Source organism: Aquarana catesbeiana, linkage group LG01 (genome assembly GCF_042186555.1).
Source record: "Aquarana catesbeiana isolate 2022-GZ linkage group LG01, ASM4218655v1, whole genome shotgun sequence".
NCBI lineage: Eukaryota > Metazoa > Chordata > Amphibia > Anura > Ranidae > Aquarana > Aquarana catesbeiana.
This window is the reverse complement of record NC_133324.1, coordinates 687,718,285-687,788,340: the sequence shown is the minus strand read 5'-3', so window position 1 is coordinate 687,788,340 and position 70,056 is coordinate 687,718,285. Positions and strand designations below refer to the sequence as shown.

The 70,056-nt window shown below is 42.9% G+C and overlaps 1 protein-coding gene across 1 annotated transcript; it reads right to left on the bottom strand.

The window, feature by feature from the left end:
• Nucleotides 1-11,291: 11,291 nt before the first annotated feature.
• On the bottom strand, nucleotides 11,292-62,598 carry EXOSC9 (exosome component 9). The gene is made up of 12 exons (XM_073603445.1): nucleotides 62,413-62,598; nucleotides 58,414-58,508; nucleotides 47,867-47,986; nucleotides 43,376-43,478; nucleotides 39,965-40,102; nucleotides 38,387-38,469; nucleotides 37,009-37,141; nucleotides 35,182-35,270; nucleotides 34,949-35,095; nucleotides 33,816-33,985; nucleotides 13,998-14,073; nucleotides 11,292-12,765 (listed from the first exon to the last, which is right to left on the bottom strand). The coding sequence occupies exons 1-11, from the start codon at nucleotides 62,476-62,478 to the stop codon at nucleotides 14,003-14,005; spliced, it is 1,215 nt and encodes a 404-aa protein (XP_073459546.1). The 5' UTR covers nucleotides 62,479-62,598; the 3' UTR covers nucleotides 11,292-12,765; nucleotides 13,998-14,002.
• Between the last annotated feature and the right edge of the window lie 7,458 nt (nucleotides 62,599-70,056).

Sequence of the window (70,056 nt, the reverse complement as noted above, 5' to 3'; positions counted from 1 at the left end):
ATATACTCATACCTCATGGGACTGGCTGGGTTATACTTAATCAGGTGAGTGGTCAATGCTAGACCAAAGGTCTTCAGACAGGAAGTGACTTTAGTTTTTTTTTTTTTTTTTTTTTTTTTACCAGTGTCTGTAAGGTGGATGGCACAGTTTGCTTTGAGCTCTCTAGTCCCACAAATGGTTCCAAAATGAATGAATCAAGGAATTGACAATTGGATCCATTTGACACAGGCTTTTATGCTTGGATACCAGAGCCTTGCAAGGAAGACTTAAGATCTGGCGAGGTTTCGCCTGTAATGTGGCCTCTTGACACTACAGCTCTAAGGCATTTCCTGTGGGGTGCTGTACAGATCCAAGGGAGTGGACCCTAAACATGAAAAGGGTACCCAGTCCTTGAAGGTCCAAGTGATTAACCTGCTGTGAAGATTGGGCCCTTAGTTTTGTAAGTGAAACCTGCTTTATCTTATTGTGGGGGTGTCCTAGTGATTGTTACAATCAGTCAAGCTAGCTAAAAGCTGGACACCTGTGTGCGGTGACCATACGGGGGAGTTCTGGGTTAGTTGTGGGTGTCTGCAAAGTGTGTTCTCTCAGCTGTTTCTTAACTGTGCCGCTGTGCTCAGTTTGTTTTCTGCCCATGAGGCACGCGGCTTCACCACACAAGCGTAGTAGTAGCTTTTATCTGGGCGCTTGAAGATTTGCACTGTACGCGAATACAGTCACACCCATTTGGTGGGACTGCACACAGCTTATTTAAGCTGTGTAGGCCAAGCATGTGGTGCCTCCAGAAGGCAGCTGTGGAACACAGAGCAGGCTCTGAACAGACACTTGCAGTGGGTTCATTTTTCCTTACCCAGGTCATGTGAGTCACCAGGTGTTGCTTGGCAGGCTAAAGGTGCTTAGCAGGATTGTTGCATAGGGGCTTGCTGTGCTTTGCGGACATTTGGAAAACAATTCAGGACGAATGGGTCCAGTGTTCCCTCGGATCCTCCAAAACTTATTGCTTCAGGCACTACATTATCTAGTGCATCAAGGAGTGGTTGTAGAGGTTCTTGTATTCAAAAGGGGCACAGGGTTTTACTCAAACCTGTTTACGGTTCAGAAACCAAATGGGGTATCGAGGCCCATTTTGGACCTAAGGTCCCTGAACAAGTATCTATTGATGCAGTCCTCTTGGATGGAGTCTGTCCGCTCAGTCCCCTCACTCCAGAGGGGAGACTTTCTAGCCTCTATCGATTTTTATAAAGGTATATGTAAATACACGTCTTATCAGAGGCACCTATGTTTTTGCAGTAGAGGAACGTCATTTTCAGTTTGGCTCTACCCTTCAAGCGTGCTACAGCTCCCTGGGTGTTCACAAAGGTTCTAGCACCAGTACTGGGTCTTTTAAGGGCCCAAGGGATCCTGGTGCTCAGATGACTTAGAACAGAGCATAATATACACAGTGCAGTATTTGAAAAGCCTAGGCTGGATCATAAATAATGAAAAGTTAGCCTTGAGACCTGCTCAAAGTCTAAAGTACTTGGGTCTGATCCTAAACGCGGTCCAAGTAAGAGTATTCTTGCCATCTGTAAGGTTCAGGTGTGTCAGATGAAGGCCACCAGACATCCCTCCATTCAGCTCTGTATGAGTCTTCTAGGGAGGATAGTATCCTCTGAGGCAGTGCCCTATGCCAAGTTCCATTCCAGTCCCTTACAACAAGACATCTTGTTGGCATGGAACAGAGGAAGAAAAGCCCTGGCTTATCTCCTCAGGCATGCTTAAGCCTAAACTGGTGGTTGCAGGATCGGAACCTGCAAAAGGGAGAAAAGATTTTCCCTGGTAACTTGGAGTACTGACTACAGATGCCAGTCTCTCAGGCTGGGGAGTGAGCCTAGACAGGCTCACAGCTCAAGGGAAATGGTCAGGGACAGAGCAGACCCTGCCAATCTATGTCCTAGAATTAGGGGCAGTACGTCTGGCCCTATGGTCCCGGTGGAACTTCAGGACTGTCCCATCAGGGTTCAGTCTGACAATGCCACAGCAGTGGCCTATATAAACCATCAAGGCGGTATCAGGAGTTCAGCTCTGAAGGAGGTGAACTACAAACTAGCCTGGGCCGAGGGACATGTGATTATTATTATATCGGCAGCTCATATCCTGAGGGAGAACTGGAAGGCAGATTGTCTCAGCTGCCAGCAGGGGGAATGGTCCCTACACCCAGAGGTGTTCCAGGAAACTTAGCCAATGTTGGAGGGCTAGAGGTCAACATACTGGCATCCAGGTTCAACAACAAACTACAGCAGTTTGTCTCGAACAAGAGATCCTCTGGCAATTGGAGCAGATGCTTTGATAGTTTCATAGATCCAGTACTCCCCTGGTTTATGCTTTTCCTTTGCGGAGAGAGGGGGTTCCAGTCATTCTGGTGGCACCAGCCTGGCCCTGAAGATTGTGAGACTGACAATAGACAGGCCATGGATGCTTCCAGGTTGCCCCGATCTACTGTCTCAAGGTCCTATATTCCACCCCAATTTACAGTCTCTAAATTTGACGGCATGGCTATTGAAGCCAGGGTGTTGGACAGTGACATCTAGGGACCAGTAGTGTCTACTCTAGTGAATGCTAGAAAAGCTGTCACTAGGAAGATTTATCATAAGGTCTGGAAGACTTTGCTTGGTGTGATGCCAGAAAATGGCATCCTTGGAAATATGTGATTGGGAGAATTCTCTTTTCTACAGTCAGCTGTGGAAATCAAATTGGCTTTAAGTACAATCAGGGCCAAAACTTGACCTCTATCAGTATTCTTCAAAAGGCCTTTAGCCTCCCATTCACTGATCAGAAGGGGCAACTCGTTTGCTCTCCCTCCATGTGTCCTTGGGACTTGAACTTGGTGCTGTCTGTGTTTACGGAAACAACCATTTGAACCCATTAAGGAAATTCCATTAGACTTGCTGTCATGCAAGCTAGCCTTCCTGATGGCTATCACCTCAGCTAGAAGGGTGTCGAAGTTGGTGGCCCTTGCATGCAGGGAACCGTACTTGATCCTTTGCCATGACAGTCGTGTTTCGACTTGTTCCATCCTTTTTGCCAAAGGTGGTGTCGGCCTTTCATTTAAATCAGGACATTATTTTGCCTTTTTTTTTTTTTTTAAGGGGTGAGAGCTCATTCTACCAGGGGTGTAGGAATCTCCTGGGCTTTTCGCCTTCCGGTATCTTTGGCGTAGATTTGTAAGGCTGCTACCTGGTCTTCAGTGCATACGTTCACAAAATTTTATCAAGTGGATGTTCAAGCATCTGAGGATTTGGTGTTCGGCTGCAGTGTACGCTGCTAGAGGAAAGACAGAATTTTTTTGTCGTCGGGCACCTATTGCCAATTTTTGCTAGTGTGATCGTGGTAATTTTGTTTTCTGCTACAAAATGCCTTTGGGCCATAACTTCTGAAAGAGGATTTTCTGTTCCGAAGTGAAAATATGCGGTCTATGATTCTAAATTGGGGAGCTCCTGGTTTAACCACTTCACCCCTGAGCCTCTTTCTGAGATTTGGTGTTTACAAGTTAAACAGTGTGGGTTTTTTTTTTTATGCTAAAAAAATTAATTAGAACCCCTGAAAATAAATTGTATATATTGCTGCTCATGTATGCGTTTCTGTTCTGCACGCGAGCTTGGGCCACGTTTAAAAAATGTTTTATTTAACTTTTTATTTTTACACCATTCTTTACTTTTATCCCATTATAAAGAATGTAAACCTGCCACAGAGACCACTTTTATCTGAATGCAGACCGCCTGCTGAAGAAGAGGATACTGAGTTATGGTAGCTAGCCTCTGCCATAACAATGATATCCCTCTTCAAAGTACTGACATAACGACGGCAGGAGGTCCATAAGTAGTTAAGACTGCAAGTTCTTCATGTTTTAAAAGGAGCAATAGCTTGTATACATCTGTCTTTTTAGATCCTCACTTTTTTTTTTTTAAATCTCTGCGGCGCCGGGCCCCCCCCCCCCAAAATCATACTACCCCAGTGTCAGCAGTTAGCCTAGGTTCATGCCTACATTTGAGATTTGCAGAAATGCACTACACATAAAATGATTTCCTATAGGTGATTTCACATCTGTTTTTTTGTAAAGTGTTGGACTTTCTTTTTTTAATTTTATCGATGTCACCACAAAAAAAAAAAAAAAAAACACACACAAGCACTGTTTCTTTTTTAAATGCATTTCTTCCCTGGTTTCTTTGCTAACAAGCGCTCAACTTGTGGTTCCCAGAGTATGTTTACTCTATTCTGGACAGCAAGAATTTTTTTTCTTCCTAGAAATTTTCTTCACATAATCAAAAGTATTAGAATCTCAGAGAGATAGAATTTTTCTGTAATTCGATTTTGAAGAAGGCAGTTGTCTTCACCTTTTTAAGTATCAGATTTTATTTATTATTAGCAAAAGTGATCTTGCGGTGAAACCAGAGCAGAGACCACTTTTAGCTGCAAGTGGACTGTCTGCTGCCATAACAATGGTATTCCATGTCAAAGTACTGACGTCTAACAATGGTGGCTGGTCTGTAAGTGGTTAAATAATTTATAAAGGTTGGGTGGAGGGGTGTGCCTGTATGAATGATTTGATAGTGAAAATGAGGGATGAAATTGCCAACACAGCTAGTAACGAGGTAGAATATTGTGGCTGGAGCTTCAAAGGGCCAGAACAGCCAAGTCCAGGTTTACGCTGAGCTGTGGGAATAAAGCCACACGAGTTCAGCTGAACGTGAACAATTTTGGCAATGACTTCACAGACATCTGTGTGGGTTTCTGCATAGATATCAATGGAAATCGTACCCTGAAATTACAAAAAGTAGTACAAAAACCCAGCAAATGCAGCATCGCACTGATTAGGACGGTGCCACTGCTGCCGATTTGACATGGCAAGACGCACCAATGTTAACCAGGGATAAAGCTCTTAATGGCTAAGAGTGTGGCCATTAAAGGCTGAAGCTGCTACCACACACACCTACCAATAGCACATGTTACTAGTACAAACATAAAGGCAGCTTTAAATAGCACTAAACACAATCCATTTATGCTGTCATAAAAAGTATGTACACATATAAAAGTCCAAAATCAGCTGCAAATGTATGTTATTTCACAATACATACAGTGAAAAAGTCTAACGTAGTGTTTTTAATTGTGGCACTGAGATGATAAGCTGTCACTAACACCTCCACATGTGAAAAGATAGGGGGATGGACAGATCCCCTTTGCATAAAAAAAACTTACCAGACAACACTGGATAATAAGCATCAACACCAACTTTTTTTTACTTGGATACTCTCTGGATGGATTATACGCTAATGGGCTCATTCCAAAAAAGAAAAGGAAAAAAAACTCCATAGTGTAATTCCATTTAAAAAGATTTATTGTATTTCAAAACTTCCCCCCTTTTTAGGACTTGCACAAAATAAATTTTACACAAGCATATTGTTAATGCAATCAGCAATAAACCATATGGAGAAGAACCTAGCGGTGTCTTCTACCACACGCTGCTCAGCTTTCTGGCGATAGCAGTAGCGGTGTCACCGAACGGCATGCTGACGTCACTATTGGTCGTTGTGTGGCCCCACCCTGACGTTTCGTCATCATCTGAAAATTGGAGATAAAAACCCCATTCCTGTTGTGAGCTACCCAGATATTCTTTGTCTCTCAAGCAGGATTCACGTGGGGTTTCTCCTAACTCATGCACAATTTTATCCAATTGTTTGTTGTATCCTTTCTGCACGAATCTGTACTTAATTTTAGATTGTGTGGAAAAAAAAAAAAAAAAAAAAAATCATTATCTGTAGTACAGTTTCTTCTCACTTGCATTATCTGGCCTTTAGGAATGTTTTTTTTTAGCCAGTGGGAGTGATGGCCTTTCCCTTGTTACGGATATGGGCCGCTCAGGCTCCCCTATGCTGACGGATAAGTTATCCCTGCTGGGTTAGAGATACTCCAGGTAGTGGTTGTAAGCCGTAGAACAAGAAGGGTTAACAGTTCATATTGGGCCAGTGTATAAGAATGGTGCGTTGTGTCGACACACCCTCAGATGATGACGAAACGCTTGTGTAAAATTTATTTTGTGTAAGTGCAAAAGGGGGGAAGTTTTGGAATACAATAAATCTTTTTAAATGCAATTACGCTATGGTGTTTTTTTTTTTTTTTTTTGAATGAGCCCATTAGCGTGTGATCCATCCTCCCGGCTGCAGTCAGATTTGAGGTGAAATCCATCCAGAGTATCCAAGTTAAAAAGTTGGTGTTGATGCCCATTATCCAGTGTTGTCTGGTAAGAGTTTTATTCAAAGGGGATCTGTCCATTCCCCTATCTTCACGTGTGGCAGTGTTGGTGACAGCTTATCATCTCAGTGCCATAATTAGAACACTATGTTGGACTTTCTTACTATGTGTATAATGAAATAACATACATTTGCATCAGATATTGGACTTTTATATGTGTACATACTTTTTGATAGCACACCTGGAATAATTGGAATGTGTTTATTGCTTTGTAGCTTTGCCTTTGTTTGTTTAATGAATGCAAGTTACTCGCTGGGGAAAGAACCTCTGGGGGTTCTATTAGAGCACAGGCTCAGCATCCAATACCAAGCAACAGAAAACAAGGCAAGCAGATCATTATGAATTCACTCCTTCCCATCCAGAGACATACTGGTATGGTGCTGGAAAGGAAGTGCGATAGCTAAAGAGCTGCTGAATTACTTTTACAGGCAGTAGTATGGGATTCCTAATAGACACCAGAGTTCTCCATACGGAGGACTTGTGACAGCTATAGAGTTGATCAAAAATAAAAGAGCCAATGTAAAAAAATAAAAAATAAAATTGAAGTGCCCCCATCCACCCACAAATGTAAACACACATACTATTCCTGTGCATATGTAAACATTGATTGAGCCGGGAATATTTCTAGCAGCAAAGCTCCTGTTTAACCCTAAACTGGCAACTTATAAAAGTTAGCTTTTGAAGTGTGGCATATGGGGAATGTTAGGTACCGAAGTTTGGCACTATTGCACAGGGGAATGCAATTTAATGGAGAACTCTGGGCCAAAAAAACTTTACCCATGTCCTTGTTGCTGTTCTCCTACTTTCACCAATGCCATCCATCTTCTCCTGAGCTCAGTAGTTCCTATGTAATAGCCTGATAATTTTGCTTTAAACCATTACTGCCCTGTGCTTTCCTGTTTGTAAAACCGGTGGCTGCTATTGCTCTTGTACCCCCAGAATTCCCATTTGTAGTTCTCTCTAGCAAGCAGGGACTTTTAGTTTATATATATATATACACACACACACACACACACACACACACACGTAAAAGCCAGTAAATTAGAATATTTTGAAAAACTTGATTTATTTCAGTAATTGCATTCAAAAGGTGTAACTTGTACATTATATTTATTCATTGCACACAGACTGATGCATTCAAATGTTTATTTCATTTAATTTTGATGATTTGAAGTGGCAACAAATGAAAATCCAAAATTCCGTGTGTCACAAAATTAGAATATTGTGTAAGGGTTAAATTTTGAAGACACCTGGTGCCACAAACTAATCAGCTGATTAACTCAAAACACCTGCAAAGGGCTTTAAATGGTCTCTCAGTCCAGTTCTGAAGCCTACACAAACATGGGGAAGACTTCAGATTTGACAGCTGTCCAAAAGGCGACCATCGACACATTGCACAAGGAGGGAAAGACACAAAAGGTTATTGCTGAAGAGGCTGGCTGTTCTCAGAGCTCTGTGTCCAAACACATTAATAGAGAGGCAAAGGGAAGGAAAAACTGTGGTCAGAAAAAGTGTACAAGCAATAGGGATCACCGCGCCCTAGTCAAGATTGTGAAAAAAAACCCATTCAAAAATGTGGGGGAGATTCACAAGGAGTGGACAGCTGCTGGAGTCAGTGCTTCAAGATCCACCACCAAGAGACGCTTGAAAGACATGGGTTTCAACTGCCGCATACCTCGTGTCAAGCCACTGTTGACCAAGAAACAGCGCGAAAACCGTCTCACCTGGGCTAAGGAAAAAAAGAGCTGGACTGCTGCTGAGTGGTCCAAAGTCATGTTTTCTGACGAAAGCAAATTTTGCATTTCCTTTGGAAATCAAGGTCCCAGAGTCTGGAGGAAGACAGGAGAGGCACAGGATCCACGTTGCCTGAAGTCTAGTGTAAAGTTTCCACCATCAGTGATGGTTTGGGGTGCCATGTCATCTGCTGGTGTCGGTCCACTCTGTTTCCTGAGATCCAGGGTCAACGCAGCCGTCTACCAGCAAGTTTTAGAGCACTTCATGCTTCCTGCTGCTGACCTGCTCTATGGAGATGGAGATTTCAGGTTCCAACAGGACTTGGCGCCTGCACACAGCGCAAAATCTACCCGTGCCTGGTTTACGGACCATGGTATTTCTGTTCTAAATTGGCCAGCCAACTCCCCTGACCTTAGCCCCATAGAAAATCTGTGGGGTATTGTGAAAAGGAAGATGCAGAATGCCAGACCCAACAACGCAGAAGAGTTGAAGGCCACTATCAGAGCAACCTGGGCTCTCATAACACCTGAGCAGTGCCAGAAACTCATCGACTCCATGCCACGCCGCATTAATGCAGTAATTGAGGCAAAAGGAGCTCCAACCAAGTATTGAGTATTGTACATGCTCATATTTTTCATTTTCATACTTTTCAGTTGGCCAACATTTCTAAAAAATCCCATTTTGTATTAGCCTTAAGTAATATTCTAATTTTGTGACACACGGAATTTTGGATTTTCATTTGTTGCCACTTCAAATCATCAAAATTAAATGAAATAAACATTTGAATGCATCAGTCTGTGTGCAATGAATAAATATAATGTACAAGTTACACCTTTTGAATGCAATTACTGAAATAAATCAAGTTTTTCAAAATATTCTAATTTACTGGCTTTTACCTGTATATTTATCAATATATATTTATTTTTTTAATTAAATTTCCATGTGCCCCATACCTTCTGGACACATATCCCCCCACTTTAACCCGCAATTGTCGGAATTCGGGTCCATTCCCGACCCTAGTGTATGGGCATGCAAGGGCATCAAATATATAAATCAGATCTGTTTTGAAGGCCGACTACAGACTTTTGACAGGTTGAAACAATTTGATTTACCTAACTCACACTTGTTTAGATTCCTGCAGCTTAGGCACGCCTTGAAACACTCAGTTTGAAAATGCTCAAGTGGCCTTTTACACCTCGAATCTGGAGACCCTGCTCGGGGACAAAGCTCTACCCAAGCCCTTATCTAAAGCGTTACTCCCTAATGTACACAAGGGACTAGAAAACCTTAAGGCAAAGTGGGTGGTCGATTTACCCACACTAGACACAGAAGAATGGGAAGAAATGTGGGAATGTCCCTTTTCACAGCTAGTATCAGCTAGAGATAGAATTATTACATAAAAGGTGTATTACAGGCCCTTGCCCCTACACAAAATCTATCTAGCCTACACCATCTATTCCTGCCTCTTGCTGGGGATGCAACTCATCCTCAGCAGACTTCATTCACATTTTTTGGAGCTGTCCTCAGATTGAAATTTTTTGGGTTGAGGTAACCAACTTTATTTTGACTGTTCCTGTACCTTATCAGAACCCTGATAGGATCATTACTTTACCATGCCCGTAAATCTGTAGTACTCAGATGACAGGCCTCATCCGCACCCTAAAAAAATATTTTTGGAAGAGGTTAGTGAACGTGGCTCTACCACGCGGTTGTGCCAAGAAAATTCCACAAAATATGGGATATTTGGATGGATTCCCTGTCCACTAATGGAGACTTGATGGATTAGTAATGCTCTACTAAGCATCATGAATGGACTAAGTGGCATCTCTGATCTCATAAACACCTCTGGGTTGCTTGGTTAATAGTTATGGGGAAGGGGGGAATGCGAATATGTAACTGCAATGTACACTTTATTTCATAAGTGACTAAAGTAAGCTTTGTAGGGTATGTAGAATTGCTTTGGATATTCTACACAGGTGGTTGAGCCTACAGTGGTTTTTTTTTTTTTTTTTTTGCTTTTTTTTCTTCTTAGTTTTGTAGTTGTAGTGACTGAGCCTGGGTATGCCCAATAGACTCTGTATTGTTTTGTATTCACTTTGAAATTACAATATAAATGACTTTATAAAAAAAAAAAAAAAAACCACACACACACTATTGATACCCCCCGCTGAGACCACCGCCTGTGGTAGGGAATTCCACATCCTTGCCGCTCTTACAGTAAAGAACCCTCTACGTAGTTTAAGGTTAAATCTCTTTTCTTCTAATTTTAATGAGTGGCCACGAGTCTTGGTAAACGTTAATCTTGAGATAAAGTCTTAGCAAAGAAAACAATCATGATTCAATTACAAACTGTCTAGTTCCTAGGATATTCTATCCAGCCAGTATCAACCCGGGCTCAGAAATTGTTTCTACCAGCAGAAAAGATTGAGAAAATTTATCCCATTCTATATCTGTCGCAGACCAGCAACTAGCAGAATAATATCTACATCGAATCTCTTTACAACGTGGTTTCCTGCAGTTCAGCAAGTTCAATTTTACCAGTAGCCCTTTCAGGCAGTTCTAAGTACTGCTCCCAGCATTCTAGAGGCTGTAGAAAAGATACAACATGCAGTTTAATGGTGGAGAATTCATTCACACCTGCACCAAGGAAGCATCCAGGCAGTTGTCCAATTGGAGGAAGCTGACTGCAGTATGAACAGCTCTGACAATTTTCCAGGAGTCAGAGGGCATCTACTAGTCGTTTTGTGACTATGACACAAAGTGGCTTACATCAAACAGGCAGGGGGGACACCAGAAATCCCTCTTTGCAGTCAGTGGCAGAAAGGAATCTGTCTCCTCTGCAACCCATCTGAATGGTTTCCACAAACTGCCTGACATTTTCTCAGCTGACACCACAAGAAGCAGAATGACCTCTGCAGGCGGAGGTCTCCAGCATGATCACAGACGTTTAGGATGTGACTTATGCTGTCAGGTCCCACACTGCTGCCACCAGAATGTGACAATCAACACTCACAGCCTCACCCCATGTTGGGATTTTTCAGCTCCCAGGACAACAATCTAAGTGCCAGCTAACAGAGATCATTGCTGGGGCATTTTAACCTAGCGCGCGCACGCGCACACACACACACACACACACACACACACACCCCACCACCACCACCGTAAACGTCACATGTTTTAACCTAAACATACAGTTCTTAGCAATTCTGACCTATAGGAAATGTCTAACACTCGCTGCCATGTCCAGCTAGGAATGTAAGCATTTTACACAGTTCTTTGAAGTTCTTTAATTCCTATTTAGAGATTTTTTTTTTAAACATTCCTTTTATAAAAAAGAAAAAAAACAAAACACACACTGCAAAAATATTTACAGAAAAAATTACAAAAAATAGACAATAGCAATCTTGTTGTAATAACACTTCAGTCCTACATCCGATGATGCCCCCTTCAAGCTGGGAAACTCCAAACACTCCTGTGAAAATACACAGGGTGGCGCAAATGCCTAAATTGATGGGTTTTGAAATTTTTTTGTCACATTATTTGGGCAGAGGTTTTTCAAACCCCAATTTTTTTTTTTTTGTAAGATCTAAAAGAATGTTGCATTGAGTAAAAAGATACCAAAACATGTGACACTTTAAAATTGCACAAGCCCCTTCCAACAGCAACAAACGGCATTAATTTTACTATCCATAGGCGACGCTTTACAAGTCTTTACACGTTACCACTTTAGACTTACAGAGGAGGTCTGGTGCTAGATTTACTGCCCATGATCTGATATTCGCAGCGATATCACACATGTGTGGGAGTGTGTGCATGTGGGACCGACGCGCACATTTACCTTTGCGGGGAGGGGGGTGGACAACACGTTACATTTTATTAAAATTTATTTTTACACGGTTACTTTATTTTTTAATCTTTTATTGCTGTCAAAAAGGAATGTAAACATCCTTGTGACAGCAATAGGCATGTGACAGGTACTCTTTATAGAGAAATCTCAGGTCTTCTAGACCCCAAATCCCTCCTCTGCCCTTAAAAGCATTCAAAAACAAGATCAGTGTTTATTTTTTATTTAAATGTCACTGCTGATGGGATGGGACAGGCCAGACAAAACCGTGGAAGGTGGCAGGCGTCCCCTCCCGCACCTTGTAAAAGCAATCCAAGCTGCTAGGATTGCTTTTACACGCGAGCCGACTGCCGGCTCTAAAAAAGCTGCAGGCATCATCCCAGTATAACCACCTAAAGTCCAGTGACATACGGACTGGTCCGGAAGTGGTTAAATACAAGACCCAAAAAGATACTCACAAAACGTGAGTTTCAAAACTCAACTCACTCTAAAACTGTGGAACTGTATCAGGTTGGGTCAGTTTTGAGGAAGGGGGAATGTCCCTCAAAATGCGTCAGATCTCCAACTACAGCAACAACGGCATTGCCTAAAGCTGGAGTTAAGTATCGAAACGTGTATTTAGTACAATTTGGTGGTGGTAATGCACTGAGCATCTGCGCCCTCCTGTGTCTTTTCACAAAAGTAAAATAAAGGATACCTCTAGGAAACAAACAGACATCCAAACTGTTTTCCATGTGCTGCACAGTTCTCTGAAAAGCTCTCAGCAATATATTATGGCCTGTATTTGGCTACATAGGTAAGATTGTTGCCGTGCGGACGTCGGAGTATTTTTCTTCATATGGCTGGACATCTTGCTTGAAGACTCACTGCCCCCTTTGGAGGCTGCAGCAGCTAAGCCATTCCTAGATGAAAAAACAGCCCATTATGCCTGAATGTAGTTAATGTTTATCAACAGGCTTATCTGTGACCAGTGACTACATTTGAACTAGGGGTGCACCGAATGGGTTTTCTGGTGCCGAAACCGATACCGAAAATGAAAAATACACTAGGCCAAAAACAGATACCGAAAATGACTGTTTTTAAAAAATATTTTTATACAGGAGATGGTCAGAGACTGGGGTTAAGAGTTGTTTGTTTGACATGCTGTTAGAAACAGTGAGCCCGCTCGCTTCACCGAGCGGGCTCACTGTTTCTAACAGCATTTCAAACAACAAGTCCTGCACTCTTAACCCCCGTGGCGCTGCACACTGATAATGCTCCTCCGGCTGATCACACCAACAAGCTGCTCCTTAATGAGGTGTGCTGACAGCTTTCCTCCATAGATAGAGCACTGTTTTGCTTTCAGCCGCCTCGTCGAGGAGGGAGGAAGGGGAGGAGAGGACTGGACGGGACGCTCCAGAATGACACCCCCGTACTGGGCGGAGCCCCACCCCCATTTTCGGCGTGATTTTTTGGCAAAATGCCGAAGAGGCCATTTTCGGCCAATTTGTTTCGGCGGCTGAAATTTCGGTGCATCCCTAATTTGAACTATCCCAAAAAAGGTCATTGCTGCTTATCTAGAATAAAGAAGGTACAACATGAAATTAAAGGATGCCAGTCAGGATGGAATCGTTGAAACTGCCATTGCTGACGTCATTTTTTTTCCACTGGTCCTAAATAAGCTTGCAGCTTGAACTTTAACCTCTGACTTGTGCACACTCCAAGGTCAGGAATAGGTCATTTAAAGCAACCATGATAAACCCATGCTGTCCATACTCCTGTTCTAATATCTACAGTATTTGTAAAACTGCAGAGAGGATGGTCTGAACACACTGGTCAGCACTGCATTTTTATGGGCTCACAAGATTTAGGACCTTTGGAGAGAAGTGAATGACAACTACAAGCTTTATGCCACAAGGAATGTAAAGTGGCAATCACAGTAGGTAGGCCAAGATGTCAATCGAATTCAAAACTTCACATTTACATATAGGATTGCAGTGTACAGAGAGGTAAAATACTGGCAACCTCATTAATAACTGATGGGATATGTGTAGGCAAAAATAAAAAAGTTGGGTCATATATAATTATTATCATACAGGATTTATACAGCACCAACAGTTTGCACAATGCTTTATAACATGAATGACAATGATACCTTTTTCATTGTGCCCTAGGCTGTAGTATAATCACTTCCTCCTCTTCACTGTCGTCAGATACCATGACAACATCATCTGCAACACAGCATAAAATCAATACACGGTGAACATTTTGCAACAGTAAGGTTAAAGCAGTATTAAAACCAAAACAAAAAATGTAATTGCAGCTTACCAATCATTAGATGTGGTGGCTGCATTATTTTTATTTTTTTAGGCTCCCCCCCCTCTGTTTTCACACGGTGATTTGGTCAGTGACACACCTACTATATTATCATGCCTCCACTTCACAGATGAAGGAGCACAGGGGGCACCTTTGGACAGCAGCATTGTTATTCCGGGAGGAGTGGAGAATTGGATGCAATAGCAGATTTTTTTTTTTTTTAATGTTTTTTTATTAACAAAATATAATACAATACACTTATACCAATGCATGCTCATTTACAATAACATATAAATTAATAACTAATAGATACTGCAGTGGGTAGTTATAAAAAGAGTTTTCATTACCTTTTCACCCCCTTTTTATTTTATTCCCCATCCCATCCCTCCCTTATATTACGACTACCCACCCCCCGCCCACTCTCACTCCGCCCAAAAAATACCCTCCCTCCACCCCACCCAGGCAGGGAGCTTAGCAGGAAACGTTTTCTGTCTGATTAGTATTTTTTCCCAAATCCATTTCCTCGCGACACCATACCTCTATATTCCATGTTCTCACCTACATAAGACAACATTTAAGTTCCTCTGTATCTCAAAGGGAGACACCCAGCCAAGCTAGCCATGGTCTCCAAATCTTTACAAATTTACCATAACTACCCCTTCTAATATACGTTGTTTTTTCCGTCCACACCAGCTTATTCATCACTTCGATCCATGCCTCCGGAGTTGGAGGTGTGGCAGAGAGCCAAGCCTGGGCTATCAATTTCCTTGCCTGGTAGAGGCACCTCTCTACAGCGGTCCTAATGTCATTGCTCCCTATATTCTCCCCTGTCAGGCCAAGAATACATACCTTGGCCTCCAGGGCTAAATTAATTTTCCACCTAGTTTCTATAATCTTTACTATCACTCCCCAGTATCTTGTTAGTTTTGGGCACCGCCACATCATGTGTATAAGGTCACCTGTATCCAGACACCTGGGGCATTTATCATCTAGTCTATTACCAAATTTATGTAATCTTTTTGGGGTATAGTAGGCTCTATGCAGCAGGAGGAGGTGCAAAGCTTGCTGCGACAGAGAGACAGACACCAGTGGAGCAAACTCCAAAATCTTCCTCCACTGGTGATCTGCAATCTCCCCCACATCTGCCTCCCACCTCGCCCTAACTCCCATGGTCGTCTGTGGGGCAAGTAGTTTTTCAGTCAATTGCCCATATATCTTTGCTATTAGGCCTTTGGTACTGTTTGTTCTGGCAATACTTTCAAGAAGAGGGATCTTACACCATACAGGAAGGCAGTTCTTAAATTGACTGCCCAAGGCATGCCTAACCTGTAGGTAGCAATAAAATGTTACTTTTGGGATTCCATATTCGCTCCTAAGCTCAGTAAAGGGTCTTAGCATTTTATTATCATCGTATAACTGCGCTAACCTACTTATTCCATGATATTCCCAAGTTCTATTTTTTCTAGAGGTCGACCGAAATGGGTTTTTCTCTGGCCGATTATTAGAAATCGCGATGGCCGATATATGATGCCGATTTTTTTGGGCCGATATATTAGGCCGATTTTTTTTCTTTTTTTTTTTTCCCTTCATCTCATAAAATCTAACAGTTCACACTGGGGCGTTTTTCAGGCGCTTTTGGGCTAAAAATAGCGCCTGTAAAGTGCCTGTAAAACGGCTCCCCTGCAGTCTCAGTGTGAAAGCCCGAGTGCTTTCACACTGAGGCGATGCGCTGGCAGGATGTTAAAAAAAAGTCCTGCAAGCAGCATCTTTGGAGCGGTGTATACCACTGCTCCACCACTCCTGCCCATTGAAATGAATGTGCACCACTGCCGAAGCGCCTGCAAAGCGTTTCGGCAGCAGCGCTTCATGGGCGCATTTAACCCCTTCCTCGGCCGCTAGCTGGGTTATAAGCTCCCCGCTAGCAGCCGAATAGCGCCGCTAAAATGACGATAAAGCGCCGCTAAAACTAACAGCGTTTTACCGTCAACGCATGCCCGCTCCAGTGTGCAAGCAACCTTAAGTAATAAGCGATACAGAAAATTTTTTAAACATTTATTAAACAAAACAAACCTCCAATCAGTTCACTTGTATGTATAATTTAGATTAAAAAAAAAAAAAACTATATCTTAAATATTAAATACACAAAAACAGGTAATCAAAACTTTTGGACGAAAAAAAATGGGCTAACTTTATTTTTTTTTTATTTCATTAATTTTTTTTTTTTTTAAATTGCGTTTGAAAGACCGCTGCGCAAATACCGTGTGACATAAAATATTGCAACAACCACCATTTTATTCCCTAGGGTCTCTGCTAAAAAAAATATATATATAATGTTTGGGGGTTCTAAGTGATTTTCTAGCAGAAAATACAGGATTTTTATTTGTAAGCAACAAGTGTCAGAAAAGATTGAGTCTTTAAATGGTTAAACTGAGAACTTCTACACACAGAGTTGTCTATTGATAAAAGAACTAGAAAAGATACAATGTATCTTCTTATCAGACTTGGCAGGCTGCCCAGGGAGGAGAGAATCAACTCCAGGAAACTTGCATTGACTTCTATTACAGAAGTCACTTGCAAGTCCCGCTGAAGTTATAATCGGCTTTTTTTATCAGCACAATCGGCTGATGCCGATTAAGTAAAAAAAAGCCAAATATCGGCCGATATATCGGTCGACCTCTAATTTTTTCCCAAGGCCACCAGTTCATGCAAAAATTTGTTATGCCATATAGGCGAAAATTCAGTGAACCCTCCATACCCCATAATCCGCTTAATCGTCTGCCAAACTTTATTAACTAATCTGCATGTTGGGGGCCCGTCCTGTAGTGAACCGGCCTCCAGTGCCTCTATCAGGGATTTATGCGAGCTATCCTGTAGCATAATTTTCCCACTAGGGTCCCTCCACTCCTGGGTCTCACAACCCCCTATATGCTGCAGCTGAGCAGCAAGAAAATAGTTGTATGGTTGGGGCACTGCTAACCCTCCCTCCCTGGTAGGGCGCTGTAACGTTTGCAGACTGATCCTTGCCTGCCCTTTCCTCCAAATTAGTTCTCTAAATAAGGTATTTATTTTTAAAAAACATTTCTTCCCAATCCATACCGGAGAGTTATGGACAATAGCAGATTTAGATACACCAACAAATTGAAGCGGAACTCCAGTGAACACTTTACAAGCAGTTACAGCAAACAGTTTCTTCAGCTTTTATGTAAAACCTCTATCCCAAAATGATCATTGTAAGCACCCCTGTAAATGGTTCGTCCCATCCCTCTATCTGCTACATCTGCAAGCTTGTTCATTTTAAAAACAGACTTATTGGCTGGATCACCAGGTTAAAATAAAAAAAAAAGCAAGCCTAAAAAAAAGAAAACAAATGCAGCCATCACATCTAAGAATTGGTATTCTGTAATATAATATACACACACACACAAATCAGCCTTAACATTATGACCTTTGACGGGTAAAGTGAATTTACATGGATTATCTCCTTAAGCCGGGTACACACTATTATTATTTATCTCAGGTACTTATATATAGCGCCGTCAATTTACACAGCGCTATACATATTCATTGTACATTCACATCAGTCCCTACCCTCAAGGAACTTACAATCTAAGGTCCCTAACATACATTCATACATATACTAGGGCCAATTAACTTACCAGCATGTCTTTAGAGTGTGGGAGGAAAATCGGAGTACCCAGAGGAAACCCACACAGGCACAGGGAGAACATGCAAACTCCAGGCAGATGGTGTCGTGGTCGGGATTCAAACCAGCGACCCTTTTTGCCGCTAGGTGAAAGTGCTAACTACTACACCACTGTGCCGCCCAACACTACAGTTTCTTTTTGTACAACCCGCGGGTTGCAGGAAGAAGAAAAAAAAAACAAAACAAAAAAAAAAAAACAACACACAAACTGTAAGCTCCGGTTGGAGCCACTGTACTAACAATGTGTGGCTCGTCCAGCAATCTCCCCCGCTGAGCTGTTGTGTTCTGGACAGGGGGACAGGGGGACAGGGGGACACCCCCCCCCAGAACACTCCAATCAGCACTCTCCACCATTGGCTAAGAGTGCTGATCAGGAGTCGGTCAGCTGCTGTTTTTCCAGCATGCACGTCCAACAGAAGCCGGCCAAACATTCTGCCCATGTACGGGGCTTTACAATGGCATCTGAAAGTGGGAGAATATTAGGCAGCAAGTGAAGTTGAAACATTGCAAGATGAAACAAATGGGCAAGCGTAAAGATTTGAGCAACCTTAACAAGGACCGAATTGTGATGGACAGACAACTGGGTCAGAACATCTCCAAAACTGCATTTCCTGGAGTTAGTGGATGTTTCTAGTCTGCTGAGGTCAGGACCTACCAAAAAGGGTCCAAGGATGGCGAACCGGCGACAGGGTCATGGGCAGCCAAGGCTCACTGATGCAAATGGGGAGCGAAGGCTGGCCCGTGTAAACAAATCCAATAGAAGAGCTACTGTAGCTCAAACAGCTTAAAAAAAAAAAAAAGGTATCACTGGTTCCAATAGAAAGGTGTCAGAACACACAGTACATCACAGTTTGTGTATGGGGCTGTGTACCGGCAGACCAGTCAGGGTGCCCATGCTGACCCGTGCTAACAGCCAAAAGTGCCCACAATGGGTATGTGAGCATCAGAACTGAACCACAGGAGCAATAATGACTATTTAGTTAAAAAAAAAAAAAAAAAAAAAGTTAAAGAAAAATCAAATTCTCAATCATACAGTAGATCACAAGACATTGCAAAAGCAATCCCATAAGGGGTGGTCAACAGCAACCATGGCTAACAGACGCAACAGTAACAATCCTCTTAACATAAGAAGAGCAACTGACAATGCCGGGCTGTCGGTAGACTTTGACCAAGGCCATCTACTGAACCCTGAACATGCACCTGATAGAGCTTAGCTAATGTATGGGCAAAAGACCATGTGGCTGTCTTACAGACCTGGGAAACCAAGGTCCAATGTTGAAAAGCCCATGAAGCACCAACACTTATGCCACGTATACACGATCGGACATTCCGATGACAAAATCCTGGGGATTTATTTCCTACGGATCTTGGCTCAAACTTGTCTTGCATACACACGGTCGCACAAATGTCGGAAAATTCCGATCGTCACGAACGCAGTGACGTACAACACGTACGACGAGCCGAGAAAAATTAAGTTCAATAGCCAGTGCGGCTCTTCTGCTTGATTCCGAGCATGCGCAGAATTTTGTGCGTCGGAATTGTGTACACACGATCGGAATTTCCGACAACGGATTTTGTTGTCAGAAAATTTGAGAACCAGCTCTCAAATTTTGTTGTTGGAAATTCCAACAAAAAATGTCCGATGGAGCCTACACACGGTTGGAATTTCCGACAATGCGCTGCCATCGAACATTTGTTGTTGGAAAATCCGTTTGCAAAGCCATGAAAAGTCAGCGACTGAAGCAGGATGGAACATGGGACAGAGAGAGTCCAGTAGGGCCCACGTCGAGTTTGTTAGAAGTCCAACTATGACCAAGAACTATATAAGTAAGACAGTGGATTCCTAAGCATGGATTATCAACTTGCAGAAACCTTCCATTCAGGCATTGCTGCGCAAACTGCTCAGGGGGAGCAAATGCCTTGCCTGGATGGACCCAGTCCTTGTACAGATCCGCTTTAGTATGAGAATGCAACATAAAGAACTTGGTTGCTTTGGGTGCTTTCCAGGACTTCAATGGGTTGATTTACCAAAACTGCAGAGTGCAATCTGGTGCAGCTCTGCATAGAAACCAATCAACTTCCAGTTTTTTTTTTTCACAGTTTAATTGAACAAGCTGAAGTTAGAAGCTGAGTGGCTACCATGCACAGCCGCACCAGATTTTGCACTCTCCAGTTTTAGTAAATCAACCCCAACTATGATACCTTAAACTCTGAAGGTTGCGGTGTCCAGCCGAGCAGGACATGCTTTGCTGAGCTCCTACAAAAGCACAGGCTGCCACACAACTGAGGACCATAAAACCTTGCAGTGTCCCACCTCCTGAAGACTTCAGGGTCCCCAGCCGTGGTGCAGCCTGTGTTTTGCAGGTGCTCAGTAGAGAATGCCCTGCTCGACTGGAGTCCTTGATGGAAAAGGGCCTGATTCCAATATGGTAACCCGCGCCCAAGCACTGCACTTATGCAGAAGGCAGGTGACTGCGCAAGCACATATAGTAGTCAAGGAAAAAGAATCAGTGCAGCCACACAGAGCAGTGTACATGGGTACCCTGAACCAATGGATGGCAACATCGCCCTCTAGTGGCACCAGCCAGCTTAGACCTTTTATTCCTGTAGGAGCATGGGGGGTGGGGGGTGAAGGAAAGGCATATCCAGACTTCAGGGACTGAGTTCTGCCGCAGCAGACCAAGGCCCTGGACCTGTAAAGCCCCCCCCCCCCCCCCCCAAGCTAACTCACAGATGCAACTGCCTGCCACAGTGAGCACCACACAGGAGATCCAGTGCCAATGCAACATACAGGCCATCCATGTTTTTTCACTGGGTTCCAGGAATTGACCCTGTAGGATATAAACATTCATAGGGATGAATCCAGAAAATTGCCACGGCCATTGAGCACTGAGGTTTAGCAGAGAAAAGCAGTTGAAGTAGAAATTCACACATTGGGGCGTGTTTGGAATGGCGCTGGGAGCAGACGTGTGTGTCCGAGCTCCCAAGGACCGGCGCTAACATCCGCGATTTCTAGGGTGCAGACCCACCTCAAACAACGCTCCTGTGTCCCCCCCCAGCTTCGGCAGCCTATCCTGGGCATGCACAGGAGGAAATCCCAGCCGAAATCCTGGAAAAAGGCCACAACGCCAGATATCGCGGGCAAGGCCGCAGCCGCGGTCTCGCCTAAAAATCCTGCCCGGATGGAGAACCAGTGTAATATGTAGCAGCGCTCAAGTCCAATGGCATAAAATTAGTCCAATGCTGTATAGTGGAAACTTATATCAAAAAAGTCTATTATAAAGTCTATGGATAGTCCGTGATTGGAGATGGATATGGGAACCAGGGGGATCTCAAGGACCACAGTACTGAGGGCAGTTTCCTGTTGAGTGAAGTCAGCTCTCCATAATATTCATGAAAAAACAAAGAGAAAGCGCCTCTAAGTACAAGTATTTAATTCGATATAAAAAGCACATATTCGCACTTACATTAAAATATATGAGTGTCAGCTTCCAATAGGAACTGTATCCTGGGTGGGTAAATGGTCCGTATGCGTGGGGCTTCGATGTAATCCGAGGGGATGGCTGCGGACCTCCGTATGGAGAAGTCGGCTGCAGTGCGGTATAGGTTGGATGGCCACTTCCGCGTTCCAGCGAGGCACACAAGAGCAATGACGTCACCCAGATGGTTCAGATCGATAGCGATACACTACGCGTTTCTGAGCATGCACGAGGCTCTCAACGGGCATGCGCGCTCCTTTGTCAAGTGTAAATAGAACGGGGATGGAGGAAGCTTAAATAGCTAAACATAGGGGATAGGCAATTACTCCGATCAATTAAATGAGAGGCATGTATGCAACATAAAAGGAATAAACAACAAGAGGGGATAATTTTCCATAGATTGCAATACAATGTGCATAATCGGTAATGAGACTTATCAGAAGACATTCCATTATCAAGATAAAATATAAGAAAGATTTTAGAAAAAATTATTAGAAAAAAAAATATATAATGAATAGAATAAAATAAAAATAAAAACAATAGTGACAATTGAGACATTAAAATATATACGTGACAATGTCTCATTATCATACATGTATATAAAATTATTAACCATGTATAAGAACAATAGTATCTCAATTTAATAAAATAAAATCAATTAAATTGAATTGATAATCCTATTTTGGTATCATATAGTAAATGGCCCTTAATAGATATACAGTGGCAATAAGCCATCATGTATCCAATGAGATAAAAACAATAAAAAAATATAATAAAAACAGAGGAGGGGAGGAATATATGAAAGCACAACACATCTGTGCCAAGGAACGTGTATTGTAAACTGAAGATTATATATGAGCTAAATCAATATGTTGGGGGAGAGTGCAGACAGGAGACAGTAGCCAATTAGGGCAAAAAAAAAAACTACAATATAAAATTCTATTATATAATGGTATTGACCTCTAATTCCTCATTCAACCCATTGGGTGCCAAAGTGTCTAAAATATAAATCCAAAATGTTTCGCGCTCACATAATTTGGAAAAACGATCGGCCTCCGACAATGTGCGTGGTATGGATTCTATCACCCATACCTGCAAACCTACAGTAGACTGATGATGATGTTCAAGAAAATGTCGGGGTGACGCTATGTTCGTCACAGCCTTTTTCTATAAATCGGCGGTGTTTACCGAAGCGTTGTCGCAATGGACAGATGGTGCGTCCAACGTATAATAATTTGCATGGACATGTTAGACAATAGACCACGTAGTCAGTGGAACAGTTATAGAAACCCTCTAACTGATAGCTCTTGTCCTTGTGTTGAAAACTACGCTGGCCGTGTCTAACAAAAGCGCAGGTCTTACATAAGGCTTTATTGCACCTATACATACCTGTAAGGGGAATAAGGCAAAGGGTATTTTCTGGTTTGGTAGTTTTTAGTTTGCTAGGTGCTAGCTTGTTTTTTTAATGTTGGGGCCCTTCTATAGGTGACCTTCGGTTTATTGCCAAGATCATTGTTGAGAAAAGGGTCCTGTTTTAAGATTTTAAGATATTCCAGTGTTTGTGGAATATATATTCCATTCTCTTGTATTCACTGTGATATCTGGTAATAAACCGTACAGTACTAGTATCAGATGGTTTTATTGTCTTAGGTTTTTTGCCCGGAAGGAAAGTATTATAGGTTTATTACCAGATATCACAGTGCAATAAAGCCTTATGTAAGACCTGCGCTTTTGTTAGACACGGCCAGCGTAGTTTTCAACACAAGGACAAGAGCTATCGGTTAGAGGGTTTCTATAACTGTTGCACTGACTACGTGGTCTATTGTCTAACATGTCCATGCAAATTATTATACGTTGGACGCACCATCTGTCCATTGCGACAACGCTTCGGTAAACACTGCCGATTTATAGAAAAAGGCTGTGACGAACATAGCGTCCCCCCAACATTTTATTGAACATCATCATCAGTCTACTGTAGGTTTGCAGGTATGGGTGATAGAATCCATACCACGCACATTGTCGGAGGCCGAGCATTTTTTCCAAATTATGTGAGCGCAAAACATTTTGGATTTATATTTTAGACACTTTGGCACCCAATGGGTTGAATGAGGAATTAGAGGTCAATACCATTATATAATAGAATTTTATATTGTAGTTTGTTTTTTTGCCCTAATTGGCTACTGTCTCCTGTCTGCACTCTCCCCCAACATATTGATTTAGCTCATATATAATCTTCAGTTTACAATACACGTTCCTTGGCACAGATGTGTTGTGCTTTCATATATTCCTCCCCTCCTGTTTTTATTATATTTTTTATTGTTTTTATCTCATTGGATACATGATGGCTTATTGCCACTGTATATCTATTAAGGGCCATTTACTATAATGATACCAAAATAGGATTATCAATTCAATTTAATTGATTTTATTTTATTAAAATTGACATACTATTGTTCTTATACATGGTTAATAATTTTATATACATGTATGATAATAAGACATTGTCACGTATATATTTTAATGTCTCAATTGTCACTATTGTTTTTATTTTATTCTATTATATTTTTTTTCTAATAATTTTTTCTAAAATTTTTCTTATATTTTATCTTGATATGGAATGTCTTCTGATAAGTTTCATTACCGATAATGCACATTGTATTGCAATCTATGGAAAATTATCCCCTCTTATTGTTGTTTATTCCTTTTATGTTGCATACATGCCTCTCGTTTAATTGATCGGAGTAATTGCCTATCCCCTATGTTTAGCTATTTAAGCTTCCTCCATCCCCGTTCTATTTACACTTGACAAAAGGAGCGCGCATGCCCGTTGAGAGCCTCGCACATGCTCAGAAACGCATAGTGTATCCCCATCGATCTGAACCATCCGGGTGACATTGATCTTATGTGCCTCGCTGGAACGCGGAAGTGGCCATCCAACCTATACCGCACTGCAGCCGGCTCCATAAGGAGGTCCGCGGCCATCCCCCTGGGATTACATCGAAGCCCCACGCATACGGACCGTTTACCCACCCAGGATACAGTTCCTATTGGAAGCTGACACTCATATTTTAATGTAAGTGCGAATATGTGCTTTTTATATCGAATTAAACACTTGTACTTAGAGGCGCTTTCTCTTAGTTTTTTCACGGATGGAGAACCAGACCGACGACCCTGAACGGCTGCCTGCTACAGCGGCTGATTTCAAAGCGGTCATGCAGGCTACCACCACCCTGACCGACAAGGTGGACCATAGGCCAACGTGGAATTTATTAGGAAAGACGGATACCTTCCGTGGCCGAATGACTGAGGTGGAGCAGAGGGTCTCTCAGACCGAAGATATGGTATGTGACCATGGGGCTGACCTGCATACACTGAAAACCAAGCTTAAGGTATTAGAGGCCCGGGCTGAAGACGCAGAAAATCGCAATAGAAGAAATAATTTGCGTATTCTGGGACTTCCTGAGGGGGCAGATGGTGCAGACCCCACCGCCTTTGCTGAACGTTTATTACAACAACTACTCCCCTCAGCACGCTTTTCTCCCTTTTTTACTGTGGAGAGAGCTCATCGCATACCCTCCACCAGGGGGCCCCAGGGAGCACCACCCCGCACTTATTTTCAAGCTGCTCCACTTCCGTGATAGAGATACAGTGATGAAGGAAGCGAGATCTCAAGGCGAACTCCGCTTTGATAATGCTAAACTCCTGATCTTTCCGGATTATTCGTTGGAAACTCAGAAGCAGCGCAAATCCTATGACACAGTGGAGAGCCAGACTTCACTCCAAACATATCAAATACAGTATGCTGTTCCCGGCCAGACTGCGGGTGGAAGACGGAGAATCTGTCCGTTTTTTTCCATCCCCCGAGGAGGCCGCCATGTGGATTGACACACTACCACGCAGATAAGTACTCATCCTGGCAACCTGCTTATACAGACCTGGATCCTGCAAGTTCCCACATGTCAGTGCACACTCCAGCTCATGGCTCCCAGGGACCAGGAGACTGTTTCTTGATATCCCCTGAGACCTAGTTGTGAATCCTGTCTGGAGGTTAACCTACATGACTGTTTCCTGTTTCACCCTCCTGCCTCCCCATTCTCCCTCTACTAAGGCCCAGACCTTTAGACTTGGCAGCTCACATATCGCTGCTATTCAAGTTTATACCCCTGGCGACTGCACCCACATTTTTTGATCCGGTCCCCAGCAGAGAACTAAATGTGTGTCATCTGATTGCTCGACTACAGATGCCGTTCCGCACACATTTCCCCATTGCAGGAGTGTTCGCCTCTGTTCTGAGTTGGGATCCTGAGCCTCCCCAAAGTTGGAGCTGGGGTTGGCGGGGTGGGGGTGGGATGGTTGGGACCGTTTTGTTATAATTTGTTTTTTTACTATACTTTCACAAGCGATGCTCTTATCTATGACACTTGGGATGGCATATCCTGATTTGTGTGATGGTCCGGGTTCAGTTCCTGGGCCCAGTGGTCATACTCCAACTCAATGTAGTGATGCATATATGGCTAAGTGTACTATAATTTTGTGGAACACCAGGGGCCTGAACTCCTCTGTGAAGAGGCCACTGGTGTTTCAATACCTTAACACTTACTGTCCCCAGATCTGTATCCTATAAGAGACTCACCTGACAGGCAGTAAGCTTTTGAAGCTTAGGAGGCCCTGGGCGGGACATTACTACCACTACACTTATACCAATTACTCCAGAGGGGTTAGCGTCCTAATTCACAAATCCTTACCATTCAGACTGCTGGCGCTGGACCCGGACGGTAGATATGTTATACTGTATGCTAAGATAGATAGATTGGAGCTGGTGGTGGTGGGTCTGTATTTAAACCCCCCCCCCCTCCATGGAGACTACTCAACCAGCTGATATCCAAGATCGCTGTATTTGCTACAGATAATGTGGTGATTCTGGGCAATTTCAATTTGGTCACAGAGCCTGGGATGGACAGATTGTCTGCCGGGGCGGGCTCGCTCTTGGAGCTGCTCACCTGGACGGAAGCCTCCAACCTGACTGACGTGTGGAGGTGGCGTTATCCTAACCAGCGAGACCTTGCCTCTGAGCCATATAGATCCGAGGTGCTACAATACTGGCGGGACCTTGACTATTCTATACCCTTGACCACGTCCTGGGATGCGTTCAAGGCCTTCTCTGGGAGCAGCCTGCAGACACATATCCGTAGGATCCAAAAGGACATGAGTGAGGACATATTGAAGGCTGAGACAAAAAAGGTAGCTACACTTGAAGTGGAATATTCCACAACTAGGGATCCCAAGGTGTACTCTGACTTTCAGGCATTGAGCGATGTCCTCCTGCTCCGAACGTCTGCCACAAAAAACTAAATTTTTACATCAATCCCAACAAATATTTGAGCATGGAGAGAAGACGGGTAGTATGCTGGCATAGCTGGCGAGGGAAAGCTCTTTATCTGTGACCATCTCAGCTATAGGTGACTGACAGGTCCCTGCTGACTGATCCCACGTCCATTAATGGCCAATTTGCATCGTTCTATCAACAGCTGTACAGCTCCCGGATGGTGTGCAAGGATGAGGAGCTCACAGCATACCTGGAGGGGATGAAGCTACCTTGCTTGACATCCACCTACAGGGATGCACTAGATGCGCCTATTATGCTGGAGGAGATTCGCCAGGCAGTGACTTCCCTGGAAAGTCATGGAGGAGGACTGTCTCCCCCTGACAATGGCTGAGGTGGTTATTGTAGTCATTCTCAAGCCGGGTAAGGCCCCAGAGCAGTGCTCCTTGTACCGACCAATATCCCTCCTAAATGTGGATGCCAAATTATTGGCCAAGGTATTGGCCAGGCGCCTGAACACTGATCACCGCTTTGGTGCATCCAGACCAATCTGGATTTATGCCAGGGTGGGGAACTGATATTAAATATCAGACGGCTTCTTATGCATCTCTCCAGGGCGGACGGAGACGGTCCAGAGGTGGTGGCCTCCTTAGATGCCGAGAAGGCTTTCGACTCGGTGGAATGGCGCTACCTATGGGCCATCCTATGTAAATTCGGGTTTGGCCCATATATGCACCAATAATTCATTATCTCCTTTCCCCCTGACCAGAGGTACTAGACAGGGAGGTCCACTCTCGCCCGTCTTGTTTGCGTTAGCCATGGAACCTCTGGCGGCACGCATTATATCAGCCCCCTTGGTCAAAGGAATTCGGGTAGGAGTGGTTATAGACAAAATATCTTTATATGCCGACCACACCCTCCTATTCCTCAAAGACATTTCCTCCCTCCCACTGGCCCTCCACATAGTGGATGTGTTCAGCTCATTCTCAGGCATTAGGGTCAACTGAGGTAAGTCACTCCTCTTCTCGCTCCATGCGTCGGGGCATCACCCTACAACAGGCACCCCCTTGAATTGGACATCCGAGTTTAAATATCTAGGAGTGCTGATTACAGCTCCTCTGTCTTCATACTTAGAACTGAACCTTATGCCGCTACTGAAAACCTTCTCGCAGAAATGCAAGGTTTGGAGATCTTTCTCTTTCACCAGTGGGTAGGGTAAACCTGGTTAAGGTGATATACTTGCCTAAATGTTATAATTCTTCCTCAACTCCCCACTAGTGCACACAGCCTTATTTTTTGCCACACTGAAAGGTATCATATCCTCCTTTGTATGGAACGGTAGGCCCCCACGCTTAGCCATTTCCACCTTGCAGTTTCCCATTACTCAGGGAGGCCTATCTCTACCCGACTTTCAGGTATATTTCTGGGCGGCGGTACTGGTAACAGGTGGTGGTTCTCTCATCCCAAAGATAACCCAGCGATAACCCCGGAAGCGGCCATTATGGGGTCATACTCTACCCTCAGTAACCTGGTGTTCAGGGGACCAAGATCCCACCCCGGCATCACAGAACTAATGCGCACCACAATTTCGTTTTGTCACAGGACTAGAGCGCAATCCAGCTCCCCCGAGACGTTCTCCCCACACATCCCCCTATGGGGCAACCCCAACCTCCCGCACCTGAACAAAGTTCCTAATCCCCAGATCTGGGAAGGGGATAGTGAACCTTAAGCACATCGTCACTGGCGGTAAATTGCAATCATTTCCCGACCTAAAAGATGCTTATCAACTGTCGGGTTGGATGTTGTTTCGCTACTACCAACTCCGCCACGCATATAAAAAAAGCAGTTCCCACCTTCACTTACCCTTGAATCAGACTCTGTGGAAGGTCTACTCATTGCCAAAATTATAGATAAGCCTTTATCTTCCCTGTACTTCCATCTGTCCATAGCCCCCACAAAAAAACCTTAGACAAATGGAGGGCGGACATTCCTGACCTGACAAAGGAGGACTGGGATGCTTGTCTATCCTCCTTTGTAACCAACATGATCTCAGCCAGGGACCATTTCATGCAAGTCAAGTTCCTCCATAGGGCCTACTACACCCCAAAAGGACTCACACTCATGAATGAAAGTCCCCAGTGACTTGCCCTAGATAAGACCTGCAGGCTGCCTCCTTCTTCCACGTGATTTGGTCCTGCCCATGCCTCAGGGCTTATTGGTCAGGGGTTGTGGACAGCCTCGGCTGGATCACTTCCCTGACTTTGGGATCTGACCCTAGGTTGATGCGGCTTAATATATTCAATGCCAATGTTCGGGGCAGGCACACTAGACTGTTCGTAAAGAGATATTCCTCCACTGGACGCTGCACGTCCTACAGTGTCTACATGGTGCATGGTTTTAAACTCAATGTTACTACTATATAAGATTACCTATATCAATCGAAACTGCCCTGGCAAGTTTTATAAAATATGGTCGGGATGGATAGATGCTTGGGGAGCACAGATTATGGACGATGCTCAGATCATTGATGTTGCAGCTGTACCACAATAATGAATCACTGGTTTGTTCTCCGGAATGCTATTAATCACCTACTGTATGCAACCTACCCATTCAAAACGAGGTCTCTACTCCCCCCCCCCCCCCCCCTCGACCTCCTTTGGCAATTATGCTGGAATGTATAGCTACTAAACCACTATCCATTATAATATAAGGGTTCTGCTACCATCTCTCCTATGGATATCAACAAGACAGTTTTTTGTGTCAATCTATACAAAAATGCTAATGTGACTCACTGTGTATATTCATCGCTTGTACTGTATGGATTTGAATAATAAACATTTTTCTTGTTAAAAAAAAAAAAAAAATTCACACATCAAACCAGAAAAAAAAAAAAAAAAAAAAAGGAGTTCTGTCAGCAGAGAAAGACAGTTCCATTACCTACGGGCACAAGTGAAAAAAACTGAGGCAATGCAGGAAGGGGGAAGGGTTATTGCTAGCTGGTGCCAAATCTTTGCTACTTTCTTCATACACTAAGACTAAGTCGTTGTCTAAGGTAAATTGTGTGTTCACAATTTATTCAACTGTTATGCTGATCGCAATTAAATAGCTTAGAGGTAAAAGGAAATGTCTAACTTGATACGCTCTGCCTCATTGTATTCCTAATGTATCTGCTAATGCAAGTAGCTCTACGCGTATTCATAATCTCATGTATGTATGATCTGCTGAACGCTTCATTTATCTCTTGTCAATTTTGACTTTCTCAGGTGGCTGTAATTTCGATTTGCAAAATTGAAAATAAAGAAGTTTATTAAAAAAAAAATCTTCGCCATTTGTCAGTGTTCAATCATCCAGGGATGCAGCATAACCCAACAAGCTAAGAATTAACTCTCCTGTACGATTAGAGAATGTACCTTTTGTCTGCAATTCCTCCTTAAAAAAAAAAAAAAAAAAAAGAAGAAGAAGAGCAGTGCACTAACTGGGAAGTAAATGTGCCTAAGGCTTTATAGCTGTATATCTGCAATGTCAATCTAAGGCACTGCTGCTCCTGACTGCTAGTCTCAGAAGATTTGTAGTAAGACTTGATAATGTCACTAATGTGTTGCTCATTGCTCTTTTACAGAGGCTCTGACATGGGAATGGAAAGTCCTGTGTTTACAAGGATGTCCCCCCTCCACATAAAGATACAATGCAAAACAATGCATGGTGTTTCAAGAAGTTGAAAATATCAGCTGAAGGGGACCACTGACTAGTCCTTTGCACTCTCTGCCTGCCTTTTTTTTTGGGCACAGCTTCCAGACTTCAGTTCCTCTTTAAATGGAACATCTCCAAGGGCTCATGTACACTTGAGGTCGAGGAATGGTAAAAATAGGTGGCGGAGCCACGATTTACCACTCCCTTAAAGTGGTTTTAAACCCCAGTCATGAAATCTGAACACCTAAATCAGTCTGTCTTTCTCCAAAGCTCTAAGTTTCGTTTCTCTCTGGTGCGTCAATCTTCATATCAGGAGTCACTTCTGAGAAGTTTTTCAGACACATGAGATAAAATTTGTGTCGGCAAGGAGAGCTCAGCACACAGCTTGTCTATTCAGAATACGGTTCTGTTTTGTGTGGAGGGGGGTGTTCCTTTCCTCCAATCAGCTCTCACACAGTGGCTTAGACCTCTGACTGCAGCTCTCCACCCCCTCTCCTCGGATACTGAAAAATGCAGAAAGATTTAATCTAAAGTCAACACCTTTCAAGGGGTGTAGAAAAGAAAAGACTGCAGATAAACAAATAAAACCTATGTAGGCAGATTTGTTTCATCTCTGTGCATCATCTGAGGCTATTCATTTCACTGGGTATATGAGAGGGTTTACAAACACTTTAAGCTGCAAAGGTTGGACAGGGAAGTACACATCATGCTGCAGGATAGATGCCTTGCTTCAAGTCAATAGGGACACACTGCAGCTGTGTGCAATGCATGTGGTTGTGAAGTGTTCAAGGCTCTACAGGGTTAAAACAGGCAATGAGAAGGCCACATAACACCTCCTCATCGCACATAAAACACCTCTGAAAGCACTCCATTTCAGTTAGCTTTTCAGAGGGGTGACAAGGTCTTCTACAAGTGTAAAACTTACAGTCACATAGGCAGATAAAGGATTTCATAAGAAGCCCAGCAACCTCTGCAAACAGTCATGGAAAGCCTATACTACATCTAATAAAGGACTTCTATAAAAATTACAAAATCACAAATAGTGGCCAAGCTTAAAAAATAATCAAAATACATATGCACAGTGATCAGTAAAGTCATAGAGTAAGTAGAAATTTAGTACTGACTGCATAACAGATATGGTGTGGGGGGGAGGGGGGGCGGGGGGTGAAGTAGAGTAATATCCTATTGAACTAGGCAGGACTTCAGTGATGCAGGTTTTCTGGAGACAAGTTACAACAAAAGAACAGATATTTGCCCATTGGTTCTGACCTCTATGACCCGTGCAATAGGGTAGCATACATAGAGTTCAGCCTTATGAGCTCCTATCTGACTTGTCTGTCTAACAATTGTAGAACTTGCATTTATATACCTTTTACAAGCCTCATCAGAGCCATCTCTCCTAGATACAATTGGTTGCTAAAATCTACGTCAATGTAACTATCCATAAATCTGACACCTGTTCTACAACCAGACAAAACTTATTAATTCCCAGAATTCCTATATGTTCATTAAAGTGGTTTATAACTGTTTTTGTCCAATTAAAAACACCTGTGTAGAGACAGTATGGCACCCAGCTGTGTTAAATCAACCCTCCTCGTCCTGATAAGACTTAGGGCTCTTTCACACGGGACGGATCCATGATGATCTGCCCCGTGAACATCCGCTGAGCAGGAAGATGACAGGTCCGATAACGGATGGAAAAGTAGGTTTTTCCTCCGCTACACTTTTTCGGATCGGAGCGGGTCGGATGTCAGTGGACATGTCACCGCTGACATCCGATGCTCCATAGAGATCTATGGAGGGTCCGTCCAGGTCGGCCTAAAAAATTGACAGGCGGACCTGAACGGATCGTTCGTCTGAAAGAGGCCTTATCCTTGAAGTTGGTTAACAGATTTACAACTTTGGGAGAATTAACTTTCAATAACCCCACCTCATGTGTTATATGTCTCACAGTTTTTCACTATACAATTCTATGTGCATGTATACATATATGGGCTTTACAAAAAAGTACTGTATCATCTACATAAAATTATCATCTATTACAAAGCCAATTACTTTATTCAATATTGGCTAATTATTAATATATACATACATATCAGTATTTCCTTATTCAATGTATTTTAACAGTTTTAATGAGGGCACAAGCAGACCTTTGTTTGACCCTGTCAAACTTAATTTAATGTACTGTACACAACTTTCCCATATTCCACATAATTTTTTCTAAACCACCTGTATAAGATGTTCTTATGTTATCAAGCTGTAGATCAACTGCTGTCAAGTTTTTCTTTTCTAATTAGCGCTTACTTAAAAACTAAAAATGAATTATCCTAATGAACTTTCACCCAGTAAACTATCTATAAAAAAAATATCAGAAAGAAGCAGAGGAGGTCATCTAAAGTTCAAACATTTAAAATGAAGAATTTCTAAATCTATGGAAAAAACAAACATAGTATAATAATAAAGATCAGGGCTTTTTTTTCAGCGGGAACGCAGTTACGGCACCTCTTGGACTGACTGTATGTAATGGCAAGGGGTGCTGGGGTGTGCTGCAGGGTATTAATGCTCACTGCTGGGGATCTATTTTTGCAAGGGGGTCTATTGTTGCTGGTGGGGGACCTATTGTTGCTGGGGGGGTCAATTGTTGCTGAAAGAGATCTACTGTTAGGGGAGGGGTCTATTGTTGATGGCAGCCAGACAGACTATTAATGCTGGCTGTGCGGAGATTTGTTGACGCTGCTGGGAGTCTATTGTTGCTGGCGGGGAAATTTATTTGTGGTTAGTCCATTGTTGTTAGGGGGGTCTATTGTTGCTGCCTGCAGGGGATCTATTTTACTGCTTTTCTTGATATCATTACCAAATTACATCCAAATTACTTAGCACCTCAAAATTATACTTGGTTCTATATTGTCTAAAAGGGATGGTACTGGGAGGTGGGTAGGGTGCGGAGAAAAGGGGTGACTCGGAAAGGGGGAGTTCCTGCACCTATTGTCTGAGAAAAAAAGCCCTGATCAAGATTAATAACTATTTCTTTACTTATTGAATAATATTGAGAAGACCACTACTAAATAATAACAACAACAACATGAATAATAATAACATTATTAATAAAAATATGCACATTAATATGAACATAAAATATATATTGGTTAATATGAAAATTCTACTACAGGAACTAGCGCTTTACTACTGCGAGTCTGTAGGATAGTGTGCAACAATTTTCACACTAATAACTTTGTGTTCACTATGATAAAAAGGTCCTTCTAAATTAATGAATAAACATACTAGCCATTTCACTTATTTTACACATATACAGTAGCTCATGCAACAAAACAGTGAATATTGAACAGGAATGCATAGCATCCAGTCTTCACTTTCAGATTATATATGACATCAGAATGGCTCCTATACACTACTCCACTTGCAAATCACACTAGGATCTTGACCAATAATTCAATAACTCACCTTTTGAATTTTTCTTTGTAGCCCCTGCAGTGACAGTGTCACTCTCTATCAACAGGACTGATTCATCTTCATCCTCCTCTTCTTCTGATTCCTCCAACTCTCCCCATGCATTTCCAGCGCCCTCTCCAATCTGAGCAGTGCCAGCAGCCCAAACAACCGGTTTTCCATTGCTGGATGAAAAAAGCTAAGTATAACTCTCTCTGAAATAAATGCTTCAAGTAGAGTTGGGTTGAGGGAGTTTGATCCCAAGGCAAGTCTTTGCTACTTTCCTGGATCCCAGCAAGAAGATCTCTCAACCCTGGCATTATTGTGACAGGCAGAGGTCAATTCCCCTTTGAAATTTGAGAAATCTGGAGCCCTCAATCCACTTTTCAGTGGATGATTGTTGCTTACATTACACAGTACCGTGGGAATGTTCAGTTTATTCTGCACCCATACCTACAAATTACCCTATTCCACCCCAGGATGGAAGAAAAAGAAAAATATCAAAGCCCCAAATCATTATCTAAATTCAGTCAAGTGTGAAACCTAGGTCTTCTATCTTCTAGACTGCAGACTGGAAGGGCCCTTTTTTTCTTGTCCACATCATCACCTAGCCGAGTTGGACACACTATGAGCTGTCCAATGGCATGGTCCTCTCAGGCTCCCAGACTCTTGCAGTATGAGCATATCACAAAGAGGAGTGGCACAAGACTGGTCACCGGGGGGGGGGGGGGGGGGGTGGAATGGTCAGGTCTCCAGCACTGGGTCAACAGTCTTCATTCCCATAGGGGGAATCAGAGGGTCACATGATGGTGGACTCAGCAAATTTAATGGGCCTGCATTTCACAGCCAATTACAACTGTGGTGAAGGGCTTTTCGATATTTCTGCATAACAGTGCATAAAGCATAAGTCAGTGACTGAAGGAGAATTTGGACACATCAATGACTTCTAAAAAACACATTTATTTAGTAGCATGCAAGACCACTAAGCACATCATTACTCTTTAAATTTCTTTTTTGGAAGCAGCAGCATAGCTGCAGTTAGACCATATCACTCTTTATAACTGGATCGTTTAGTGACAAGTCCCCTTTATCCTACTTATTTTTTAAGAGTATATATGTCCAAATGACATATTTGTTACAAAGGATACACATCTGATGGAGGCTCCGATTTACAAATGATCTCTTCAGCTTTGTTCTCTACATCTTTAGTATCTACAGGGATTTTTTCCACCTTTAGAGCAGTTATTTTCTGATCTGGAAGAGACTCCGCAAAGCCAAATTTACCTCCTTCCTTTCTGTAAAAAAAGACATAAAAACCATAAGGAACGACATGCACACCACCCTTCAGGTTTTATCATCTCCACAGCGAGTCTTGGCTCACCTGGCCTTTCGGTCATTCTCCAGGGCTTTCTGAATCAGTTCCGTAATCTCAGCCACCTTAACGCCAGTTATTTTGCTGCACCTCAGAACCTGTTTGAGAAACAGTATGACACTAAAAGCACTGACATGAGATGACGGCATGTGACTGGTATGGCCATTTGGTAACCTGATGTGCAGAGGTGCCTGCACGCCATGCCATCGTATTCACATTTATGTGACAAGATGCACACAAGTAAAACCATCACCATCTGCATTACAAATAGTACCTACTTCTTGTGCCCTTTTATACAGGTTGCAATGAGGTAGTATTATAGTTGGGCACCCAAAATTCAAGGATATTTTTTTCAGTATGAAAAATAACATGTAACAAAGCATGAGAGCCTCAACCTCCTCTCAGCTTTTTGCTTGACAGACACATGCTTCTTTTAAGCCCTCACCCTGTAAGGGCACATATGCCCTTCTGTGTAACTGCACTCCTCCCATGCAACCATACATACAGCCCAGTTCATCTGCCCTATCCTATAAGCCACACATACAGCAATGCCCTGCCTTGTATAAGTACACATATATGGCCCTCCATGCCCCTGCGTAAAAGCAAATACAGACCCCTTTCTTCGATGCGCTCTTGTATATAAGCACACATACTGTATATCATTGCTGTAGATACACAAATACATGCCCTTACATCCAGTGTAAACACACACACACACACACACCTTCCCACGTTCCCAAGAAAATCCACACATATGTATCAACCACTTTCCTTTGTGAAAACGTACACATATATGGGCCCCTTCTTCTTCATGAAAAAGCAAACATTTGGCCGTCTTTCTCCTCATGTCCCCAGTGTACAAGCAGACACAAAATGGGCACCTGCCTCCCCATGTAAAAGCACGCATTTATAGGCCCCTTCCCCCAATGCTCTTGTGTAAAAGCACACACATGGGCCCCTTCTTGCCAATTCCCCCATGTGTAATCCCACATATATGGGTCCTTTTCTCTCCATGCCACTATGTAAAAAGCACACACACATGGGCCCCTTTCTCCCCATGCCCCTGTTTAAGAGCACATATATGAGCCTTTTCCTCATGCAATAGTACATATACAGGTCCCTTCCCCCAATAGAGATAGAGCACCCTTTCCCCCCCCATGCTCCTGCATAACACCACATGTACAAGCCCCTTCCACCCTATAAAAAAAAAAAAACAAAAAGAAGAAGAAGCACATATAGGTCACTTCCTCCCCATACCCCAATATCAAAGCACGTATATTGATTATGCCTCCTTATGCCCTCACATAGAAGCACACATGGTCACCTTCCTCCCCATATAAAAGCACATATGATATACATCTCCCTCTTCCCCCATGTAAAATAACACATATATATAGGTCTTTGCACATTTGTCGAGGGGAAGAGCTAATATATGTTTTAAGTCTTCTATCTTGCATAGATTTAAAATACTGTAGATACAATATATAGCCAAGCCTGACCACACCATTTACCAACCACTATTTAATTTTCCCACAGCCAGCATCTCTAATAGCTCCAGGAAACCACAAGGATTAGGATGATTTACATTACATAGCCCAACAAGAAAATGGTGTTCAGCAGCTTTATACCAGAATTTGGAAATCTGCTCGTTATTAAAACTAGTATCTGCTGACCGCTGGTGCAATGCTTTACAGGTTCCTGCAACAAAAAATAATAAATGCACATTTTTTTTTACCTGCAAAAAATGTGCATTTTTTGGGGGGAAAAAGGTGAACTTGTCCTTCAAATCAACCAGCCTACTGAAGGATGTGAGACCACTGAACATATAGGTATCACCTGTTCTTTTAGCAGCATGATTCCCCCACTTGATTGGATAGTACAAATCTCTCTGTGCTTGTTCATTGCGATCACTAGAAGGCCATCCATGACCCGTTCCTCACGTTCACTGGGATCCACCAATAAATATGTGCTATATGCAAAATTAAAAATGAAAGGGAACTGAAATATCTTTACATATTTAGCCAACATAACTACAAATATTTGCAATGTATAGAAAAACTTCAATAGCTCAGGGAACTTATGACCCAGTTTTACAGGAAAAAAAAAAAAAAAAAAAAGAAATAAAGAAGGAGGAGGAAGCGAGACCATTCCTAAAATATTTATGCATACTTGGCAATAAATCACCATATATAAACAGTAGGTACCGTTGCTGATATATATATTGTGGCAGGGCGAGCTTGTGCCACTACTGTTTAATATGGCGGTCTGGGCCAGCTTTTCTTGGAAGCAGCCACACTAATGATGCAAGTGTGTGCTGCATTCATCTTAAAGCCAAGGGCCCTACCGGGGGTCAGTGATTGCAAGGGAGCCGTGAGAGGTGCCCAAGACAGAACAAATTGAGGCACATGCCTGTGAGGGAGTCTGGGACAGATGGAGCAGCTGGGACACTCCAGAAAAGACACGAGCACTGGATGTGTTTGATGATTTGATCATCTCAGCTATAACTAAACCAAGCATATTTATAAACAAATTAAAACGGCTGTACACCCCCCTTGGTCGTTTTTACCTACAGGTAAGCCTATAATAAGGCTTACCTGTAGGTAAAATGAATATCTCCTAAACCTGCACAGTTTAGGAGATATTCACCCTACATGCAGCCGCTGACGTTCGGCGGATTGTGCTGGAACTTCAGAGCTCCCATGCACAAGCAACGGAGCCCGCAAACCTGGAAGAAACGCAGAGGGAACATGTCAGCCCCCTCAGTGGTGACCGAAGCGCTGCGGGGGCTTTGTTCTAAGGTAAGCATTTCATAATGTGCTAGTATGTGATATGCATACTAGCACATTATGCTATGGTCTTGCAGGGTTTTTTTTTTCAGCGGTTTACTACTGCTTTAAAAGAGAACTCCACAGGACATTGCATACTCCACATCATGGGCTACATTTTATGAATAGGGCATAAAACTGTAGTGTGGTATGGAGTAGCTTTGTGGAGTATAACAAAGAGTGGATAGGGGCATCTTCTCTCCTATAAGTGGTTTATTACACTTTATAAACACCAAGGCATAGGTTAAAGAGCCATGTCAAATTACTATTGGAACATAGTTTGCAGAGAACCACAAAAGCACACACTTTTTAAATCAGAAACAAAGTTTTAAGCTGGCCTAATAAAAGAGAACATACAATGATGTATTTTCTAGTCTTCTATTTCTTACCCTTGCTGGAAAAAGGCAAAGCTGACACAAATGGGCATGTGATGGATGCTCAGTGGAACAGGTTCCCGTTCTTCTAGGGAATACTAATCAAAATAAGGAAAAAAAAAAACATGATTTTAAGTATACATAGAAAATAGCTTAAATAGAACCCAACCATGGATTAAGCTCATCCAAAAAGTTATTTCTAAAACAAACCTGCACTTTACCCATGAAGGGCAAAGCAAAAGGATTAAATTAACGCTGAGCCCAAGAGTAGCACATACTTGCCTTCCTTCTACACCCCCAGAAGGGGCAAGGAAGGAAGACCCTCTGTAAGCTCCATGTAACTCTAGTCATTGGATCACACAGGGCTAGGAAAGGTCTCCCCACCCCTATGTTAACAGCACTGCTGCCTTAACCAAGCACATAGGAGGAAGGGAATTGGTTGCATGTTTCCTCATACACACGGGTACTGGTTACTTTATTTCTCATGTGGGGGGGTGAAGAAAATATGAATACGTGCTGCAAAGGAGGGAGGCATTAAAATAAAACTCACTGCTTTGCCCAGTTTACGTTTTCTGACTACAGAGCCATGAATCAGCAGAGCAAAAGTAAAAAAAACAAATAAATCTCTCAAAATATTCTTAAATAGTTATAATTTTATAACAAAAGTATTTGCATAAGACCAGCCATGATCGGTTCTCTGAGTTTAAGCAAATGTAAACATTTGATTTATGCACAATGATTTTGCACATAGCCCCAATCCTCCTCTTCTGGGGTCCCCCGCCAATGATTCTGGCTCCTTCTGCCTTCAGAGTGCTTCCAATCCTGAGCTGCACTGTGTGCGTCTATTGACACACACAATGTGGCTCGGCCCCCCGCTCTCACCTCATAGGCTGTGATAGACACCAACTGCTGCCATCTAAGTCCTATGAGGAAGGACAGAGAAAGAGCCACTGCTCTGAGGGGGGGGGGGGGGGGGGGGGGGGTGATTATACATACTAGCAGATTAACATACACTAACAAATTGAAGTCAAACCCCAGCTTACACTTTATAATCAGTTAAAGCAGCTTTGCTTTTGGGATACATTTTTTTCATAAATAAAAGCTCATCATTGTAAGCACCCTTGTCAGTGGTAAATAGTTTGTCTCATTCCTGTAAACTGATACGTCTGGAACAGAGCTTGTTCTGTTGAAAAATAACACTTACTGGCCACATCACCAATAAAAATAGAAGAAAGGGCGCCTAAAAAAGAAAAAACTAATGCAGACATCACATCTAAGAATTAGTAAGCTGCAATATATTAAACGTTTGAGTTTGATACCACTTTAAATATAAAAAAATAGGTGAATTGAAAAGCAACAGCAGGAAAGAGACACTCCTACTGGCTGGGCAGATTCAGAAACTCAAGTGCTGATATTTCATACTGAGATTTTGTAAGAAATCACTAAACAGTATGCAGCAATCTGTGTCTAATGCAACGTGTGGATTTGCCTTCAAGACAGAATTGTGTTTACATATACGATATAACACACACACACACACACACACACACACACACACACAGTAAAATTGTACAGTACAAATGTGAAACCCACCACAGTGACCTCTTCTCCTTGAACAGATACGTCTGGCCTTCGGAAGTGACATAGTGCTGCAATAGCTGCTATGCTTGCTGCATCAATTATGTTACCTTCATGATTTAGTAGGTGTAAATCAACACGAACCTGCCACACCTGCAGTAGAAAGGAGTGTGCAAAGCAAGAAACTTTTAAAACAAAAACAGGTTTTCTGCTTTCCAAAAGTATTTTTTTTTTAAGCCACTCTTTTCGTTCACTAGTCACTAGAACACTTCTCTGATACCACCTATAAATCTCATCAATCTGACAGCATGCAATAATAGGTGCCTGTATCCTAAGACTTAACAAAATGGCGCTTATACAAATATTCATATTTTCTTTTTTTATGCCTGTAAAAGCCCCTCTATATTAGCCTATGTGGCCATGCAGATGTTTTTTTTTTTTTTTAAAGAGTGCTTACAGGCAGAAGAAAAAAAAAAAATGCACCAAAAAGGCACCTTCTGAGGAGGAGCTTTTGAGCAGAAACAAAAAAAAAAAAAAAAACAAACAAACACACACATGCATAAGCATGTAAATGTATTCCAATGGCCAGGATAAATATATATTCTGGCCAGTAGAATGCATTAGCGCTCAAGCGCCATACGCCCATAAAACATGCATACATTACAGACATTTTTTTCTGACAAATTCTGGCAGAGAACAATGCTACCTATTTTCATAAGCCTGTTCGCACAAGTCCTTTATAAAAGCACCAAACAACCTGTCATCTTCCTCATGCATCTGGACAATATATTTGGGCACAAGTTGCAAATGTATCTTTTCTACCAGTAAGAAAAAACAAATGATCCTTAATTTGTTGGGAATTTTTCAGGCACAATTAACCACTTGCTGACCGCCCACAGTATGTTTACTGTGGACAGCCGACACGGGCAGTCTGGATTACGTACATATTAGTCATCCAGCCCGTTTCAGGTTAGGGGCATGCAGCATGCCGCTCCCACGGCTTCTGTGTCCCCTGGAAACAGCAGATCGCGGATCCCAGTACCTGGCTGCCAAAGGCAAAGCTGTGGGCCAATCACAGCATCACTCAGCTGTTACGAATTTATGAATGCATTTCATTCATAACAGCTGTGTTTCTGATTGAGTGATGCTGTGATTGGCCCACAGCTATCACATGGCACTTGAGCAAATCACAGCACCCTGTAATATGCGATTAGCTGTATCCAAATCACAGATCACTAGTAAATCACAGCTGTTATGAGTGTAACCCATTCATGACAGCTGAAAACATTGCAGTTACAATGATCATCATAAAAATATATCTAGTCACTGGAATACATTTTTTTTTGTTAAACATACTGTCACACCAGTCAGTATCTCAGATCACCGCCACATCAGTCATATGATAAAGCTGTCCTGCACTGGTGACAGTATGTAAAAGAAATAAATAAATACATTTTCCAAAAAACTGTGACAAAAAAAAATTGCAACTTCAAAAAACCAACTCACCATGCCTCCCCGGCATTTTAAAGGCCTCAAGAAATTAGATAGGCCATCAGTACTCATTTTTATAATATATATATATATATATATATATATATATATATATATATATATATATATATATATATATATATATATATATAATTTTTTTTTTTTTATTACACACCATAGTTTGTAGACGCTATAACTTTCACACAAACCAATCAATATACACTTATTGGGATTTTATTTTTTCTAACAAAGTCAGGTAGAATACATTTTGGCCTAAATGTTTGAAGAAATTAGATTTTACTAGATATGTTTAATAACAGAAAGTAGAAAATAGTTTTTTCAAAATGTTCAATCTTGGTTCATTTATAAAAAAAAAAAAAAAACAAACAAAAAAAATTTTTTTTTTAAACCACGAATAGAAAAAATATACAAAAAAAAAAAAAAAACGCGCTAAAGCATGTGAAATACATAAACATATAAAGTTTGAGATTGGGGGAATAAACCCAAAAACATATATAATATGGATAAAAAGCAGCAACTCTAAAATTATATGACACCCATAAATCACTAAGACCGGTCTTAAGGCTTACCTTTTGCTGCATTCATGTAAGTGTAATTTTAAAAGCGAATCATTAAACTCATAAGGTTTAACACTATCGGAGTTTTCTATTTTTGTTACACGGTCCACTTCTTATTGGTTTGGTTTCAACCATGTGATGATCCGAAGACTTAAGCAGACCAGGTTTGATGCCGAGTACGAGTCACAGCGGTTCTAGCTTGCTATGATCCTCTGTGGTGAGGGATCATGGCCTTCTGGTAAGGAGATACCCCTTCCATTTTTCGGTGGTGGATCACATTTTTTCACGGAGTGGATCAGGATTGTTTTTTATGGACTTTACTGTTCGGTTTCCAGCACGAGTGGTTATTATTAGGTGCCACTATTCACAGAGACTTGTCACCAATATTATACGAGTAATTTTTACAGTATCAAGCTTTTCATATATGTGATTTTATTATACATGGTTTTCAGATTTCACTATTGTGTGTGATTTACACATTTCACCAGTTTTTGCTGTCTTTATAGCGCGACTCTTGTGTTTTTCTCAATAAACCACGAATACCCCTGAAAAAAATCTCTATTTGTGTGAAAAAAAAAATATATATTATATAAAAATTTAGTTTGGGTAGAGTGTTGCATGACGATGCAATTGCCAGTTACAGGAATAGCAAAAAATGGCCTGGTCATGAAAGGAGGAAAACCTTCCAGAGGTCAAGTGGTTAAAGATAAACAGGCTCAACTAAAATCAAAAAATGGGGCTTGTTGCCAGAAACGTTAGGGATATATGGTATTATCCGATGTCCATAAAAACGAGTAGAAAACCTCACAGCTAGTATTTAAGAGCGAAGTATGGGATTTTTAAAAAAATTTTAGATTAATGCTTACCTATGTGGATGGAGCATCAGACCGATGCTGCAGCTGCCCCCCGCCGTCTCTGCACTGAGAACCGAGCCACCGAACATTGCAGGTGGCTCGTTTTTCACAGATCCGAGAGAAGAGCTGCTGACTGTCAGTCAGCATCTCTCCTCTCTGCTTCTCCACGCTCATTGGAGCTCTGAGCTGTGGAGGGGCGGGGAGCGTCCCTCTTTAGCAGCTCGCTGAGTCTGCCATCAATGAAGGCAGCTAGCAGATCCAGACTTGGAAGTCGGGATGATGAGCTGCCTCGACTGATGCCTCGGACTTCAGACCGCTCTCCGCTGAAAACGGGTCACAGGAGTGCAAAATTAATTTCACTCCTGTGACCCAGAGAAGAAGCCCAGCCTAAAAAACTCAGGCTGGACTTCCTCTTTAAGCTTTTTTTCTGGCATTGGTTTGCCCACACACATTACCACTACTATAGAACAAATACATACTAGTACTTGTAACAATCCACTCACCTTCTCTCCTGCCTGAACACAAAGTGACTCAGTGTCAATACACTTGGAATTTCTGAGACACCGTTCCAGCAGTCTGTTAAGTCTCACCACAATTTCTGATGGTCTAAAATATCAAAAGTTAGTTTAAGCCAACCATACATTGCCAAAGGCTCCTTTAAAGTAAACATGCGCTTTGCCCAAGCAGGCCAAAGAAATAGTAATTTAAATTACTACCTTATCCAGTAGGACATATTCACCTTTGCTTCCCTCTCCTGCACACAATGACAATATGAGACGAATGATCGTCCATATTGTTTTGCATGCTAGTCTCCTATCGAAAGCCAATTGGTAACTAAAGTTACCCAAATACTCGTACAACAAAATACAACTTCGGAAGTTATGTAATGAATTGTAATTTTTCATTTCCAAGCATGCATGGTGGTCTTGGTCACACAATTTTTTCCCTAGAAATACTATACTAATTACACAAAAACCATTCGCTCTGGTATCGTACGAGAAACATTTTCATGCTTGTCCCTTCAAATAATGTCACATGAACTGTCGAGGATCTCTCCAAAAGAGGTATTTTTCATTTGATTTCGTCATTGTGTGTACAAGGCATTTTCATGGGATTACAATATTGTAAATTAAATAAATGATTGCATCATAGTTCTCAGCAGACCTTTAATGCCCCCAGAAGTAATCTGCTGGATTAAAACATTTTTACTGTCTACTGTTGTTATCTACTGATTCAGTAGACATAAACCAGTATTATACTATTGAGTACAATCCAGAGATCACCTGACACAAAAAACAAGAAATGTGCATGTTTGGAAATGTGCAATTGGATACATTTGGCCAACTTTATAACAATTCTGATTCATGCCCCTCCATTAACTACTTACATTGTACCTAGTACATCTTATAAAAGTTTTCTGTTGTCAGAATGTGTAGATGCTATTGCGTTATCTATAGCATCTTCACATCCTCTTCCACCCCAATTTCTGTACATGCTTAAATGGGAGCAATAGCTGGATGAGGATTGGGAAATAAAAGAATGGGTCAATGTTTTCACCCAACTTTAACTATTTTTTCTAATTGAATCTTATGGGAAAAATTTGAAAATCTCAGGCGATTTCCAAAATATTCATCAACACCTCCCTGATTAAAGCAAACTACAAAATCTTCATGAGGTGGTATGATGCCTACAAGAATAGCAGCCTTTGTTAAAAATGCTTCCCCCAATCTTATAGAGGGTGTAGAAAGGTTTGCACAGTACTTCACATGTGGTGAACCCTTTCAAAAGGCCAAAAGATTCTGGATTAGTATCTAGAACTTTATTAAAGTGATTGTAAAGTCTAATTTTTTTCCTGTATAAAAATAACAAACATGCTATACTTACCAGCTCTGTTGCATTGGATTTACATAGAGCAGCCCTGATCCTCCTCTTCTCGGGTGCCTCTTCTGTGATCCTGGCCCTCCCTCCTGTTGAGTGCCCCCACAGCATGCAGCTTGCTATGGGGCACCTGAGCCGAGTCACAGCTCCCTGCATCCATTTAAACACGGAGCCCCTGACCTGCCCCCTCTCTCTCCTGATTGGCTAGCTGACTTAGTGACAGCAGCGGGAGCCAATGGCACTGTTGCTGTGTCTCAGCCAATCAGGAAGGAGAATATTGGACGTCTGAGACATTTGTGGACATCGCTGGACAAAGAAGGACCTCAGGTAAAAAGTAGGGGGCTCATGCACACAGAAGACTTTTTATCTTAAAGTGGAGTTCGACCCAAAAATGGAACTTCCACTTTTTGGATCCCCCCCCCCTCCGGTGTCACATTTGGCACCTTTCAGGGGGAAGGAGGGAGCAGATACCTGTCTAATACAGGTATTTGCTCCAACTTCCTAGCATAAATAACCGCGGAGCTTGCGGTGACCTACACCACTTCAGGCGCCTACTCTGTCCACCTCCACCGCTGTATTCTGTGAGACACAGAACACAGCAGGGACCAGCAGGGAGAGGACGCGCAGCGCGACTCGCACATGCGCAGTAGGGAACCAGGACGTGAAGCTGCACGGCTTAACTTCCTTATTCCCTTACCGAGGATGGCGGCGGCAGCAACTGAGAGCCGAAGGACTGATCGGCTTCGGCTGTCATCACAGGCTCCCTGGACAGGCAAGTGTCCATATATTAAAAGTCAGCTGCAGTATTTGTAGCTGCTGGCTTTTAATATATCTTTTTTTCAGCAAACCTCCGCTTTAATGCATTAAGATAAAATACCTTCTGCCTTTACAACCCCTTTAATTCCCTAACCTAATGTAAATTCCACCTAGAGGTCCGGTTTAGTAAATCCATCAGGAAATGTTCACAGACCTAGCAGAAAACTGTCTGCATATATATTTATAGAACAGCTAGGTCATGAAAATCTTCCATTATTAGCTTTAATCTAGTAAAAAAAAAAAAATAAAAAAAGAATTGCTCATGGATCTCACAATCGGTAATATCAAGCGATGAATGAACCACTTCCAGAGGGTCTAGGACTCATGGGGGAAATACCTCTCTGCAGACACCTAATAAAAGAGGTTCACTCCCTTCTTACTCCCATATTTCCCCCACTTTACCCAAACCTACTTATTTCTATATTAATCAGACTTTTCCTTGTTTACCCTAATGGAAAACAAACTACTTGGACATTTCCTCCACACATCTCAATAAGGCAACTTCTTAAAGTAATTGTAAACCCTCACATAATGTATATCCAGGGAAGTGACTATTCTCAGGTTATGCACAGAGATGAAATAAATCATTCTACATAAGTTGTGCTTGTTTATCTACAGTTTTCTCTACATCAGTTCAAAGTCCTGAAATTATAAAGCTTGCCTGAAAGTTCAGAAAAAAGGGGAGAATAGCTGAAATTACACTATTCAGAGCTTAGTAGAGAGCTCCGAGAGCTGATTGGAGCAAATACCCTTCTTCCCCTCCAACATAGATATTTTTTTATGACAGCAGTGCAGAACCGTAATATTTCCACTATGAAACAGATAGCTATTCAACATTTTTAACAAAACACATATTGGAAAAGAAGAGTCTCCCTTTATACAACTGACCAGACAGGGATGTACAAATACTCAGTTCATCTTATATTTGGTTTCTGAGAATCATTCTCTATCTGGTAAATGGCAACTTTAGGTCTGAAAATTCGGCATAATGACAAGCTCTGTCCTGTTCCAGTCTAAGCAAACAACTTTTTTTAAGCTATCACTTTGCCTAAAACAATGTATGAATGAGTTTTCAAATCACAAATATAACAGATTTGTATTACTTTACATAGTTTTGTTTGGATCAAGCTTGCCCAAAGAAACTATTTCCTTTACCAAGAGATGCCACTGCTGTCAGTGCTGTATAAACTGTATGTAACCTCACCTATATACAGTATACAACGTTGTGTTTTGGCAGCGGTATGGGAGCTTCCTGTCCCTAAAACAAAATCAAGTTGGGCTGAGCACTGCTCAGCCATTCAAGGGAAGTCTTGTATTTTTATAAATGGAATACAAAACTTCCCCTGAATGGCTGAACAGAAAATCATGACATCATTAACCCACCTCAGCCAATCAGAAGCTTTGTATTAGTTCATAAAAATACAAGACTTCCTGTGAATGGCTGAGCAAAATGAGACAGGAAATCCCCGTAACGCTGCTGAAACATAGCGCTGTATACGCTACATACAGGTCCTACAGCGCTGACAGCAGCCACATCCCTTAGTAAAGGAAATAGTTTGAGAAAGCTTGGCCCAAACAAACCATTTAATGTAACACAAAACCTGGAATTCGGGCTTTAAATAATTATGTCCTTTTACCATAGTTTAAAGTGGTTGTAAAGCTATAAGTTTTTTTTTTACCTTCATGCATTCTCTGCATCAAGGAAAAAAAAAAAAAAAAAAAAAAAAAAAAAAAAAACTGTTCTGCTCTTTCTCAGTCTCCCTCCTTATACTTACCCAAGTCTGATCTTGATTTAACAGCAGTTTCTCTCTCTCGTCATAGGCTCAGAGCTATTGGCTGCTGCTATCAATCACAGCCAGTGAGGAGAGAGTGGCAGCTGGGGCCGAGCCCCAGTCTGTGTGTCAATAGACAGCGTGCAGCTCGGGATCAAGCCTGCACGAGTGCTTCCACAGCAAGCAGCTTGCTATGATGGGCTCTCAGCAGGGGGGAAGGAGCCAGGAGCCCCTTCGACGGACCCAAGAAGAGGAGTCTGTGAAAAACCATTGCACACAGCAGGCAAGTATGACATGTTTGTTTAAAAAAAAAAAAACTGTCGTTTTAAAATCACTTTAAGATCAATAATGTGTATGGTTTTTCAAAAAGTGATTTTTTTTTAAACTTCAAGATTGTTTATATTAAACAGAGTAGGCTAGAAATATTTGAAATACAATGTGGAAATGAATATACAGTAAGATTTTACATTTTGACCACAGATAAACTAAACTTGTATTCAGTATACAGGATGAATGCACTGTTTTTACCTTCCTGGTTCAAATGCTGGAGATGCCATAGCTGTAAGTTCAAGGTTGAAAAAAAGAATTCCTTCAGTGGGGCGGTTCATCTTGGGAGCCACAAGCTCACAGGATACCTGTCCAAGAACTCTGAAGAAAATGTTATCATTTCATTGTATGGAAATAGCAGAATGACATTTGTTGTCTTTCATAATACTGTATTTTAAAAGTCACACCACTGAAAGATGCAATTAAAGAATAACTAAACCCAGCCCAATTAGTTTGTGTAGGTGGTGACTGCAATCATTTTCTTTTTCAAATTCAAAAAATTTTCAGCCCCGGGGGGCAGGGCAAAACATGTCGGACGCATGGCCTGGATGAATCTAGCCAAGGTGCCTGCTAACCACATGGGACGGGCTATCTCTCCCTATTTCAGCAGCATGCGTTGGGTGTGGATGAACCTTTTCTACAGTCTGCGCCCTCACTAGTCAGCAGCATCCAATTTAGCGGCTCTTGTCAGTCAGAATGGGGGGCCCCTAAGCATTTATCATGGGTCACAGTAAGCCAAAATACAGATTTTTAACTTACAATTATCTTCCTAGATCTTTGTTCCAATTGTGTTTGTAGCACAATTCGCTATGACCATGGGGTCCTGGATTAATTCCCACCTGGGCTAGTGCAGGTTTATAAGTTTTCCCTGCATTTGGTTTTCACCAGGAGCTTCAATTTCCACACATAATAACAGTAGGTGGGCTTGCTTCAAATTAAATTGGCCTTAAGGTGCATACAAGGTTTATACAATAATACATTACAAGCTCAGAGACTGATGTGTGTTGTTTTATATACTCTGCAAATGGCTCTAACATTTCCATGCTATATAAATGCAGGAAATAAAACCAACAAGACTGCAGCTGTCACTTACTTGAGGATTTAAAAAATAAATAAATAAATAAATAATTTGGTGGTACCCGGTCCCACTTCCTCATTTATCGCCTAGGTGAGGTTGACATACTTTCATCCCAGTACCCCCACCCATAGCCTCCTGCCTTAATGCCACACGTACCAGGAGGCTGCAAAACTAGTTGCACAGCAGACCATGTCTTGCACATGTGCAGCAGAGAGTCACCTGTGTGTTATCAGGAACTGACAGCCGACTCCTGAACCCAAGATTGTGGTACGAACCGCAGGCAGCATCAGTTGTCTGAAGGACAGTGCTGGACTGCATTGGCTGTGGAAGTATCTGTGTGTGTGTCAATAGATGCAGCTCAGGATCGAGCCCGCAGGAGTGTCCCCACAGCAAGAAGCTGTAAGAAGCTGCCCCCACAGCAAGAAGGCAGTAGGAGCCAGAAGTGTTGGCGGGGACCCCAAAAGAGGAGGATCGGGGCTATGTGCAAAATCATTGCACAGAGCAGGTAAGTAAATCAAATGTTTACAATTGCTTAAACTCAGAGAACCTCTAATGGCTGGTCTTATGCAAATACTTTTGTTATTAAATTATAACTTAATAATATTTATGAAAGATTTGTTTTTTTTATTTACTTTTGCTCTGCTGAATCTGGGCTCTATAGTCAGAAAATGTAAACTGGGCAAAGCAGCGAGTTTTATTTTAATGCCTCCCTCCTCTGCAGCGCATATTCATATTTTCTTTACCCCCCCCCACCGAGAGAAATAAAGTAACCTGTGCGTATGAGGAAACATGCAACCAATGCCCTTCCCTTCCTCCTATGTGCTTGGTAAGGCAGCAGAGCGGTTAGGTTGTTTCGTGCAGCTGGACCGCCCTGCCGCAAGATATGTATGGTCGGCGGTCCGGAAGTTAACACTGTTCCCTCAGTGTGTGTTCTAACTATGTAGGGGAAGGACTCACTAGGACAACACAGAGATCGCTGTTCCTGATTACTAGGACAGCCGATCTCAGTGTTGTCCCCTGTCAGAATGGGGATCTGCCTCGTTTATGTAGGCAGATCCCTGTTCTGCCTCTCTGTGGAGCGACCGAGTCCGCTGGACCCACGGGCGCGCTCCCCCGGTGTGCAGCGGGCATGCGCCCACAGTATCTCATGCACGAAACGATGTACAGGTACGTCGTTTCGCACAGCCAGGCTGCCCTGACGCAGTATATGTGCGTTTCAGAAGTGGTTAAAGTGGTTGTAAAGGTAAAAAAAAAAGGTTTGTTTTTTTACCCAAATGCCTTCTCTGCATTAAAAGCGGAGTTCCAGCCACAAAAATGTTTATATATTTTTTAAAAGTCAGCAGCTACAAACACTGTAATAATGACACTGACCTGTCCAGCGAGCCCGCAATGTCGCTCCCCCCCCCCCCCCCGAAGCCGATCCATCGGGTTGGGCGTAGGCGCTGACATGGTAACTAAGGGAAACCGGCAGTGGAGCCTTGCGACTTCACAGCCAGTTTCCTACTGCACATGTGCGAGTTGTGCAGCGCTTTGTGAATGGCCAGCTTGTCTTCTGGGACACACACCTCCCAGAAGACAGCGGGGGAGAAGGAGGAGGGCTCGCTACAGAAGAGGACATGATGTCCTGGGCAGGAAGGACGGAAGTACACTTAATACTTCAAAAAAGGTACGAAAAAAAAAAAAAAAAGATAAAATAAAATATCCAAAAACGAGGGGTGGTCTTTAGTTTCAGACCACCTTTCAAAAGTGGGTGGAACGCCGCTTTAAGATAAAAATACCCTCTCCATGTCAGCTCAACCCAGGCACCTTGAAATACCTGAGCCAGATTTCGATCCAGCCTTGTGCCTGTTTGCAGCAGTGCTGCTCTTGTCTCCCCTTTTCTCCTTATAGGAGGCTCGGCAGCAGAAGCAGCAATTGGCTCCTGCTGCAGTCAATTTAATCTTGTGAGCAGAGAGCAGGGGGTGGGGCCGAGCCCCTGGCTCTCTGCTCATGCATTACATGCGTCAATAGACACACATACTGCAACTTGGGATCAAGCCTGCATGAGCGCCCCCATTCCATGGGGGCATTCAGAAGAAGAGGAGCCAGGAGCGCCGGCGGGGTACCCCAGAAAAAGAATCAGGGCTGCTCTGTGCAAAACCATTGCACAGCGCAGGTTGACAGAACACATTATTTTATAAAAATTAAACCTTTTCAAATCGCTTTGAACAGAAATAGCTGCTAACTCAATTTTCCCTTACTCAGGCGAAGTTCCTTTTTTTTTTTTGTACACTAATGATAGGAGTAGAAAATAAAATCAGCAGTCTTTTACCCCACTGAAACGGACTGATATCTGCACGTAGACCAATGACTAGAGCACAAAAAAAACAAAAAAAAAAAAAAAAAAGCTGAGTTAGACTTACCGGTAACTCCTTTTCTGAGAGTCTTCCAGGACAGCCCATGAGACCTTGGGCTCCTCCTACCAGGACAGGAAACACGTTACCCCCACCAGATAAAAGGGCGGTCCTCCAGGCCCATGTTAGTCTTCTTAAGAACCGTAGGACCCTGCAAAACATATGCATAATACACATAACTTCAGACAAAACCGGGTGGGAATCTGGCTGTCCTGGAAGACTCTCAGAAAAGGAGTTACCGGTAAGTCTAACTCAGCTTTTCTCCAAGCGTCTTCCAGGACAGCCCATGAGACGATGAGCCAGAACTTACCAGTCTAGGGAGGGACAACTGCCTGAAGGACCTTACGACCAAACGCCTGCTCCTGAGTTGATAGGAGATCCAGGCGATAACGTTTAATGAAGGTCGAGTAACTGGACCATGTGGCAGCCCTGCAAATTTGTTCCGGTGAGGCACCAACCCTCTCAGCCCAAGACGTAGACAAGGCTCTAGTTGAGTGCGCAGTTACAAAAGACGTAGGAACCTCCCTAATTTTGTAAGCTTCAGAGATGGCTTGCTTTATCCATCTAGCTAATGTGGCTTTAGATGCACTATTCCCCTTGTGAACTCCAGAAAAGAGGACAAATAAGGCATCAGTTTTCCTAAAGGTCTTGGTGACCTCAAGATAGACTAAGAGAATCCTTCTTACATTTAGAAAACTACATTTTCTTTCTAGGTCACCCTGTGGCGAACTACAAAAGGTTGGCAGTACAATGTCCTGAGAACGGTGGAATGTAGTTGCCACCTTGGGCAAAAATCCTGGATCGGTTTCTAAAACAACTCGATCCTCAAAAATTGTGAGGAAGGGCTCCTTTACTGATAGGGCCTGCAACTCACTTACCTTACGAGCTGAGGTAACAGCTATAAGGAACACAGTCTTTAATGTAAGTAACTTAACTGAAATACTTCCCAGAGGCTCAAACGGAAATTCTACCAGAGTTTGAAGTACTAGGGACAGATCCCAAGTTGGACAACTTCTCACCACTACTGGTCTGGCCCTAGAGATAGATTTGAAAAATCTGGCTATAGTGGGATTTTCCAGGAGAGGAAACTGGAGGAACACACTAATAGCTGCCGCCTGTACCTTTAACCACTTCCCTACCAGGCCGATTCTGACATTTCTCTTCTACATGTAAAAATCATCATTTTTTTGCTAGAAAATTACATAGAACCCCCAAACATTATATATGTTTTTTTTAGCAAAGACCCTAGAGAATAAAATGGCGGTTGTTGCAACTTTTTATCTCACACAGTATTTGCGCAGGAATTTTTCGAACGCGTTTTTTGGGAAAAAAACAGTTTTGTGTTTAAAAAAAAAACAAAAAAAAAAAAAAAAAACAGTAAAGTTAGCCCAATGTTTTTGCATTTTGTGAAAGATGAAGTTACGCTGAGTAAATAGATACCTAACATGTCACGCTTCAAAATTGCACACGCTCGTGGAATGGCGCCAATGTTCGGTACTTAAAAATCCCCATAGGTGACGCTTGAAATTTTTTTACAGGTTACATGATTTGAGTTACAGAGGAGGTCTAGGGACAAAATGATTGCTCTCGCTCCAACGTTCGCGGCGATACCTCACATGTATGGTTTGAACACCGTTTTCATATGTGGGCGGGACGTACGTATGCGTTTGCTTCTGCGTGCGAGCACACGGGGACATCGGCGCTTTAAAATTTATTTATTTTTTATTGTTAATTATATTTTCTTTTGACACTTTTTTGAAAAAAAAAAAAAAAAATTGATCACTTCTATTCCTATTACAAGGAATGTAAACATCCCTTGTAATAGCAATATGACATGACAGGTGCTCTTAATAGTGAGATATGGGGTCAATAAGACCCCATATCTCACCACTAGGCTGGGAAGCCTGAAATAAAAAAAATAAAATAAAAACGATCACCGCTTCCCAGCCAAAGCGGCGCCATTTTTTTGAATGGAGAGGCCGGGCGTGACGTCCTAACATCGCGCCCGGCCTCCGATGATCATAGAGACTCCGGCGACCATCTGGTCCACCGGAAATCTCTATGATCTACATCCGGCGCCGGCGGATCCACTCTCCGCCTCACATCGTAACGGTGAGTCGGAACAAGCACCGGAGGGCGGCGGGAGGGGGGGGGGCTGTTGACGTCCCCTCTCGCCTCCCATAGGAACGATCATAGCGGCCGTTCCACCCTATGGTGTAGAGATTCGCCGGCTGAAACCGGCAATATCTGAAATGATGTCTGTAACTACAGGCATCATTCAGATATACCCGCCCAAAGCCCAGGATGTCATATGACGGTGGGCGGGCGGGAAGTGGTTAAGGTACTAACTGAAAGACCTTTGTCGACACCCTCTCGGAAAAAGTCCAAAATAGACGGAATATCATGAGTTAATCTTTCATTTTCAGATAACCATGAGTTAAACCTTTTCCAAACTTTGGAATATATGGCTCTAGTAATCAGCTTCCTACAATTAATGAGAGTCTTGACTATCTTGTCAGAGAACCCCTGGGCACCAAGTATCTTTTCTTCAGATACCAGGCCATCAAGTTTAAGGAAACCACCTGAGGGTGTGATACTAGACCCTGCAATAATAAGTCTTCTCTTTTCGGAAGACTCCGCGGAGGCTCCGAAACCAGAGACTGTAGCAGGGAATTCCATGGCCTCTTGGGCCAAAATGGGGCGATTAGAATGAGATCCGTCTCCTCTAGCAGAAACTTCCGGAGGACTCCTGGGATCAGTCTGATTGGCAGGAAGGCATAACATAGGCCTGAAGGCCACTGATTTGCCAGAGCCAAGGCTTGGTCTGCCGGGTTCATGGAAAAGAATATTTCCGTCTTGCGGTTGTTTCGGTTTGCAAACAAATCCGCTACGGGATAACCCCATCCTCTGGTGAGGTCTGAAAAGACTTCGGGATGAAGGGACCAGTTGTCTCGGTCTATCCTGTGATGGCTAAGATAATCTGCCAGGCAATTATTTGTCCCCTTCGGGTGTACAGCTGAAATTGAAGCTAGATTCCCCTCTGCCCATGAAAGGATCTCCTGGGCAATGGGCTGAAGCATCCGGCTTCTCGTGCCTCCCTGCTTGTTGATGTACGCGACTGTCCCAATATTGTCTGACAGAATTTGGAGGTTGTGACCCTTAATCTCCATCTGAAAAGACTGCAGGGCTCTCTGGACCGCAAGCAGCTCTCTTTGATTGGATGAGGCCCTTGCCTCCTTTGAGGACCACTCTCCCTGTGCTACTGCATTGTTGAGGTGGGCCCCCCATCCCCAGGAACTCGCATCCCTGGTAACTCTTCGGGATATGGGAAAGGACCATGGGAGACCTCCTGTTAGGTGCTGGCCAGTTCTCCACCACCACAGGCTTCTTTTTATCCTGGCGGGAAGCCGGATCCTTGACTCCAGGGACCTTACCCAGTTTCCTAATAGAAACATTTGTAACGGACGCTGACGTAGTCTCGCCCATGGTACTGCGGGAAAACATGAGATCATAAGACCCACTGCCCTCGACACCTGTCTCAGAGAGACCGACTGGTTGGTCTGCAATGCTGACATAGTCTGGAACACTTTGGTAATCTTCTCCTGAGGAAGAAAAACTCTTTGGTTCACTGAGCAAAAATCATAACCCAGATAAGTTACTTTCTGGGCCGGGATCAAGGACGATTTTTCTTTGTTTATCAACCAGCCTAGGGACTGTAAGAAGTCCTGTACAGCCTGGAGATCCTCCAACAGCCTCTGGTATGATTTTGCCACTATCAGGAGGTCGTCCAAGTAAGGGATAATGGTTATCGCCCTTAACCTCAGTGGAGCCAGCACTTTCCCCAACACTTTCGTAAAGATGCGTGGGGCTGAGGCAAGATTGAAAGGGAGGGCTTGAAATTGAAAATGTCGGGTCCCCATACTCGTCTTCACTGCCAATCTCAAAAACTTTTGGAAGACTGGATGGATAGGGATGTGAAGATCCCTTAAGTCCAACGTGGCCATAAAGCAGTTTGGATATAGCAGGTTTTTGATAGTAAAAACCGTCTCCATCCGGAAATGTTTGTATCTGATGGACTTGTTTAAAGTCCGGAGATTCAGGAGAAGTCGAAACTTTCCCGACTGCTTTTTGACCACAAATACATGGGGATAGAATCCCTTGCCCTGCTCTGACTGTGGAACAGGAATCAGGACTTTTTGATCCAATAAGTCTCCGACCTGGAGACCCAGAGCCCTTGCTTTCTCTCGATCTTGTGGAGGAAAGGTGTCCAACAATCGTTCTGATGGTTGGTGAACAAACTCCAGCCTGTACCCGTTGGTCACTAGGTCCAGGATGAACAGGCTTGAAGTGACTGCTTCCCACTTTGGGATGAAGGCCCTAAATCTTCCTCCCACCGGGGAACACAAGTCACTGTGGCTTGGCGGGCTGTTAAGGAGGGTTAAACAGCACTCCCTCTTTGCCTCTTCCTTTGTGCCCAGTCCAGTGTTTTTTCGGCCTGCTGTCCTTTTCTCTAGGACTCTGTTGCCTGCCGTAGCCACGAAAAAATTTTCTGGCTGTCGAGATTCTCTTTTTCTCTGGAAACACCTTTTTCTTATCAGCCGTGCGTTCCAGTGCCTCCTGCAGTCCTGGGCCAAACAAATGATCGCCTGTTAAGGGAAGCCCACAAAGGCGTAATTTGGAGGCTGGGTCCCCTGACCAGGTTTTAAGCCAGAGGCTTCTCCTGGCCGAGTTCACTAAAGCCGAAGCCCTGGCCGACATTCTTACCGACTCTGCGGAAGAATCCGCCAAAAAACCTACAGCCTGAAAAGAGGAGAGGAAAAGACTTCAAAATCTGCTCCCTCGAGGTACCCGCTGACAGGTGTGACTGAATCTGAGTCAACCAAACCTCCAGATTTCTAGCCACATAAGTGGAGGCCAGAGCTGGTTTCAGGTTCCCAACCGCTGAGTCCCAGGCTCTGTGGAGAAGGATATCCCCCCTCTTGTCCATTGGATCCTTAAGCGTGCCCATATCATCGAACACTAGGTCCGAATTTTTTGAAACCTTTGAAAGGGGTGCATCCAGCTTCGGTTTTTTATTCCACGGCTGCGCAGTGTCCTCATCAAAAGGGAACCTTCTTTTTAGGTTACTAGAGAAGAATGGTTTTCTCTCCAGGTTATCCCATTCCAGTTTAATAGTATCAACCAATGAACTATGGACTGGAAAAACCTCTAGTTTTTTTTCTTATGCAATCCCTTATACATAAGATCGTGTTTAGATAACTGAACCTCCTCCTCTTTCAATTCAAGGGTAGTATAGATAGCCTTTAACAAGTCATCCACATCCTCTACAGATAAATTAAATCTCGAGCCTCAAGTGGATTCTGTATCCCTGGGCTCTATATCTGACCCCGATTTTTCAGGGGAAGAACGGGTAGATCTGACCTCAGCCTCAGAGTCTTCACTCTCTGCCTGCTGTGGAGTGCTGACTGAAGCGCTCTGTGTGGACGGACCCTCTGCTGGGGTCTGAAGCTTGTCAATAAGCGTTCTAAAGGAACTAAAGGTGGACACAAGCTCGTCCCTAACAGAGGTTAGCATTTTCTGACAAGAGGCAACTGGGTTGTCTTTTACAAGGCCATCTATACAGCTGTGACAAACAGCTTTGCTCCACAAGGAGCTCAATTTGTTTGCGCACACCGCACATTTCTTTTTAGGTGGCTGCGCTTAAGTCTTGTCTTGGGTCTTGGTCTGTAAGACAAAAAGATAAGTGACCCATAATGAGACTCACAGCCACCCCGCCACTCCGAACCAAGTGCAGGAGGGAGGAAATGTGTCCCCTTAACCCACTACTACAGAGAGGGGAGGGGGAGGGAACACTCACAAGGAAAGCAAGAGAGTGACATAACACTTCAGGCTTACCTGTGAGGTGCTGGTGTTGGGCGCATAGACTGCCTGTGTAGGAACTGCAGATTGATCCATCCTGCCCCTTTCTGGCTTTCCACAGCCTAGCTGCTTTTACCAGAAGACACCAGCGGCCAGTGTCTCCTGTTCGCGCCATTTAAGGAGACTGGAACCGGCGTCTCTGGCGCTCAGTGATGACGTCATATGCCCCGGAAGTGACCTGCTCTCAGCACTTCCTATGGGCCAGCTTGGAGCGCAGAAGCCCCGCCCTCTACTCGAGCGCCGCAGCTATCTGCTTCTCCTCACACAACTAGCCACGCTGCCTGTGAGGAGAGGATACCGCTGCTTTCATAAGAAAAGCGCTATAGGAGCTGACACCATGCCAGTCCTGGCCCTCTCCAAGCACTGAGACACAGGAGACCACAGCACAGCCAACCTCTCCAGCGGAGTGCTGCTTCTGGCAGAGGAGAGGTTAGTGAAATGCCCCCAAATAGCCTTATAGAGCCCCTGCTCATGAGACCTAGGGACCAGGTTCCAGGAACATGTTACCCCCTGTCCAGAGGAAACACAAAAAACTGACATGGGCCTGGAGGACCGCCCTTTTATCTGGTGGGGGTAACGTGTTTCCTGTCCTGGTAGGAGGTGCCCAGGGTCTCATGGGCTGTCCTGGAAGACGCTTGGTTAAAACTGTGTTTTCTTGAAGGATACGTTCGCCCATATTCAGGGTGTAACATGTTACAGATATTTCGGCTCCCACACCTACTTGATCCCCCATTTGGACAGCGAGGGGGGATTCTTCTGTCCCGAGCAGGGGTGTGAAGGTGAAAACTATAAGTACCGACAGCCTTTGCGACTGTCAGCTTGTAGTTCTCAGTGGACTACCAGGGCGCTGTTGAGTGCTCTAGTAGTTGAGTCTTCCTGTCAGAGTTTAACTGCCTGCCTGTATTGAAGGTACGGGCAGACAGCTTGCATGACCATGACATCACACCCGCAATCTGTTGATCGTGGGTGCAATGCTTTACAGGCTCCCAACATAAAAAAAAAATAACAACATGCCCACGCGTGCATTTATTTTTTGGGGGGAAAGGTTAACTTATCCTTCAACAAAAGGTAAAAGCCAGAAAAAAATAAAACAAATAAATAATGAATTACTATGAGAAATGCATCTACTTTTTAGTACTAGTATATTGTACCCTAAAGTCCAGTGTAATATTTTGCTCAAAACAAGTTATGCCAACCATGATTACTTATATACTGACAAAGGGCTAACTTTTGCAGTTCCCTAATGGTTTTGTGTAAAACATGTGCATCTAGGAATTACATGAAGCATATTGTTTGCCAAAGATAAAAGTAATAATGCTAAAATATTCTGCATAATATGCAATAAAGGAATGACAAACCTGGTTTTCCCCAGTTCGACGATACAGCAGCCATACTCTGTTCCAAAAGTTATTTTAATATTTCTGTAATCATAGGTCTGCCTGCCGTCAAGACGCTGGTCATATGAACAAAGCAAAGTGTTAGAAAGAAAATGTAAAGCATTCTTTAACTAAGGTTATAAAATGCCCAAATCAGACATCTGTGGATTATATTGGACTTGTTTATTCAAAGCTGTTCACACATTACAGAAATTGTACAGTATCCTTTAGATTTACAAATAACCATTTTGCACAATGGCGAGTCTAAAAAAAAAATCTGCTCATTACACTAGAAAATATATATATATATATATATATATATATATATATATATATATATATATATATATATATATATATATATATATATATATATATATATATATATATATATATATATATATATATATATATATATATATATATATATATACATACACACATACACACACTATATCTCTCTACACACACACACAGATAGATAGATATAGAGAGAGATATATATATATATATATACACACATACACACACTATATCTCTCTACACACACACACAGATAGATAGATATAGAGAGAGATATATATATATATATATATATATACACACATACACACACACTAGGGAACCTAGGCAAATGATGTCATACATCCCAGGAGTCGTTTTCTTTAGTGATGCACTGAAATTTCAGCCGCCGAAGATTGTGCCGGAAGAAAAAAAAAAAAAAAAAAGTGCCGATAATGGCTGATGAAAACACCAGTGATTTTACCGTGCTTATGGTGTTGTTTTTCATAGGTCATGTAACTCAAAAAATGCCTCAAAAACAACACGGGTGCATTTTTGATGTGTTCTTGCTGCATTTTCAATGCATTTCAATGGTGAAGTGCATTTTTTTTTTAACTGACCAAATATGCATAAAAAATGCAGCAAGCAGGATTTTTAAACACTGCTTCAAAAAGGTGCCAATAATAACCAACAATAAATTCATGTTCATTTAAACTCATGATATGAATTAAAAAGCCGCATAACACACATTTATTTATAAAAATAAATACTTGGGCCTCATGCACACAGAAACTACAAGTGAACATCAATGCACAGAGGCCTTGATATTTACAGAAGTACATGGCATAGAATCATTAACTTCTGTGGTCAGCTGTATGCCCCACACACGACCCCCTGGGTATGGAAAAAAAAAAAGTGAATTTTAAGCTAGGCATATTTTATGTAGTGTACATAGATTTGCAAAACAATGGGATAAAGGAATATTCTGTGAATGCATAAATGCAGTGCATGTTATCTCAGCTTGCATTCATTGAATGAGTTTACCAAAAATGAAATTATGCTAAAGCCTTATGCTACATAACTAAGCTCCATTTCATTCTGAATAAACCAAATTATTAATGTATCTTAATTAGAAAACTATCTTTAGATAGATTTTTACTCCAAAAGCATTTTATTGAAATAAATGTGATAGATATTAAAAAAAAAAAAACATTGGTTTAAATCAAGAAAATATCCGATTAACCCTGGCTGCACTTGTTCTGCAGCTCATCTGTTTCTGGCTTGCATGCTTCAAGCAGGTTTTTCATCCCATAGACTTGTACAGAAATGCAAAACCTGTCTGATGCCACCAAAGAGCATCGACACAGGGCGTAAACAGCTTAAAACTACTTGAAGCAACTCAAGAGTCTCCCAAAACAACCTGAAAGAATACAGATTTTGATTTGCTTCTGGAGCATGACAACAAGCTTGCAGGGAATGCCTCCACTAACTATGATTGGCTGTCGGCTTTGATAGATTCCTTGCGGAATTGCAGAGGTGTGTTCAGACACAAGCCTGAGCTTCTCCCTATTGATAAGTAACCGTTTCTACACACATTACACAGGCATGGTCCAATGTTATCACCATCAGGTGACCCATCCTAAGAAATGCCATGCAGCCATGGCTGGTATGCATGCATCATGCATGTACACAGTAAGTGGTCAAGCAAAGGCTGCAGAAGATCAGCAGCACTGAGATGCCACAAAGGATAAAAAAAAAAAAAAAAAAAAAGGGGGGGGGGGGTATTATATATTTTTTAAAAATGCATTTTTATAAAACTTTGTGAAGTAAATGTTCAGTTAACCGCTTCAGGACGGGTAGCTCCTACAGGCACAGCAACTTACCTGTACGTTGCTCCGTGCTTCCAGGCACCCTCAGACTCCCACTGTGATTGGACACAGCAGGATTCTGTCAGCAAGTCCCGGCCAATGATTCATGGCTGAGACCTACTGTGTCCAAACACAGCCCAGAGCCCTGTGTTGACAAAACAGCGGGAACTATCTCTTTGTTTCTTCTCCCAGCAAAGCAGGGAGAAGGAATAAATAGTTTGTTAGTAAAAAGCAGCACATAATACACACATTAACGCTTGCTGGGCACACACTTGACCCCTTGATTATCCCGAGATGGTAACCCTTTCCCAGCCAGTGTCATTATAATAGTCACAGTGTATATTATTAGCACTGATCACTGTATTAGTGGCACTGGTGATGTCAGTTCCCTGCTGCACTAGCACCACAATTACCATACCTCCCATCTTTCAATCTTGAGAGTGAGGAACATTTCAGGGAGACAGTGACCTGCATATTAGCAAAAAAAGTGGGTGTGGCCAAACATGAAAGTGGGAGTGGCTCAAGGGTCATGGGTAAACAAAACCTGGGCTTCCTTTTACCTATAAAATATAGTTAATTGCTGTGCCACAAGCTGGAGTCTCCAGTGGGAACCAACCTAGGATCATTGTTATAAAAAAGGAGGGAACACTACGGCACAAGCAAGGCAGGGAGGAGGGATCCCTACGGCACAAGCAAGGCAGGGAGGAGGGATCCCTACGGCACAAGCAAGGCAGGGAGGAGGGATCCCTACGGCACAAGCAAGGCAGGGAGGAGGGATCCCTACGGCACAAGCAAGGCAGGGAGGAGGGATCCCTACGGCACAAGCAAGGCAGGGAGGAGGGATCCCTACGGCACAAGCAAGGCAGGGAGGAGGGATCCCTACGGCACAAGGAAGGCAGGGAGGAGGGATCACTACGGCACAAGGAAGGCAGGGAGGAGGGATCACTACGGCACAAGGAAGGCAGGGAGGAGGGATCACTACGGCACAAGGAAGGCAGGGAGGAGGGATCACTACGGCACAAGGAAGGCAGGGAGGAGGGATCACTACGGCACAAGGAAGTGGCACTTTAGCAAATGGAAAGCAGTAAGCGGCAGTATGGCACAGCGTTCTCCAGAGTCTCAAGCAGTGACATCTTCTGCACTGTTTCAAAATTCCAGACCACACACCCCCTACACAGTCACATGATTGGCTGCATTCCGGGGTTTGTGGGTGGACACAGAGGGTCATGGGGAGGAGGTGGAGAAGATCTAGGCTCCCCTCCTCTACCTGTCTGTAGAGCTAGTGCATTGAGTCTCAGGCGCAGTGCGTCGCACACGGATAGGTGGAGTCCAGTGCCGCCACTAGGCTCTGCTGCGGATTCACAGGACATTGGGATTTACTTGGGGGGTATGCTTTACTATTATAAAAAACAAAAATAAAATTCCAGTATTAAAAAATAAAAATTTGTAGTTGCTATAACTTTCCCACAAACTAATGTACGCTTATTGGAATTATTTTACCAAAGACATTTATGAAGAAATTAGATTTTTTACTGGATATGTTTTATATCAGAAAGTAAAACAGATTAGGGGTTATTTTTTTTCCAAACTTTAATATCTTTTTTTTGTTTATATAACAAAAAGCCCAACGCTGATCAAATATCACTAAAAGAAAGCTCTGTGTGGAAAAAAAAATGATATAACTGTCATTTGGGTGCAGTGTTGCATGACCGTGCAGTGCCAAATAGTAAAAGATGGCCTGGTCACAAAGGGGGTAAAACCTTCCAGGACTGAGGTGGTTAAGGGTTAGATATATAAACGCATTCTCAGGAGGGCTCATGAATGCTCGTACCTTACGCTCGCTGATTGCCTGGAGCAGGAATGCTCTCTCGCAGTTGGATAGCGGTGTGTCCCTCATACTGACGCTTCACACAACTTCAGTGTATATATCAATACAGAACAGTGCACATGCGGGAACCATACTTCACAAGTTATGGGCGCATTCCGTTACGTCATCACAGAGCGCGGACTGAACACTTGCTCCTCCCACTTCGACACCTCAGCTGTCACGCGGGAATATTAGTACGCATGCGCTGCCATCAACGCCCTGACAGATGGGCATAGCTCTGTTATGTTTGCCTGTTACGTCCTCCGTGGAAAGTTTTATGGAAGCCATTTTCTTGGAGCTCAAAAAAAAAAAAAAAATGCTGCTAGAGCTCTATTGAGGTAGCTGCAGACTTTCTGCGATTTTCTGGGATGCTGGCAGTGATTTATTCCTTTGTTCTAAATGTAGTCCAGCTTCAAAGAGAGAATAAACGATTTAAGGTTCAGAGTTTGAAGTGCAGTAACTAGGTCAAATGATTGCCAATAATCCTTGTATAACTCCCAGCTTTGTGAGGAGATAGAGGGACACCTTTCAACACAATGTACTGTTAAAGGGGAACTTCACCCTAAAGTAGACGCAGTATTTCTTCCTCCCCCTCCTCTTCTTGTTTTGGAACTTTTTTTTTCTTTTGATGAGTGGTTGAGTGTGTACTTAGATTTGATAGCTTCCAGTCAGAAGCCACATATGGCTCACCAGGACTTAACTTGGTCAACATCACAGAAACTATCTCCTGGGTTCCTTTTAAAGACTTGCTTGGCTGACATTCCTTCTGGCTCCAGATCCTGCTTGCTTTTCCACTACACTGATCTCTGGCTTCCTGACTTTCTGGCTTGTCTGACTATCCGTTCCGGTTACCGAACTTTGGCTATGTTTTCACTACGTTTGTTCTATTTACTTTTATAATTAAACAAGTGTGATTTAACTGTACTTCTGTCTCGGTCTGATTCATAGTTCTGACATGTACACAGCACTCCACTGAACTCTGCACTCTGTACACAGCACTCCCCTGAACTCTGTACACAGCACTCCCCTGAACTCTGTACACAGCGCTCCCCTGAACTCTGTACACAGCGCTCCCCTGAACTCTGCACTCTGTACACAGCGCTTCCATGAACTCTGCACTCTGTACACAGCGCAGCCCTGAACGCTGCACTTTGTACACGGCGCAGCCCTGAACTCTGCATTCTGTAGTCCCAATTTGGGACATTCCCTGAAACCTGTAGATTGTGATCAATCAGTAGATCATGGACAGGTGACTGGTAGATTGCTGTCTGGGCTTGCTGACCTGCCATTCCAGAGCATCAAACAGAGTGCAATGCAGAGGGAGTACTTGTAAAAATGGAGCTGTAATAGGGAGTAAGAGCCACATAAGCCGATGCCTCCTCTGTAGTACTGGCTCCTGTCCCATGTGGAGTGATACCAACTGCACTTCATCTCTTATCCCAGCTAGCAGTCTCCAGAGTGGTGCCCGCAGCAGGAAATAAGAGATCTCCATGTCAGTATAAAGCAATACACTGGCTATAATAGTATAAGGCTGCTTTCACACTGTTATGCTGCTGTTTACCTACACCGCGGGTGCAGTGCAGTGTACCTGCAGCTTTCCATCGGGTTTGCTGCGCTTAGCCATAGACTTCTATTATATTATTGTATCATGCGGGTTTACCTCACCTCCAGGATATAATAGAAGTTTATGGCAAAGCGCAGCTAGCCCAGAAAAGTTGCAGATGCACTGTGCTGCTCTCGCAGTGCAGGTAGACCATAGCATATCAGTGTGAAAGCAGCCTTATAAGGGGCTCAGAACAGTAAGGGTTCATTTACATTTACAGTTTGGGGGGGTGGTACCCTATAGTTAAGACATGTTTTTATCAACCCCCAACCGCAGCTCCCTTTAGCTGTAGTGGCCAGGGGTGTACACATGTCGCCGCCGCAGCAGGAGTTTTACACCCTGTCATGGTTCGTGGATGTAGCAACTGCAAAACATGACCCATTCAAGTGAATGAGGCCGCTCTGCAAATGCCCTGCAACCTTGTTCAGCAAACAAGGTGTTAAAGCAGGTAGAGTTGTGTTGCTTTCTCACCACCTGCTTTAACCCCTTGTACCTCGCAGAAGCATGCAGTTGCAAAGCACTTGCAGAGTGGCCCCGTTTACTTGAATGGGTCGCAATTGGTAGGCGGTAGCACCCACCAAAAGCAACAGGGGGTTTAATTACTACTGCGGCATGTGTACACCTTTTGACTGCTGCCTCAACAGCTAAAGGGGGTAGGGATTGGGGGCAGTAAAACCATGACTCAACTGGAGCCTTTTAACCCCCCCCCAACTTTACATGTGAACGAACCCTAAAGCCTCATACACACGATCGGATTTTCCGCAGACAAAACCTCTGACTTTTGTCCGAAGGCGTGTGCCTGGATTTTGTTTTGCATACAAATGGCAAGGAACACTAACGTAGTGAGGTACTACGTGGTTTTTCAGCTCTTTAACGCCACCCTTTGGGCTCCTTCTGCTAATTTTGTGTTAGTAGAAGTTTGGTGAGTGTTGATTCGCGCTTTTCATTTTGTGGTTTTCAGTTTGTTTCTGAACGGCCGTTCGTCAACTAGGCATGTTGCGGAATCGGAGGAGATAACGTGTTATTTATTTTTGGCCTTGGAGTTATTGCTTTGACCCAAATCCAGTCCAGGAACAGGAGGAGGAGGATTTATTGGACCAAAAATTGGTTGCATTATTAATTGTGACCAATTATGTCATATGCCTTTGCTGCGGGAGCTCCAGGAGAATAATCCGGATGATTTTTGGCATTATCTCCGGATGACGGACCCCTGCTTTCACCAACTCTTGCCATTGCTTACCCCCTATATTAGGAAGCAGGACACATGCATGAGGCTTTTATTTTATTTTTTGGTTGAATAATAATGATTTGATTTGTTATATTTTCTTTATTTTTGGATGCATAGAATGCACTTTTTGGTTAAGTTCTATTGGCAGATATCATGTCTAATTTTATTTGTTTTCTTTTTTTAATGTACAATAAAAAAAATTGTGGAGAATAATACTTGGCTTTGTGTTTTACTTCAAATGACAGTTTTGGGAGTAGGCAGTTACATTTAAAAAAAAATACAATGTAAAATTGACACGAGACACCAACATTGATCTTAAAAACTACGGTTTAATGGTGTTTGGTAACTTGCCCCCAAAAAAAAGAAAAAAAAAGCATAATAATAATATTCTTTATATCACTAGAAAAAAAAGCCTTTGAAAATGTGTTTGCAATAAATCCATCAGTATCATCAGCAAAGCAGCTTCATTATTATCCCATTAAAGAAGAAGAGAATGTGCGCTGCATTTCGAGATTCCATAATTTGCCATGTCATGAATGTTAATTCTCCATTACGAACGATAGTTTACAAGACAGCCCGCTTCTGGCTCGTCCTTGCTTCCGAGCATGCGTGTTTGTACTTTGGACTTTTGTCCGACGGACTTGTGTACACACGCTTGGAAAATCCGACAACAGACATTTGTCCGCGGAAAAAAGCCTGCCATCCAACATTTGTCAGCGGAAAATCAGACAACAATTGTCCAATTGAGCGTACAAACGGTCGGATTTTCCGCCAACAGCCTGTCATCACGCATTTCCCATCGGAAAATACGATCGTGTATATGCGGCTTTAGGGTGACGCTGCTGAATGCATCTAAGGGCTCATTCACAAGTACAGCAGGCACTGCTGCTCCTCTTAAAAGTGATCTGCGTTTGGTGGTGAGGAGGTGATATGTTGCTTCCTCATTACCTGATTTAAACATATGATTGCTGTGCAATGCATGCAATTGCGACCTGGTAGTACTGCAATTAGAGGTTTAAATCAGGCGTGAGGAGACAACACTGTACCCGGTGATCTTTGACTTCTCCTATGTTGTTCAGGTAGATTTCTACCTCTTTAAGGTTGCCTGCCCCTGATCTACAGGGTGGCAGGAAGACAAGAATCCCTCCTAAAATACTAAGAAGAGGTTAAAATAGCCCTTATTTACCATCAAGGCCCTGCATCTGAAAACCTTTGTTCCAATGCAGTCAGCAGGCTGTATGAGAGACACTTTCCTGATAATATCTCTCCTACTAAAACAGGCTGAAAATCCCACAAAAATTGTCACGTATGCACCAAAGATGGAATGAGGTATAACACACGTTACCATTGTCCTCAATGTCCCTCATAACATGATCTCTGCATAGTAGATGGCTTCCACAGCTACCATAACTCATTACGATATTAGGTGTTTCTGCTATGACTGATTTTATAACTGCTAATGTCTAGTCCACACTAGTAGTTTTTCCATCCAACCCAGCTCAGGAGGAACCACTGTATTAACTATCCAATGTTAGTACGGTAATCTCCCCTGCTGTTCTATTGTGTTCTGACGGCGGGGGGGGGGGGGAAGGCTCTCCCACCAGAACACTTCAGTCAGCGCGCTTAGCTATTGGCTGAGGGTGCTGATTGGGAGCTGATCAGCAGACCATTTTTGGTCATGCCCCTTTCGACAGAAGCCGGCTCAATGTCGGCTTCTGTCAGACTGACTGCAGTACACACGGGCCGAATGTCGGCCGGTTTCTATTGAACCGGCCGATGCCACCTGACATTCGGCCCGTGTGTGCTAGGATCAATCCTTTGCCTGCATAATGATCATGCCTCTGCTTGAACTGACCCTGGCCTGTTTATCAACCACATTTCTGCCTGCTGCCTGGACTGATCTTTTGCTTGCATATTGACTACACCTCTGCCTGCTGCCTGAACTGACCTTGGCCTGTTAGTTGACCACGTTGTTGCCTGCTGCCTCGGCCAATGCTTTCGCTACTTGTTGATCATGTCTCTGACTGCTGCTCTACTGTCCCAAGCCTGTTTTTCGAATATAAAAAAGACAAAAAAGTGACTATCTTTCTTTGTTATCTACTGTTTTTCGACCTTGTTTCTGCCTGCTGCCTGAACCAATCCTTTTCCTGTTTGCTGACCCTGTCTTTACCTGCCACTAGTACTGACCCATCTAAACGTTCTACTAACTATATTCCTGTGAGACACCAGTACCACCCATCCTCTGCAGACAACTGCACTATTGGAAACACAGGTAGTCTTTTGCTCATCCATTGGTCAGCCTCCTGTACTTCCTAGCCAGTGAATGTAGTATTGTGCTATAGGGACAGCCACGTACCAGTAGGTTAGGCCTGTTTGGCTTTTCAGAATGGAAATTACTGTCGGTGAAGCTTCACTAAGGTATATTCTCTGACCGCTTGTACAAAGGCAACCATTAAAATATATATTTTTCTGTAAAGTGTTGGCTGATTTTTCTGATGCATAAGATGCAATGTCAGGAACATAATCAGTCCAAACATTGAAAAAGTCTCACACAAGTGGTATCTCCATACTCGGGAGCAATGGCGGCTGGTGCTCAAAATTTTTTGGGGGGCGCAAACAAACTAAAACATTCTGAAAAATACTGAATTAAAACCCATCAATTGCAGCCTCACTGTGCCCATCAATTGCAGCCTCACTGTGCCCATCAAATGCAGCCTCTGTGCCCATCAAAAGTCTCCCATTCATTCAAGTGTGACTTTTCACACTCGGGCAGTGCGCTTGCGGGACATTCCGAAAAGTCCTGCAAGCAGCATCTTTGGGGCGGGGCGGGAGCGCTGTATTTAGCGTTCCCAAAATGCCCTGCCCATCGGAATGAAAAGCGTTTTTCGAAACCGCTGCAACATTTTTAAGTCACTCCCAGGGCGGGACTTACGGACGTCTTGTGGCACCTCCAGCTAGATGAACACAGGCTGTTCATGACGGGACTAACGCTTTCTTTTATGCTTGTATTTGCCTTGTAAATGTGAGTACATTATTTTATCAGCCATAATAAAGTTTCCATATACGGTTTCACACTATGGGCATTCCTCCTCTCTTTTATATGTAAATCGGTAAACAACATTTAAAAGTATAGACCGGGGACACCCAGAAGTGCTACACAGTGGCAAATACTGTGACTGCCTGCACCCCTGCAGGGGGAAGTGCATCCGGTGAGTGCAAGCAGAATAAGAGCACGATGTTGAGGCACAATCACCAAGCCAGCACCTGGACATTTTCCCATATAAATTTGTTTCCCAGGGAGGGGCTTCCCTCGGAACCACTCAAAAGACTTTTTGTAATCAAATGGAATTTTTCTTATGCAAAAACACTGGTTTTTAAGCACACAAGTCACTTTTTTGTATATCTCAGCGCAAGTCACTTTGATGTAACACTAGCACTTTTCATGCACTATTTGCACGTTGTTATTTTTTATATAGGAAATGTAATATAAGATTGTGGCACTTTATTTTTAAATTTCACCCATATTATGGTGAGGTAAAAATATGCATTAGAGTGAGAATAGAACTAAAAACCTTTTACTGACAAATAACCACAAATTTTGACCAATTCATCCAGGTATTTAATTTTGGAACACATTCCGTCAAGAAACCATTATTATTTATTTCCGGCACACACAGGAATTTGTATTCATTTTTATTGATTTTACAGATTTTTTGTTATTCACACACACCATTTAGGACCCACACAAATAAAGTAATCACATCAAGCACAAAACAGGGCACGGAATATTTCATCCCATAAGGGCAGCGCCATATCTACTCCTGCTTTCCACACAACCCTCATTATGCCTTTACCTTGAAGGTTCTAAAAAAAAAAAAAAAAAAAAAAAAAAACACCCAGCGGTTTACAACCGCTTTAAGTAGAATACTTAATACTGTTCCCTGTTTTTTTGGACCCAACCTACCCGCCCTGTGATATATAAAATATAGTGGGAAAGGCTGTGTAAGGCCTGGTTCACACCTATGCATTTTTTTAGTACATTTTCAGTTTTTCAGAAACACACTACAGTCCATTTAACATGGTTTCCTATGGGTCACATTTACATCTTTGCATTTCATCCACTTGCTGACCACCCGCAGTATGGCTCTCCTGCACGACTTGCTGTAGCTGTACAGCGGCCGCTTTAAGGGGCACAGGGGACGCGCACGCCCACCACGTCACTTAGGAGCCGATGCGCGTGCCCGGCGGCTGCGATGTTCGCCAGGCACCCGCGATCACTCCTGACAGAGCCAGAATGGGGATCTGTGTGTGTAAAAACAAATCCCAGTTCTGTCAGGGGAGTAGAGACAGATCGTGTGTTCCTAGTATTTAGGAACAGCGATCTGTCTCCTCCCCCAGTCAGTCCCATCCCCCCACAGTTAGAACACACGCTGAGGGAACACATTTAACCCCTTGATTGTCAACTAGTGTTAACCCCTTTCCTGCCAGTGACATTTATACAGTAATCAGTGGCTATTTATAGCTCTGATCGCTGTATAAATGTCAGTGGTCCCAAAAAAGTGTCAAAAGTGTCCGATCTGTCTGCCGCAATGTTGCAATCCTGCTAAAAATCGCAGATCGCCGCCATTACTAGTAAAAAAAAATAATAATAATAAAAAATGGCATAAATATATCCCCTATTTTGTAGACGCTATAACTTTTGCTCAAACCAATCAATATACGCTTATTGCGATTTATTTTTTTTACCAAAAATATGTAGAAGAATACATATCGGCCT

Bases quoted from the DNA above. Each gene is read 5' to 3' on its own strand.
- EXOSC9 (XM_073603445.1), bottom strand. From the start codon at position 62,478: ATGAGGGACACACCGCTATCCAACTGCGAGAGAGCATTCCTGCTCCAG. The intron at 43,479-47,866 runs GTAAAAACAGTG...TTGATATTTTAG, and splicing joins CCAGCATTTGAACCAGGAAG to ACCATCAGAAATTGTGGTGA. The intron at 40,103-43,375 runs GTGAGTGGATTG...TTTCTACTGCAG, and splicing joins GTGTTCAGGCAGGAGAGAAG to GTGTGGCAGGTTCGTGTTGA.